Consider the following 72,089-nt stretch of genomic DNA (forward strand, 5'->3'; position numbering starts at 1 on the left):
CATAGAAACTTACGGATCGGGAATCCGACGTACGGATCTTCCCGAATTAGAATTGTAAGTTTATAAAATAAAACATTAACCTCCACTTGAATTTGCATTTGGCGGAGATCCAGCTGTTGGATCGTAATGAAACTTTAGTATGTTGTTCTAGAAGCATAATGTGGATCTTTGGAAGTTACGGATCGGAAATCAGAGATGCGGATCTTCTGGATCGAGTTACGTAGGGTTGTGGACCATACCGTTGATCTTTGACCGACGATTGACTTTTGGCAATGGGTCTTAAATCATTCTAGAACATCCTTGGGGATGTGTTTTATGTAAATTACGTGTTCTATCAGTAAGGATTCTGAGACGTGGTTTGATATTTGTTCTAGGTGACGATCGTTCGAGACATTTTGATATGCGTGCTAGGGAGTGTAGCGCGGATCTCAGGTGAGTAGATCTTTTGGTTTTCTATAATACACACACACACACACACAGGTATATATGCTTTACATTTTCCTAGAACTATGTTAAATGGATTTACGTTTTTAAATACCATGTCAATTACATTACATGTTAGTATATGCATTAGTATACATATGCATAATATTTGTTGATGCTGCGGAGGCCCAGGTAAGTTTCAGGAGAGTATATCATGATGATAGTGATTACGATGAGTATGGTTATGTTTAGATGCATTTAGTGCTCATTATCCTGCACCCCGGTGTTAGTGCTCCGCCCCTGGCCAAGGCCTAGCCTTCACGTGATCGTTCACCTCCCGCACCGCATGCTTAACTTGGATCCAAGTCAGGTGCCAGCCTGTCGTATAGACCACATTAGGTGGTTCCGACTCGTAGGTCACTTGCAATTCATCACACAGCCTTCACGTGATTGTAGCACTTGAGCGTACTTATTTACACTCAGCCTGCTGTACAGACCACATTAGGTGGTTTCAACTCGTGTGCAGGAATTAGTAGATTAGCTATAGGCTCAGCCGTACAGGTCACGTTAGGTGACTCCGGCTGACATATCAGTTATATTGATTTATTTCACCTGGCTTACTTATTTTATTGCTAAGATACTTGACATGGCATATACTTGGTTTTCACTACTCTCGAGCATGATTTCTACATAGGTATGTATTACTATTTTCTGAGAAATTATATGGGTATTACGATGAGGGGTTATTATTTTTTGGAAAGAGAAATGGTTTTTAAAAAAAAAAAGCTTTGTTTTTGATCCACTCAGGTTTTCTGTTTTTCGCCCATCCGGGTTTTAGCTGGTGAAAGTTCGTATCGATGAGGATTCTTGGCGAGTCTCAGTATAAGTGGCTACGTCTGAGGGTATAATCCTTACCTACTTTACTTTACTTATGCTCTGACGTTACGTGTGAATGGGTTCACTCCCGCTCACCAACGCACTCTGGTATTTAGGCACTCTTAGGTTTAAATTTATTCACACTTTCCACATCACTACACTTTATGGCTTCGTGACCTTCCAGGTGTTGGCCAGCACAGCTCGATTCGGAATCCTAATGGACATTATGGGTCGGGGTGTGTCATAGTCTATTTAATAGCATAACAACAAATTAATAAAGATCTGTTCTTGATCTAATATGGATGAGAGATTTTATTCTTTAATTTTTTTTTTATAGAATTCTCCAATTTTGTTATGCCTTTTAAGAGAGTCAGTTTTTACTCACTCCCTTCTAGATTGCGATGTGTGTTAAAAATACTAACCCATTATATTTGGTAAAAAAAAAAAAATTAGATACATGTAAGTATTGTAGTTAAATCCTAAACGAATTATTCGCCTTTTTTTTAAATTATATGACGATATATATTTTGTTTTATCAGATTCACAATTCTTGATGTTCGAGCATAATATATATTTTGTTTTATCAGACTCACAATTCTTGATGTTCGAGCATAATGTAGTTTGTTTTGCTTGTGTTGATCTCTTTGATTGGTGAAGTATGTCAAAATCTAGTTTTTGAATTTCGTTTGACCTTTTTTTTTCATGGCAACTTGGATGATACGTAAGGTTGTTTGTGGCTAATCACGATTCAAAGACCCAATGAAACTCGACCCATTGGAAAGTGTTCATGAGGCATGCTTTCTTTGTCCTGTTGGTAATTCTTCTTTTCATTATTCTAAATTAATTTCGAGCTTAATTTCATTGTCATCACTTTATTGCAAATATTATTCTAACTAGTAAAACTACATGCAAGCAACTTGCGTGTTGGTACTTGCTTGCTTATTGATCAGTATCATCAAGCACATCGAGCATAGTTTACAGGTGAGCTTAATTGAAATAACCTTCAAAACTCAATTATTCGTTAATTTTATTTATAAAATATCTACATTATTTAAAACTTGTTAACCTTTTTGTTTGAGTTTCAAGTTTATAATGTTCTACCGGGTTCCCCTCACATTAGGTCAATGATGAGTCTTGTTCTCAAAGATTGCAAAGTGGCATTCATCCTCCTCATTGTAGTGATTGGTATTATAGGCTTCTTCCTTTTCAGTTATATTTTCATAATGCTTAGTTCGGGAAGACAAGAGATGCATCTGTGTAACACATTGATCAACCAAATGGAGGCCACCCAACAAGCAGAAGAAATAGCATGAATAAAAGCCTTGCATTTGCTACTGCAAGCCATGACATTCGTGCTGCTCTAGCCGGAATCATAGGTTTGATTGACATATCTAAAGATGAAGTTTACCCGGGTTTTGAGTTAGAGACCAATTTAAGGCAGATGGAAATTTGTGCAAAAGACCTCTTTGGTATATTGAACGCTATTCTTGATACGAGTAAGATAGAAGCGTGGAAAATGTAACTTGAAGAAGAGGAATTCAATGTGGCACAACTTGTTGAAGATGTAGTTGATTTGTATCATCCTGTGGGTTTAAAAAAAGGCATAGATGTGGTGTTGGATCCTCATGATGGCTCTCTTATTAAGTTTCTGCATGCGATAGGCGACAGGGGAAGACTAAAGCATATATTATGCAACTTAATGAGCAACGCCGTCAAGTTTACCTCGGAAGGACATGTCACAGTCCTTGCTTGGGTCGAAAAACCTAGTTTTAAGAACTCAATAGCTGCTTCTGGCAAGAAAAATGGTGTTGCAAGACAATTGTTGTACTTGTATAACAAGAACAACAAAGCCCAAGCCGACATGGGAAGAATGAAGCATGATCCAAATGCTTTGGAGTTTGTATTTGAGGTGGATGATACAGGAAAGGGAATTCCAAGGGAAAAGCAAAAATCAGTGTTTGAAAACTATGTCCAAGTTAAAGAAACTGCTCTTGGAGAAGAAGGCACTGGCTTAGGACTTGGCATTGTTCAGTCCTTGGTAAGCAATCAACATTGCATTAATTTCATGTTTATATTTTCCCACTAATATTTATTTTCCTCTTAAAACTCATTTTCTCTAATCTTCATCGCATCGTATTTATTTTTCATGTGGAAATTTCGACTATAGCTAGTTTGCTTTGTGCTGGATGTAAAAGGTTTTTCTTCAATGATGATATATAGTTTCAGTACAGGGTTTCTTTGGTTGATGTCGTACATGGTGGTTAACCCTGTTTTTTACGGCGGAGATTGCTCAGTAACAAATAATGTGCTTTAGTTTTTGAAGAATATTATGTCTTTCTACAATGTGCTTATCACGATTTTGATTTCTTGGGAATGTCTTTATAGTTTATACATGTTGATATTTTTTGAAATGCTGCATTATATGTAGATACGTTTAATGCACGGAGAAATAGGACTTGCGGACAAGGAGATGGGTGAAAGAGGGACATGCTTTAGGTTTAATGTTTTGCTAACTGTGCGTGAGAATGTCTCCAAGGATAGCACGAAAGAAGTGGCCACTCACACTCTGAGTACTCCCGAATTGAGCATTCACACGCCAAGCCCCAACTTGTACATTCGAACCACATCTAGTACTCCTAAGGTTGATGGATCATGATCCTCTGTTGTCTTGTTGATTAAGAATGAAGAGCGTCGTAGAATTTCACAAAAGTTCATGGAAAACCTTGGGATAAAAGGATTTGTGGCAGAACAATGGGAACAACTTTCTCATACCCTAAAGAAAGCAACTAAACACAAGAGGGGCTACCAGTCTCGTCATCAAAGCTCTTTAGGAATATCCGAGTTGGGTTTGCAGGATTGCTTGAGCAAATCCACATCATGCAACTCTACCAACAGAGTAAAAGAGGTGCCTTTGATCAGCACAATGGACAGGAATGGAACCGAAAACAACAGCAGCAACAATAACATGCTCCCTCTTTCTCTCTTTAAGAAGACGAGTCTTTGGGGTGCAACGGGCTTTGTATTAGTAGTGATCGATGCCACAGCTGGACCCTTTTCAGAACTATGTAAGATTGTGACTGAATTCAAAACGGATCATCACCAGAATAATACTAGGAATGATAATTGGTGCAGGGTTGTTTGGTTAGCAAGTCATAGCATCAGCTTGAATGATCATGATATGTTGGATCCAGATAACGTAATCAAACACAAGGCGCTTCACGGTGGCCATCTATATGAAGTGGTAAGACTTCTTCCTGAGTTTGGAGGTGCATTACCTAAGAGAAAGGTGACATTTCAGTAGTTTCAACACCAGGTTGGAAAAATGTCTAGAGCTCTAGCTAGTTCCTCAATATCACATCATCATCGGTCGTATAATAATCAATTTGATCATTCAACCGACGATGATGTTGAAGTATTGCAAGACCATAGTAATATTGGTGGTAGTTCAGGTAAGGAGACACCTCATGAGAAAAAAAATTCGCCGACCTTGAGTCTAGAATATCTGTTTCATGTTGGCTTCTCCTCATCAAGAAACTCACAAATTCCAGGTCCTCCTAGTGATCAAACACAAAAGCATGCCAGCGATCCGAACAGGCCCTTGATTGGAAAGAAAATTTTGGTTGTTGATGACATTGAATTGAACTGCAAGCTAGCTCATATTAATTTGACAAGGCTGGGTGCAACTGTAGAGCTTTGTGGAAATGGAAGAGAAGCCCTTGACCTCGTTTGCGGTGCTTTAGCAAATCAAGGAAAACATGAATTCGATTATATACTAATGGATTGTGAGGTAATTATTTCACTCCTCATGGTTGATCAACAATTAATGGTCTAATAATCCGATCGTTTGGTGAAGTGATTTTCACACTTCTCTTTCCCATGGATTTCAAATTGTATTCCCCATCACCTTTTGTTTTGGATCAAGACTTAAAGTTGATGTGCTTTTTTGGTTGGTGGCAGATGTCGGAAATGAATGGATACGAAGCAACAAGGCATATAAGGAGAGGGTAGAAGCCTTATAATCTTCACATTTCGATCATTGCATTGATTGGACACGCATCGGGAGAGGAAAGAAGGAGGAGGATGGAGGCCAACATGGATGATCATTTGAGCAAACTGTTTAAGAGGGAATAATTGCTTGAAATAATGAAATGCATTGATGATAAAAACAAATTGAAAGAGAAACGTTAAGAGAGTATAGAGAGGAATATAATGTTATATGAGCTCACTGTTTTTAAATGTGAGCGTCCAATGTGATACAAACAATCTGTTGGATTGAAATCAAAGATCTATATATGATCAAGCATTTAGTTAATATAAATTTGAATGTTACGATCAATTTTTCCTTTTCTTCTGCTATCTTTCTTCTTCTTCTTCCTCCTCTTGTTCAAAAGTGTAAATTTGGACCAAATTTTGCTTATATGTGGAGTTTACCAGTCATAATTCTTTTTGTTTGGATACATACTCTTTGAATCTCTCGATTGCAACATGAACAAGGAATACATAATATAGAAGAATGCAGAGGTATGTTGTACTCTCTTCGTCCTTTTTCTTATGTGAGAGAAAAATAAGGCTACCTGCAGTAAGAGATCTCACAAAAACATAGAATCTCAAAAACTTTGATTACACTGACTCGAACCCATGCTGCCCCAGTCAAGCAGCCATATGGAATTAAGGTTGTCTTCCATCAAAGTTGAACATTAACTAGTCACCACCAGTGGCGGATCCAGGATTTCAAGTTCGGGGGATCCCAACATAAAAGCTCCAAAAAAAAAATATTAGACTAATTTGATTCCGTATCACTATTTTCTACTGAATTTGGTTCATTGAATAAATCAAGATTAATCTCAAAGGTAATAAAATCAAAAAATTCTCCTCAGCAACATAATGCAATTAGTGACTCTACAAAGATAAAATTTGTTAATGTAACATATATATTATTAATTGGGAGTTGGGACTAGAGTCAAGGATTAAAAAACTTATATGAATTTGGAAGAAATAAAATTAGGCAGCTAAAGGCGGTGGAACGGCAAATGGTAGTGGGGAATAGGGCAACTTAGGTTTAAAGTTGGAAGGTCGCGACGATTGGGGCTGTGAGTTCTTAAATATAATTTGGGGATATTGGAAAAGACCGGGGTTCTCAGGCTCTATAGAGAAAACAGAGATATTTTAGCTTTTAAATTTTTTATAATGACCTAGCTCAAAAACGCTCTCGATTTGGCTAGGTCTTTTAAAACAAAAATTAAAAACCTCTTTCTTCTCGTTTGTTATAAGCACGGCTGCTTGCACATCCATGGAGGCAACAAGCCTCTCCACTGCACCTGCCCAAATTCTTGAAGGGTCCCGAAGGTCGATCACAAGTGTTTCTTTTCATGCTTTCGAAGGGTCCCTAGACACCCCCCCTGGGGTCCCGATATGGATCTACCAGTGCTAGTCACTATTCTATTGGCTTCAGCCTTCCGGGTTGCTCTTTCTTATTGCCTTGTTTGAATGAAGAAAATAAAAAAGATTGTGGCCAAGTGATATTTTTCCGTCTTCGAAAATAGCTATAAGGGTATTTACATAAAATACGGTATTTTTGAAAAAGTGAAAGGAAAGGACTAGGGGAAATTTGGAAATATAACCAAAATTTAGACCCCATGTAGAATTATAACCAACATTTTAATTTTATGTAATTATAACCAAAAGTTGATGTAAAAGTACTAATATATCCTTAATGTTAGAGTTTCTCACAACAATCAAAACCCAACTTATAATATTGCAGATTTGAATATAGATAGAGATTTAAACTACCTTCAGATGTCTAGGATCTTTAACTATACCTTTAGAGATCTGCAACCTTTAAACTAGAATGAAAGCATGAATTAAAACAGCTTCCATGGAGCGTAAAAAATCAGAGATCTCGGAAGATTAAAATATAGAGAAAACCATTGATAAAGGGGGCTTTGAAAGCGTAGCCTTTCTGGAAAATGAGTAAAGCATAAATTAAGACCAAATAAATATACCGCGGAAAATCCTGCAGGGGCCAGTGTTCTACAACATTTTTTTGGAGCATAACTCTCAATGTGATGAGGAGGGAAATCGTCCTCCACCCGTAGTCCTTGCCTTCCTGTTGCTTATGGAGTCAAATTTTGTTTGGCCACCAAAATCTCTAATTCTTGTAAATGCATAGAAAGGATACGGCATAAATGTTGCTAGTTTTGCTTTTTGATTCATGCTTTCATTGTGCAGAAATCCGGAAGGTTGCAGGAATTAGTTCAAAAGTTGCAGAGAATAATGAAAACAAAAAAGCGATAGAGATTAATTCCTCATAATAAGGTTTTTTAAAGGTTGTGCTTTGGTTGTTGTGGGAAACCCTAATATCTGGGGTATGTTAGTACTTTTACGTCAAATTTGGTTAAAATCTATATATATAAAGTGAGAGCCCCAATTTGGTGAAACATTCACTAAACCCAATATTGCCCTTTGCTTCATTCACAATAAAAAACCACAGAAGTTTCAAAAATGAGGACAAATTTGTAAAGAAAACCATTACTGAACATAAAACAAATTTTAAAAAATAATTATATAAACGGACGTGCTTTTACCCTCACAAACTGCCAAGTAGTAGTGGGCAGATTAAAAACACAAATTAAAAACAAAAAAAAATTATCTTTACCATATATGTAAAACAGAAATATAAAAGAAGGTTACAATAGAAAGAAAATATAAATAAAAAAAAAAAAAAACAAAATCCAAAAAGTATTGGAAAAGAATATGGAAAATTTAAAAAAAGAAGCAAAACAAGTAGGCGTGCTTAAGCCTCTCAAACTACTCAGCAAAGTGCGCAGTTTTCTCCTCCCCTTATAGGTTTCCATAATCTGAGTTGGGAGGTTCAACACTAACCACCTGCATACCACCAATATTTAGAGATGAATAATCAGAAGGAGGCTAATTTTGGTTTTCAAAAGTTCACTGTGTGGTTTTAGTTCATTCCAAATATAAAAAGATCAACAAACTCAGTGACAAAAATTTGTAAAAGATTGGAGCTTTCGAAACAAATTCTTCTCCGAAAATCAAAAAATTTCATCGGGTTAGTGATTCATCTTTTCAGTTTTTGTTATCTTCAACTTTTTTAAATTCAATCAAAGTTATTTGTTCATCGAATTGGGTTTTCTAGAAATGTTCGATCTTTTTGTTTATGAAGAATATGATTTCGGCTGTAGTTTAAGTTCTTGGATAGATTTCACATTTCAAATCAACTTTTGACCTATTAACCTTGATGGAGGGGAGGGGCAAAGGATGAAGAAAATTCCGGGCAATGAACTTTGACTCTTGAAGAAAAGGAAAGGTGAGAATAGCGGAATAGGTGGCTTTTTGCTTTTGGCACCGACTTATTTCCAAAATTTCCCTTAACCTTATCATTGCCACTTTGCGAATGTGTTTGCATTTTATAATACAAATTCCTATGTTATACATGTAAATAGTTATAAGAACATTTATCTGATGTTTTCTACCTCATTCAACAACTTAATTACACTCCCACTGTTTTGGTTGGAAGTTAATTAGAAGAGTCTTCATTCCATTGACATCATTTCCTTTACAATTTATGCTGAAAATTATTTCCAAAATGTAATATGAAAGGTTTAGTGGCATGTTAACTTTCAGAAGCATGAGATGAACGAATATGTCCTGTTGTACATGATATTTTATTTTTTTATCCTATAGCTTACTGTGTCATCTTCATCTTTGGTCTCAAAAGCCTTCCTTAACTTCTCTTTATCTATCTCAAATTCATAGCATAGTAATAAAAACATACTGCAAATAGTTTCACCATGCATTAAAATTTAGCAACACAATTCCTTGAGCTCTCAACATTATAAATGAAAAAAAAGGTGTTAATGCAGAAGTCAAAAGATATAAATCACTTTCAATTGATAGAACTAAAAGATCACAAAAAAAAAAAAAAAAAAAAAAAAAAAAAAAACACAAGGACATAGTGTTGATACCTAATAAGAATGTCTGAAGGCTATTCCTGTTAACTTAGCCTGGTCTTCTCTTGGCCGATTCTCCATCAACTCCTCCTGCTTAACATCAATTATTTTAGTTGGCACCTCATTCCTCCCCCTCTTTTTACTGACTTTAATCTCACTTGAACTAGCAGTAGGGATGGTTGGCACAACAGTTCCCGACCCACCAAACCAATCATTCCAAAATTTCCCCTAACCTTAGCATTGGCACTTTCCGAATGTGTTTGCATTTTATGAATGGCCACCTATGTTATACATGCAAATAGTTATCAGAACATTTATATGTTTTTTTACCTCATCCAACAACTTAATTACACTCCCACTGTTTTGGTTGGAAGTTAATTAGAAGAGTCTTCATTCCATCGACAACATTTCCTTTACAATTTATGCTGAAATTACTTGCAAAATGTAATATGAAAGGTTTAGTTGGCATGTTAACTTTCAGAAGTATGAGATGAACAACAATTAATGTGCATGATATTTTTTTTTATCCTACTGTGTCGTCTTCATCTTTTGTCTCAAAAGCCTTCCTTAACTTCTCTTCATCTATCTCAAAAGCCCTCCTTGGATGTTTCAGCTTTTCAGTACAGCTTTTAACTTTTGGATTTTTTTTGCAGTTTACCACATATTTGGCTAAGTGGAAAATAAGTTAGTAATCACGTATGAGTTTAGATTCCTTGAATGCTCAATATTTGAGTTGGAATCAAGTGGTGTGCTTTGTGTTGTGTGATGTGATTCAGAAATAGTTGGAATTGATTCCTTGAATATTTCTCACTTTTCTTTTTCCAATTTTGTAATGAAGTGGTGTGATGTGTGCCTTCTTAGTTCAATTAAGCTAAGTACCATTTGGAATTGAGCAAAATAATTGATAGAAACATAAACTAAATCCTTTTCACATATGAAGCAAATCAATAAATAATTAACATATGACATTCAGCTTACATACTCTCATACTAGCCTCTCCGCATGCGCCTTCTTTTTAATCACGGGCGCTACGCACCCCTTTAATATGAATATGCATGTGAGGACCTTTACATCATATTTTTCTCATGCGAGTGCAAAATGTTTTTTTTTACAACTTATTTAACATTGTTATTTAGTAAGAAATTGTTTACATCACATTGTGATTTGTGAATTGTGCGTGTGAAGACCTTTACATCATTTTTTTTTTCTTCATGAAGTGTTGGTTGAGGAACTCCAGAAGAAATGCAACAAAAAGTGAAGGTGGCCATCACCTATAAATGACCCACTTAGCAGACATATTTCTATTTTTTTTTACCCGGTTAGGGTATCTCCGTTAGAGTGAAAACTGTTAATCTCAACAAACTCATTCTTAAAGAGTTTAAAAAGAAGAAACGAAAAAATGCATATAGGAATGCATGATGTAAATGTGTCATATTCCAGAAAATATGAGTAATGCATAGTAGACAGTTTTTGAAAATGGAGAAACTGTTGGAGAAAAGATCACATTGAACAATGTTGTCTTGTTTTTGTGAAGATAAATGAATCATATTAATATAAACAAAATAAAAATTGAACGGTTGAAAAGAAAAACTCTGAAATTTCAAATCAATGAAGAGTTGTAATGCAGGTAGGTGACAACCTCTAATATATTTCTCCTATCATTTCCATAAAACCTGATTTGTTAAAGTCCACTTTAAATTTTTTGGTATTCCTACACAAACCAATAAAAAAGAACACAATAATTTATCTGATAAAAGAAACGGTATCATGAGGAAAAAAAATATATGGAATAACAGTAACTTGTATTTACATCGTGTGAAGTCATTCATGTATAATCACATGCATACACTCTCCCCTAACATACGCATTTTGCCGATTCAAAAGTAGGTAAAAGGGACTTCCGGCCGGGGAGTCCACAAAAAAATATTGGTTTTTAAAGAAGCATTATTCAATAAAATTTAATACGTCACATGTAAAAATGTCGTAAAAATGTAATGAAAGCAAAATCATACGGTATCTCCTCATGCCGATCAGATAAAACTCCATTTGAGTGAGTTGCCAAGCTCCTACCCTAAAAAACAGACAAAATTGAAGAACAAATGAATCCAACTCTACAAAGTCCATGCAATGAGTCAAACGCAATGCAGCATATGATAAGATCAACTCCACAACTTGCTTTTGAAATTGCTCATAGATGACCAAGTCAGTTTTCTCTTCACATATTCCCATTTGCTGTCACGTGGGAATTACTACTCCCATTACTCACAGCTCCATCAGTGGACTGCCCGTTCTGCTGCAGCTTCGGCGTTTTCTTTCTACCAAACTTGGCATCATAAAACAATTTAAAATCCTAAAAATATAAATAATTTTAGATGAGATAAATCCACGAGTTCTTTATACAATCATATCCATCAGATCAAGATTCGCAACTACACAATCTGTTCAACCAAAATTTAATCCAAATCTACTAAACTCTAAGCATGTAATTAATCCCAAAACAAAAATTATATTAAAATAAATTTGAAAACAGAAGCAAGCAAAACAAACAAAAGCAAATAAAAGGTTTGATTTTGTTTGCATATAAAATTAAATAAGTGCATGCATTCAACATCCACGTTACGAAGCCAAGAAGTGGATTGAGTTCATATTAGCCACATCCTACCCTTATCTCAATCATTACTCTATCTAAATCCTAAATTTGTAGAAAATACATCGAAATAACATAGTGGTACATTGTGTTGGCACAATTATATAGACATGTTATCATTGACATCCCAAAGTTTTCAGGTATACATTTGAAAAAATGAAAGGAGAAAAAAGTGCAAAGCAAATACCTATCAAGAGATATCAGAGATTTCGATGGGAGCCCAAGACATTAACATATTTCCAACACAAAGCAAGCTTCCTTCATAGTCCACACCATTCTCTGTACCTTCACCCGCAAAAATGGAAGAATTGTAATAATTATTCCTTAAAGTGAAATTAATAAAAAATTAAACTGAAAGCGAAGCTGGTGGTCAGGGACGTTGTTGAAGAGATTGATATGATCATAATGAGAGAAGGCGCGTCTGAGAGATGGGAGTGACTGTTGGATGGCGTGCTTCAGGTGGTCTTCTTTCCGGAGGGTCCAAATGAGGTTTGATAATGCCCCGACTACTCTCACTCTCGACCCCATTTTTGATTTCGTCTCTGTCTCTCTCTTTCTCCTTCTCTCCTCATTTACATGTTTCTGTCGTCGTTGATATGCTGCAAAAAAACTGTAAGGTTAAAAAAAATCCAAAAATCCAAAACATAATTAATTAAAAAGTTAAAATTAATTTGGATTAATTTTAAAAGCCCTTGAATTTCTTATAGTTTTCTGGGAAACCAAACGGAGAAGTGGAAGTTAAGATTCAAGAAACGAACTCATTGACTGTTCTCGATGTTGAATTCGTAGAAGGTGACGTGGGCGGCCGTAATCAGAACCTCTTCGATGAAGGGATCGTTTCTCTGCAGAGATTGACCATTTTGGTGTTATGTTTTACCTAGAGATAAAGGCAATGATTCCGTTTTTGTATGGAAAAATAAAACCCATACATAGAAAATGGATGAGTGCAGGGGAACGGGAGAGGTTAGAGCGCAAGGGATCGTGAAATTGGAATGGGAGACTACTACGGGAACTGCTTCAAATACAGTTTCTTTCTTTAGTGTTGAACCTCCCAACTCAAATCGTGGAATTCTATGGGGGAGAAAACTGCCCACTACTGCTTAGCAGTTGAGAGACTTAAGCACGTCTACTTGTTTTTCTTTTTTTTTTTTTTCAATTTTCTGTTTTCTTTTCCAATATTTTTTGAATTTTGTTTTTTATTTATTTATATTTTCTTTCTACTGTAACCTTTTTTTATACTTCTTTTTTACATATATGGTAAAGATATATATATATATATATATATTTTTTTTTTTTAATTTGTGTTTTTAAACTGCCCATTACAGCTAAGCAGTTTGTGAGGGTTAACTGTTAAGCACGTCCATTTATTGATTTTTTTTATTTGTTTTCTGTTCAATAATGGTTTTTTTACGAATTTGTCCTCATTTTCGAAATTTTTGTGGCTTTTTATTGGGAAGGAAACAAAGAGCAATATTGGGTTAATCAAATGTTTCACCAAACTGGGGCTCTCACTTATATATATAGATAGATGACATTAAAGGATTTGATGAAAATATGACCAAGAAGTGAATGCCTCTCATGTGACAGCATAACCATGGAAGAATTAATTATTTGATTGAAAATATTTGCAGATTGAACTCTACTGGAGAAGTAATTCATTGTGTTCAAATTTCACTAGGTAAGTTTAGTTTCATATTAATTTTGGCAGTTTATTTATAGTCGTGCATAAATCAAGGAGAAGACAATGAGAAGGGGGGGGGGGTGGAGGGAGAAACAGACAGGTAAATATATTGACAAAGACTCTTCCTCTACATCGACTGATTCTTATCGCATGTAACTTTCAATCTCAGATTCTCCATGATCTCTGCATTCTTTCCAGCGGTTGTCCACCATTAATCAAATTCATTTTTCCTCCTATTTTCATTTATGATTGTTGGTTATTTTCTTTTGAGTGAAACTTGGATTTGTTTCTTCTCCATGTAAGTGTCTTTATGTTTCCCTCTACATTCGTTACATTCCAATTGAGCCTGTTGGTGAGGTTCTTATGCTTATAAGGATACTCTTGGCTCTGGGGAGTTTTTGTTTATATTAATCCATGTTCCCATTATTTATCGTGCTTTTTCCATTAGGTTTCAAATCATTTGTATCGGTGCAGGCGGTGGAGATAAATGTGATGTGTGTTGTGTGGGCAGGACAATATTGTAGGGTTAGTAGTTTGAAAATTTTCAAATTCTTTCTTCATTAGTTTATGACTCTTATTGGGTTTATGCTTTATGTTTTCAATTTTGTTCTGCCAAGACTTTCTACTTTTTTGACTTCTTTAAATTTTGGCAAATCATGATGTGAGGAGTGGGCCTTTTGCTGCTTCAGGCAAAAAAAGTGCACAGTGCAAAGCTTCATGTAAGGCTGTAAGAATCTCGACAAATCGTGAGTGTTCTATCAATTAATGGAATTTTCTTCTACATTTGATTTTGCTTTCAATTCTTCTTTTTATTTTAATGAAATTTCTAATCTTCCCTTAATCATGAGTACCTAATCGATTTCCCTTTCTGTTTTTTATCCGTCATTTTCTCCAATTTTGTTGATTAGGATGTGGTCTGCATTTTCTCTTTTCCAGTGTATTTGAGATTCACTAATTCAACCTCAAATGTTTGTCGTATTCATCTCACAGATAGAAGCAAAATGTGTAGAGCTTCGACTGTAGAGTTTGATAATGAATGCTGTATAGAAAAAATACGCAGGTCTATCATGGAATTCTTCTACTTGTGATTCGTTTTGTTTTTTTTCCCTAACCACCTTTCATAAGTGGAATTTCTTCTCTTCATTTTTCTAGTTTTGTTGAATTTATTTTCTGTTCATATCTTTCCTTTTGTTCCCAAGTTCATGCGTGAAACAATTAATTGGCAGATTGTATCATTTGGTTTCTATTTCTGTTGGTCTCTTAATGTGGATGAGTTAGTTGTTCTTGTAACATATTAGTCAAAATGTTTAATGTAAGATGAAGTTATTGTGATTTTGGCATTCTTTAATTCCCTCCAAATGGAGTTAATTTCAATTATACTACACATTTGAGGTTTTTTTTTTTATTTTTTTAATTTTTATTACAACAATGTCTGCTTAATTTCAAAATGGTTTCTTAAATTTTTTTGGTAATTGGCATTTGTATGTCACTTTAGGGTCGATCAAGTGAACAGTGATTGCTTAATTTCAATTGATTTTTTTTTTTAGTGTGATTTCTTTTAGCTTCTATTTTGTCTTGGTTGTTTTTACTGCACATTTAGATTTTTCAATTGCAGGATCATCTACAAATTTGTACAGGAAACAATTATGGAGAGATGGTTGAAATAAACAATGAGATTGATAGCTTTATATTGTAAAATACTACTCCTTATCACATGGATTAAGGTGTAAGTTTATGTTGTACTATGTCATGGTAAATATGTATAGTACTGTTTGTTAAATGTTAGTAAATGTCACATACCTTCTCATGATTGATGCTTCAAATTTTCATTGTGAATCTACGAAAAACATAACAACTTTTTAGGATGTGCATGGTAAAGAAAAAAATTTCTCTTTGCACAATACATTTAAAATATATCTTGACAATTACAATGGAAAAAAAAGACTAATATAATACACCTTTAGAAGCGCGTAGCGTCCGTGATACAAAAATACCTCTCGCACGCGTGCGGAGAGGCTAGTTATCATAAAATTAAAACAGTAGTCTAAAATTTGGTCATTTTTCCAAATTTCCCAAATTAGTGGCAGTCGAGTGGGTCAGTGGTGGAATTTTACGATTAGGGCTCGCGGAGGGAGAGAAAGGAGACAAGACAAGACATGGATAGGGTACAGAATAATGTAAGACGTGGAACACTATTCGATTAGTCCGTAATCAGCATGTTAATATTATAGTTTGTTTAGTTTTTCCTTTGGATCCCCACCGAAAGAACACAAGAAAGTTATTGAATCGGGTTTTTACCCAAAACGAGGATTTGGATGGGTCAACAAATTTCAGAACCTTTTTTGTCGTGCATGTTTCATGTCTCTTTCAAAATACAGCCATCATCTTTGATGAAGCAATTAACCATCTATAAAGCTAATTGTTTCCTTGTTGGGTTCAATCGTTCTGCAGTATCATGGACACTCAAATTCAAGAAGCAGTCCCTTGTAGGCCTTGTATTAAGGTGGAATTTCGGCTCTCAGAAACATATTCTGTCAAGGAGCACAAGGGCATTCTTTCGGAGCAACTGGTTTCTGTGAAAAAAGAAAGCATGAGAATATTGAAGGACTTCATCACCAGACACAATGTTCCTAATGACATGCATTGTGTTGTATCATATAGGTTTCTCTATCAGCTTTTGAAACCAGTCCATGCAATTATTTTTTTCCGTTGCCAAAACTTAGTGTTGGTCGCACACGCACACATGGACTGATCTTTGTCATTCATACTTGTTAAGCTCACAAAGCTTTGTATCGTAATCGGTTAATCTTTATATCTTTTCGTTGCAATTTGAAGTTTCGTGTCAAATGAGACGTATGGAAGGCGGACCAGATGCATCTGCATTTCAATTGGCATACCACCAATGTGTTCCGTTCAAACAACTTGTTTGGGTCGGAAATTCTGATGAGGAACTTGAACAAGCAATAAAAAGAAGGCAAATGTCTGTCGTTTACCATCTTTTTCCTTGTGGAGATGCATCGCAGTGGTAGACGATTGAATCCAATTAGATTAATCAATGATTCCAATAATGCAAACAGCTTATGGCTTACAATGCTAAGCACACTACCGATTCAAAATGGTGCGGGATTTTGTAGTAATTCGAAAAATCGACTAAAAACCGTGAAATCTCATGTCTGCATTCTCTCAATTAAGATGCATTATCCACATACATTGGAAAGGAAACTTGGAGAACCATCGGACATCCGACATATAATCTCAAGCTAAATCATCACGTATCCCCTCTAAGAAAACGCTAAATAAAACAAGAGAAAGACTTGATGCAACCTAACAAAATTGGGTTGAGTAAAATGTATAATAATCTTGTAAGAAATATAACACTGGATCCTAAGATCAGATGAAGTGTATGTCATCCTTGTTAACCGGGAAAGTAGGTCTAAAAATTGCTGTAATTTGAGCTTGGAGGACCTTTCGCCTTCAAAACCAGACTTCTTCAACAAATCCAGCACCTTTTTCTTGAATTCGGATATCTCCCCTTCCGCATTAACACCCTCCACCTCCATCTCCATCCCATCATCATCCATCTCCATGTCCTCATCCATAAACTCCATCACATCATTAGTATCCTCTTCTTGGGCTGTTGCAGGATTAAGCGCCTGCAGGGTCTTGTAATTCTTCTCGAGCAAATTGATGACACTTTTCTGCCTAAAAATTGAGCCAAGGGTTTTGTTTTTCCTATTGAAACAGATCCGCAAAAAGCCATCCCACTCCTTTTGGTTCACTTGTAAAGCCGGTTTCCTGAGCTAGATTCGAACGACAGAAGAATCCACCTTAGGCGGGGGGCGAAAATTGTTCCTTCCAACTTTGAGGAGGTGAGATACCCGGGACAAGAGTTGGGTGTTGACGGTAAGACGACAATAGAGCTTGTCACGGGGCTGTGCAATGAGACTTTCCCTCTGAAACATTATAATGGCACATGGGAAAGCAGGTTGGTGCTTCGGTAACTTGAAGGTCAAGGGAGATGAGATTTGATAAGGGATGTTTGCCACACGTATATCGAAATAGGGAAGCTCCTCAGTCTTGAGCACATCTCCTTGAATCACCTGCGTACAGAAGCACGAGCAAACCCCTATCTTTATTCAAGTCAGAGTCCCCAAAACACATCAAACATATTTCTGTATAATCATACAACATAATTTCTTAAATTAATCACAAGAGTAGTTGAGAAAATCTTCTGGCAAATATAATTATCATTTCGGAACAGAATTTGATGCACATCACACCTAACAAATCAACCAGAACAGAATTTGAGAACTTCTTTCTAAGTTATCGGATCATAGTCATGGAAACGCTAGTTGAAATGACCCGATAATGGATTTTCTAATTTTAAAAGAATGCGCCTTCTGAACAGCTTGATGATCGAAAACAGTTTCAGAATGATTACGTCTTTCCTAATGATAATTGGAGCTTTGAATTCCAATTCCCACAAACTAACAAGACACATGGGTTTCTTCATCATTCTCATACCGAACCTCGTATCTTAACCAAGGGCTATCGGGAAACTCATGTGATTCGACCTACTCACAGAGTCCACCTTCCGTGAAGTTGCTTTGATCTTAAAGGTTCTTGTTCCGCATATTGCATTGGTTGCAGCTGCGGGGAGATCCTTTCCTGAATCATGATGGTCGTTGATATTTATTGCATATTCTTCAATATTACCACCAGAACCTTCTGAATTAGTCCTGCGCTTGCAAACTTGAAAGAAGTTGATCTGCCAGCACCTGCACCCACTTTCCGTACCCCAAAATTTGAATTTGGATCCATGCTTGAAGAATCGTTGGGGATTAAATCTCTAGAATTTGTGGAGTTTTGTGCAGGAAATTCAAGAGAAGCATAATCACCAGAGTGCATTCTTCTAGCAAACTCCCCTCGATTCCTTTTTGTTTGTGCTCGCCCAAAGCTGAGTAATCAAATGATGAAGATACAAGGGCCTCGTCAGTATGACAAAGCTCTCTACTTTTGAGACCATCCAGATCCTCAAATGCACGTGTTCCAGTATGTTCCTCATCCCTGCAACGCAAGACACCTTCATAATTTTCCCTTCCCTTAATTTTTGAATGATTACAAAATTGTTCACAATTATTCTCAGGATTAACATACCGATGCACATTATTCGCCTCTTCTATATGGACATTACAACTAGCTGCTTCCAATCTGACTCTGCTATCCTGGTAATTTGCCGATGCTTCCAATGAATTCTCTGTCTTTGTAGTTTCCCCAGTATCTGTCAAATCATTGCCTAAGAGATTTCTTGAAAACTTTAGGTCAACCACATCCACCGAAGAGGAATCTGGATCCACAGAGCTGTTAATAATCCTGTTATCTGGAGTGACATCTTTGAGTTTTACATCCTTTGGAGCCTCTTGCTTCTTAATCTTAAAAACCAATTTTGGCATGCTTCTGACATTTGACTGAGACGAACAAACTATACGCGGCTTCACTATATTGCCAAACTCATGTCGAGATGGTTCTTCTTTAGTATGGTTTTGTTGCATTATCTGGAAGTCCCCATCATCGTTTTGAGTGTGGAATTCTTGCTGAAGAGACTCACTATTCGATGAATCATCTTCTTCTCCTTCTGTAGATGTTCCAGGGTTCTGAGAAAACACAGTTCGAGCATTGTGTGCTGCTACTCGCTGGGGTCGCAATGTCTTTGCTCTAGAAGACTTCCTCTTTGAAACTTTCTGGCCACCTTTTGAATTTTTAGTTCTTTTAATCCCAAATAAAACGCGATCATGCTCACCCACTCTCTTTTTCTTGACACGCCTCTCAGAAGACTCAACCTAAAGATCATTAAAATTCTATCGATGTAGGTCGAACAAAACAAAAACTGGTATAGAATCTAAAGATAGATAGAGCATTTTTACCCTTGGTCTTTTTCTCCTTGATCGACGAAGGCCATCCTTATGACTGCATCCAGCTTCACTGTCTTCTTCACTGCAGTCTGGATCACCAGAAGAACTGGTGCTAATATTTCCTTTCTCCTCTTCACTGCAGTCAGAAAGATGTGACCTACATTTATTTTTAAGACATTAGGACAACAAACCTGAATTGGACATAATTCACGTCATTCTCGTGGCCTGCCAGTACATCCATCTCATGTATTGATTGTTCTGAGTTATCTGTATTAGATTTTAAAGCATTCCAGACCTGCAAGTAGTTTGGTTTTGGTAAAATATCCAACTTCACATGTGACAAAAGTCAACCGATGCAAGCAAATCAAAAGGCAGCTGTGGACTAATCATATGAACTAATGTTAAAATTTCATGGTTAAACATACCCTTGCAAAAGTGTCAGAGCTACCTGTGACAAAAACAGTCCCATTGGCGTTGTAAGCACAACAAAGTATTTGATGGCTCTGTGGACCATTGCTCGAGGAGCGTCCAGTGATTGAAATAGCATTGCTCTTCCCTGCAAGTAAACATCACTTGATGTAAGTCCCATCGCCCAAATAAGGCAACAGTGTCAGAAGCATTATCTAACCAGTTGAAGTCTCAGAAGGTTTTGGCATGTATATTCGCAGCGGGCATTGGGAGGACCTAGCATCCCAGATTCGACAAGTCCCATCATCTGATGACCTACAAATGTCATTAACTCAGGATACAACCAGGGAAAGGGGGGCAAAAAAAAATCAGAGAGCAATAACTCCAAGAATTGAACTTACGATAGCAGTTGGTAAACAGCACTAAGCCTGGTACTAAAAGCAATAGCAGTCACAGCCCCAGTATGCCCCTGAAGAACTGAAATTGGAAATCCATCTGGCAAACGCCACTGCAGGTAAAATAACTATTCACTGGCTAATACATAAGAAAAGAAGCCAAACTGACATGTTAAATGGTAGGGTATACATACAACTCGAATGGAAAATTCATTTGAGGCAGATGCCACCAAAGCATTGTTCGAACTTACAGCCAAGTCAGTATAACAAATGAAGCCCCCCAAACAGGGAGGGAGGGAGGGAGGGAGGAGGAGGAGGAGAGGGCGGGTGTTTGGGGGATAGACCGATAGAGGGTGAGAGAAAGAAAGAGTTTGTAGACTATTAAGTCAACAATCTTAACTCACTTCATGTCCACGACAGCTAGCCAAGCAAAGTGCAGTTTCCATTGACCATATCTTCACAAGCCGATCATCTGCACCCGTGATAACATATCTCCCGGACCGATCAAAAATGGCTACATGATAAAAGCGTCGGTCATATTTTTCGCAAAAAGTTCATAGTAATACAAATTCCCAAATTCATATACAAAGTGAAAAATGTAAATGTAATTATGTATTATGGAACACATGGAGATAATATCAGTAGAAGGAACCGGAAAATGTATATTTTAATTTTTAAGACAAAAATGAGAACAATTTAGAACTACAAGTACTTCAGTTTTGACCCTTCATTCCATTGACTTAAAACTCCCTACAAATACAAAAAGGAAAATGCTTGGATGGTGTCTATATTATCTGTGTTTATTATTATTTATCCTTATCCCATACAATGTTGACTTCCATGGAAACAAACATTAACTTAGCATGCCCTTAAGAAATCAAACTCCCAGAAAATAATTTGTTTCAAGTGAGCCATACCACAGAAGACAGCATTATGATGCCCCCAGAAAATAAATTGTTTAATTCAATTCTAGTTAAGAAGGGAGCCATACCACAGTAGACAGCATTACGGTGCCCCCGTAGCTTCTTTTTGTTGTTCATCTTCTGCACCATATTTGATGGTTTAGCAATCGCATGACACGCAGAGCGAATGGATGGAGCTCGATGATGCTTTGTGAAACCTCCTCCAATTTCCCTTAAACTAAGCCCGTGAACTTGATCAGCCTGCATGCAAGGCCAACGCAGGTGCGCTGGCAGGGGCTTAACTCTCTTATTTTCCTTATTCCTATCACCTGCGAGAAAAAAGAAATGAAAATTGCAGAAGTAAGTAACATATGAAGAAACCTAATGTCTGGAACCTGAAAAGATACAAGGTAGTGAAAAAGAAAAAGTCATGAAGCAGCCTACAAATTTATCTACCTAAGTGAGGGTTCTGCTGTGGTAAAAGACCCAAAAAAGTATTTGAGCCAAACCAAAGCACTTACACGCATAGGATAACCAAGCAGCATATTATTAGGTATGATGTACATTCCTATGAGCAGGAAAGACAGAACTTTCAAGTGTTACACAACCATGACACGTTAGATAACTGTTATGTCCCAGGCAGTCATAGAAAAGGTACAGCAGAAATCTCTATCAAAGTTGTCATGTTTATCTACAGCAGAGTAGTTGAATGCTTATATTTCTTAAAAGGACATCGTGAAGAAGGATATTTACCACTGTAAATCAAAACAATTTACAAATGACCAAAGATTTGTACAGCAGAGATTTCATCCTCTAAACAATCATACTGTCATAATTATGCATTACTCATCTTTTCAAGTAATTTATTAGTGATACAGAAGATTTCAATATATCCACAAGCAGAAAAAAACACCAATCGAGAATCAGAGATATGTAAATATATGAAACGTAAATATCACATACTATCCAGAAGCGAGAATGAACCAGTTCCCAGTAATGTAGGGACATGAGCTGCATTCAGAGGACTTCTTCCAACCTTGCCATGTAAAGGAGTGGCTATACTCAGTAGCAATTGCCTTAGAAGCTTGACCAAGTGATCTCTCTCTATATGAGGATACCTATACATCATACAGAAGGTAATCACTAAAAACCCAGCATAGGAAATAAAATGACTCTGCCAACCTATACAGTATATGATCAAATGAAATCTGCCTAAAATATCAGCAAAATTCTTCAACGGTCAACGGTGAAGGCATAATACCTAGTCAGTGTGGAACGAAATGAAGCACCATATAACACCTAGAGAAATTTCTTTTTGTTTTCTTAGTAAATTATTAAGTAGACCACCAGCCTCGACAACATGATCTTCATCGTTGTTCCCAAGGGGAGAATGTTGCAAGCATGGAGTGCAATTTTGGTCCCCTTCACTCAACTTATTGCAAACCAAGCTAACCCTTAACGGGGAAGCGGAAAACCTTTTATTTTCTTCCTATAGCAAGGCAAAAAGGTTTGGCGTAGGGTTCGAATGGGAAATAACCTCTCTACAAACCCAACTGTTGTCAAGCCAGCCTGCTGCTATAACTTGGATGAGCTCAAACAAGCAGTAAATGGGACTCGTTCATTTAAATATGTAATTGAAAACAAGTAGCAGAGAGACAGTAGCCAAACAAATTGAGAAACGCACATTGCATCGAGATTTTGTGTTCATGAGTTCACACGCGTATATCATTATTCGTACCAATCGTCGGGCATTAAGTTGAAACAGCATAAGTAGAAAACCATATGAATAAACGTGTGCATTCTATAAACCTCTGGATTTGGTTCGACAAAGTAAAAAAGAGAGGCAGAGAAGTTGACTGCAACTGAAGAGGCTGCCCAACCCATATACCGGAAACCTGAAACACAGGAATAAAATTTCAAAACTTGACTCAGATGTGCCTGAAAATCATGTGTTTTCGATTGTCTAATAATTCATTAGAGCTTAATTACAGATTCCAAAATAATTGAAACCGTTCAATCTCTTAATCTTCATTTGAAGATCATTTCAACAAAAAAATCATTCCTATCGGACATCGTTTACTTATCTAAATATGTTAAATAAATCAACGGTTCATCATAAATATGCTACTTAGTATCTACATAGTCGAACATTTGAATGACTAAACGATGTTCGTTTTGAATGATTTTTTTCAAAGTTGATCTTCAAAATAAGATTAAAAATTTAAATAGTTCCGATTATAAAATTTTTACTGGAAACATATGTTATACCTACTTAATACCTATTAAGATTTAGACGTGTGAACAACGAGCGATAACAAATCTCATGTATGCGCATTGTATTTGTAATGTACGAAACATAAAAGAAGGAAAAAAAATCCTAATGCATCAATATCAAAATACAAACCAAGTAGTACAATTTCAGCTAATCAGACTCCCAATACAGTTCTGCAACGATGGCATGCCATGTCGAATAATCTTGTCTACTCAAGCTAAGCTCAAAACAGTCCGAGCTACAACAAAAGAGTAAATGAAACCAAGGTTCAGCAAGGTAAATGTAGACAAATCTTGGGAGATGGCGCTGCTACGGTTGACTACCAATGATGTACTCCCAAGAAAAGCTCGAAACCACCTTCAATAGAAACATGTTATTCCCGAGTTGAGTGGCTTCCCACTCACTGATCTTTCAAATGGCATCAATGAATCGGATGTCAAAAGAAATGGGATTGATCTGCCACACATTTATGTTTGCGTATTCCTCTAAACATTGTTTCAGTTGGGCTTCACTATATCCCTGTTCCAAAGCAAACATTCCATATGGCTTGAGACAAAATAGATAGACGTTCGAACATGATTATCACGAATTTTCATTTTTGCTATAAATTTGAATTTCTACTACTAAAAATTATATAATTATATTTATCACTTTCAAGTTTTGTACTAGTTTGACATGATAAGCAGTGCAGTTGGATTTTCAGCATTAGATCCACTTATATAGGTTGGCTTTCAATTATTTATCTGAACATCGATCACAAGACGCTTAAAGTTGAGTTGCAAAAACTAACCTTCCTAGAAATCAGATTTAGAGCATGTGCATAGCTCACATCCTGCTTGCCCGTCGTCTCAGACTCATCTCGCAAAATTGAATAGATATCTCCAATGGGATCCAGACCAGATTTCTGGCGATCATCTGAGTACAAGGAAAACTTCGACATATGCATCAGCCTTAATGCCTCATCCACATCAGATTGAGCCACAGTTTCAGAATGTCGGAGTCTTGCTATTGCCTGTAAGTGAAAGAAGTTAGTTCGTCTGTTGCGTGATCAACACACCCTGTAAAGTATAAACGTTTATTGCTTCCTTCTCCGGATGAGCATTTTCGAGCTACCCATCCAACAAACCAAGAAAATCTATTTATCTATAATACCCAAAAAAGCATACTAGATTTCCATGCTAGATAATTCTTCCTCTACTTATGGACACAGTTTCTTGAGCAACCAATCAAATGGGTAAAAAGATGGTACAAACAATACTCCTACTGTCCTACATATTACCTTTTTACAATTCCAACCTAAACATCTGACCCACTCCATACGCAGAAGGGTTCCGCTTAAATACACACCATTTAGGTCATAACACTCTTAAATTGGGTGGCTTTCCCTCTGCCTGATGAAGATGGCAGAACCCAAACCCTATGCCTATGTAGATGGCTAGAAACCATCAATTTTGCCACCTCAGTCAACTTTGATGCTCTGTATATATTGTTGTATCATTTCTTGCCATCTCATTCTATTGTGATACACAGTATATTTGCAGAACCACATTTATTTAAATTAAAAAAAAATGAAAGGCAGGACTTACAGCTGATATTCGAAGAATGCTGAGCAGAGTTCTCACAGTTGTATAGGAATGGGGTGCATTCGATTTAGCTTCTTCTTGCCGAATGCTAGAGTAGGCACTAGCAATATACTCCTCAAGTTCCTGTGGGACTGAAGGAGACAATCTTCTCACTGCAGAAATATAAGCCCTGAAAAAAAAATCATAAAAGAAAGGATCTTATCAGAAAGTACCACTAATCAGCAGACTTGAAAATAAGGATTTAGGTAGCTTTACAAATTACAAGTTCTACACAGAGAAATCATACTCGTTTGCATGGAAAAGTGATCAATAGAAAGACTAAAACAAAAGAGAAGATCCTGAAATCAGTACTACTGAGCTTTCCATGGTAAAAGTGATGTGAAATTTACCGAATAACAGATGGCTCAAGTGGAGTGAAGCCAAGAGCCGGAGATTCTTTATTCTGATGAACATAGACAACATGCCTAGCCATCTCAAGATCACTATCCATATCTGCTCGATCCAGGATTAACCATAAAAGATCAAATCTTGACAAAAGGGCCGGTGGAAGATTAATGTTTTCAGCAGGAGTTCTACGTAGGTCATATCTCCCCCTTCAAGAATATATATAAAACAACTACAGTAAGAGTTTGCACAGATTTTACACAGAAGGTTGGCTGCCAGCAGTGGAAAAGGCACCACATAATTAGAGCAATATGATTTAGAAGAGAAGTGACAAGGAGTAATGCCCTATATGAACCAGATTAAAAATAAGTAGAAAGATTTTTACCATGCTGGATTAGCTGCAGCAAGAACAGCAGTTCTTGCATTCAAAGACGTAGTGATCCCGGCCTTAGCAATGCTGACAGTCTGCTGCTCCATAACTTCATGTATGGCTGTACGATCTAATTCATCCATCTTATCAAACTCATCAATAGCACATATTCCCATATCCGCTAGCACCTGAAATGAGTTAATACTTCCACAATTCAACACCCAGAAACACTAAAATAATAATCATATAGAAAGCCTAATAAAGAACTATAGGGAATCAGATCTAATTAGGGATTATAAGGTGAATAAGTTATGGATTGACTCCTGAAAACTGGCTAGGTTTTACTTCCCCTCTTCACTTTCTAGCTATTGCTTCTGCATCAAAGGCACACACTGGTATGATGCAATAAAAGTTTAACATTAAGAACTCACGAGTATTATGCATATATTTGGCAAGTATTTACTGGTTTGTAACTTTGTATGCTCTTCCACGAATATAACATGAAAAAATAATATATATATATATATTATAGATAACTGAAAGGAGCATATGTATCTCACCAATGCTCCTCCTTCCAGGACCATTTCATTTGTGACGGGATCTTTCTGAACAGCAGCAGTTAGACCAACTCCACTGCTTCCTTTGCCAGTTGTATATACTCCCCTGGGTGCTACATTAATTATGTGTTTGAGAAGCTGGCTCTTTGCAACTCCAGGATCACCCATCAGACAAATATGTAAATCTCCTCTAATCTGCATTTTGAAGGAGAATGTATTATGACCTCTTGCGGTCCTATCGTGCAAATGATAAAACATGCTATGACCAGTCTACTTTATCACAGGCATGATATGAGCTTGGAATTATCCAGAAAATAGAACATTTGGCTTGGGAATCCCATCTTATAAAGGAAGGAGACAAATTGCAAACTGAAACTCAATTTACATAAACATTAACCAGTGACCAGGACATGCAAGTGCCAGGTCAGCAAGCTGCAATATAGGGAAGGAAGAAGGGAGGACTGCTGATCTTTCACTTCAATGTAGAGGATACATCCAAATGAAATCCATAATCTTGTGAATAAAAATTCTCAGAAGGATAAGCAAAATTCAATTTAACAATATGTGTAATTGAGTCAGATGGCATCTGGTAACGGTGAGAACTTACCTTCATTCCATCTTTTAGTTTCCTGTGAGGAGCGCCCACTAGGAGCAGAAGCAGAGCCTTTTTGATATCTTCATGCCCGTATATTTCAGGTGCCAAAGATCGAGCCAGCTTTTCATATATGTTACCATCCTCAGCCAAACGTGCAATTTGTTCTTCCTCATCTCCTATAAGTTCATAACTGTGGCACAACTAAAGTTAGTACACAATACCTTTTTCACCTAAGAATTAAATAGGTTTATCAAAGTAGGTAAAAAGAACAATAAGTTTAGCAAAAATTGTACTACAAGCACCAGATAAACTCTATGTTAAGATTTGAAAAGATGAGAACAATATATAGTACAAGATTTGTATGAAAAGTAATTTAGTCAATTACACAAATATAGATGGTTTTGTCGACTGAGAACTGATAAACGAGATGCATAAACCAATGACAAAATTGTACTGAACATGGAATAGTGGCTTACTCTTCATATTTTTTCTTTGTATGTGTGATGGACATGGCTTCTAAGTAAGTATCAGCAACTAAGCCAGCCCGCATTGCTCTGAAACCAGTGTAAGGAATAGGAAGAAAAATCCCAGATAGTTTCACAACATCACCCGGAGCTACCTAATGGTGTTGAGGAAGAGGCACATGCAAATTCAAAGAAAATAGTTACAATCAGTTAAGTAGAAGCTGGATGTCATCACTTCCTGCAATCTGTGAAGCGGAAACCCCCGTCTACCCCATTGCAAGGGATTCATTCAAAACTGTAAGTTTTAGTTTAAAATACTTTATGATAATTAGCATAGAAGTATTCAACCTTTCTTGTGAGTTCACCCCGGAAGTGAACAGTCATTGTCCGTGGAATGTGGCCTTTTGGAACATCTTCAGCCAACTCTTGTATCTTTGCCTGAAATTGAACCACATCTAACTATATCACAGAAGAGGGTGATAAACGCTACTGTTGAAAAAAATTAATGCAAAACCATATTCTAATACAGCTGTCCCCGTGTTATTAAATAACTGTGACTAAATCACCATAAAGTACCTCCTGAAATTTCAAGAACTTTGATGCCCTGAGTTGAAGAATAAGGTTCCCCTTTGTTCTATTTGTTATACAACGCCTGGATGGGCATTCAAAAAGTGGCATAAAGACTCGAGCAGTTACTTCCTGTTAGGCACAAAAAGAATTCATGAGTCAACAAAAGTGGCGTTAAAGAAACTAGGCACAAGTATAGGCGCAGTGGCATTGAATAAATTATACTCCAAAAGGGAGAGAAATAAGAAGGTTTGAAATATGTTGAGTATGTATGGGTTTGTAGCTAACAACAAATGTTTCAAAATACGCTGAATACCCAAACTGTATTATGGCTTATTGGCAATCAAATGGCTGAACATAAGGATTGTGTCTAAGTACCTGGTAAATCTCAAAACCACATTCTTCACATGTATAGACAGCTACCTGCATCAATGGCTTAACATCTGAACACCGCGTCACAATACCTGATATCCTTACAAGCTGACCAATATGTGAAGCCTTGACCTCCCTAATTGCATATGGCTTCGACTTTCCACTTGAAGATGCTCTTATGTAAACTTCACTAGAATACATATGAAAAAACACTAGTAAATTCAAACATCATAGAAAGCTTCACTACAAATGGAAGTTGAAGCATATGAAACTTATTAATAAACTACAACAGAAGACATGGAATAGATGTAAAAGTAAGTTACCAATATTAATCTGATAAACCTCTGTTGAACTTACATCGCACCAGCATATTTTCAAAACATATACTGCAAACCAAACTAGCTAATACCTTTATGAAAATCGACGTTCATTTACTAATGAGTCATGAATAACAAACTACTAAACACAAAAGTTAAACCGGAAACAGGACGTGTATCAGTGTGACCCACAATTCAGTGAATTCACACATTTGGACCGAAATTTCATTCAAACAAGCACAACTGGAATTAGGATTTTGCTTTGAACTCACAAGTAGCGCTTGATTTCAGGAGGCATCTTCTGGTGTGGATCTGGACCATCCATATTCTCTGGTACATCATCAGACCTCTGAGTCATGAGTATGTCATGATCATCATCTGTAAATGCCTCTGTGGGCTCCGGCATAAGCTCATCAATAGCATCAGCAAAAATACCAATGTAACGCCGAGTATTTTCTTGAACTCGATTGCGGAATTCTTCATCCAATTCTGCGTACTGCATAACACAAATTAACAATGGATTTCGTATAAGAAAATCAACAACTCTTTCACAAATAATAATAATAATAATTAGGCATTTGCAACAAAATCCCAAGCATAGGCGGAACTTACACTAAACAAGTCCTCAATATCAATCTCGATAGCTCGAAATTTGCGGTTTGCAACTTGTTGCTGAAAAGTCAAAAACATTTAGATATTGCTGCTGAATAGTCAAAAAATTCAGAAAAATGAATACGGCATTTAATCCAACGGGAAATTAGGGTTTTCAAACCGTACTATCAAAGCTTACAAGAAAATGTGGTAAAGAAGAAGAGGGATACTCACAAGGATGCGCATGTATTTGGGTTCGCCATTCGAATCGGGAAAGTTGGAAAGAAAATCCTTGGCGAGCTCTGTCAAAAATAACAAATATTAAATCGAGTATTAACTTTGACGGAGGAGGGAGAGGGAGAGAGAGAGAGAGAGAGAGAGAGAGAGAGAGAGAGAGAGAGATCGGTCGACGAAAACTTACCTTTTTCAGCGCTGAAGTCGATGTCCTTCATGGTTGCCAGCAATTGGAGAGGGAGGGAGAGCAAGAGAGAAAGGGGCAGTCACAAACACAGACTGAAAAGTAAGTGAGAGCTCAGATTTGGCGGCAAATGACGGATAGAGGCGAGGGTTTTGGCGGGAAAATAAGGGGAGGGTAATTTCTTTTCATTGAGCTGGGCCAAGGCCGTAAAAGAAGGCCTATTAGTAGGGCCGGCCCAAGCTCCAAGTAATCGGTTCAACCGTTCAAGCAATTCGGCCTTGCCTTGTATTATATATTGCACAATATCCGGAAAGATAAAGCCTCGCTCGAAAGTGGTTTTAAAACATCTGAAAGCGTTTTGGATAAAAATGTTTTTGGAACCAATTTAGTAAAAATGTAAGTACATCATGAAAAAACAATTTAATGTTTTATGTACTAAGCGCATAACTAATGATTCTTGTAAGAAGCCCTTTAAATGATTTCGAAACTCAAAAATATTTTCTCTAAAAACACTCCTAGTTATTTTGAAAGCAATTCTAAACGAGCAATATATCTCTTGTCAAGGAAATTTTGAAGACATGGCGCTTCTAAAAAGCTTCAAGCAAAAGTTTCATACTAACAATTCTCTGGTCTCAAATTTAAAGAAATTTGTTTTTATTGATATCGTCCTCGTACTCGTATTCTGTTACCAAACCGTCATGTCACGTACAAAACGGGGAGGAAATAGAGTGTCGTTTCAAGCAAAGGGAATTCTTTGTAATTTCACAAAACCTCAAGGGAGGCAAAACAATGGACTCTATACTAAAATACTACATTTTCCGAGTGGAGTGCACGATGAGAATGCAATTCAAAGAATTTGTGGCCGTTCAACTGCAGCCTTTAAGCACTTGCGGATGCGGAGGATGACATTCCAGTGCCAAATCATCTTGCCTCTGTCAAACCTAGCTGTAACAAGAAAAATCACTCTCTTCAAACATACATCTCACTTAAATCGAACAATCAAATAAGAAACTAAAGGCAAGTTTTAAAGAATAAATCATGGTACCATACAATGAAAGGTCGCAAAAATTTTCTGTACCTCGAGACAATCGCTAGGGAGAGATTGGCTTCTGTTCCCTGGTCTTAGCCAACTTCAATTGTGTAAGTTTGTCCAGGATGGCAGGCTCTAAAGGAATTGGGTCGAGACAACGCTCAGCTGCTGCAACAATCACCTGCTCGATAGAAACAAGTCCAAACCGATTATTTATGGAGAGACGTGAGGGAGATTTCAGGCCTCAACCATTCAAAAGCTGGCGCCAATAAAACAGATATGAACTAATATGGAGAAGCTATAAGAAGTTAAGAGGTTCAGGATGGAGAGCCAAGATTATTTTCTATATACCTCATCCAGCAGAAAGTCAACAGCAGCTTCATCTTCTGCCATTTCCTTTAAAGGAGTCCTTAGGAACTGTATATCCAACTGAATTTGCTGGAATCCACTCCTATTAAAAGTTTGGAGTCTGACAAATTCTTGCAAGCTTTTAAGACAAAGTTTTACCAAGGTCGTTACCACCGACTCCTGCAATTTGCAAGCACAGTCAGTTCATGTTGTTCCTATACCAGTACCAATACTGGTTCAAGCAACAACTAGTTCATTACCTGCGTAAAATCAACTTTCGTAAATATTTCAACTTTTTGCTTAAAAAGTTTTGCTAGATGGGTTTCCAACAGCTGGCTTCTAGCCCTCTGGGTGTTTGACCGACTTAATTTTTCCTCTCGTAATGGGTTGCTCCGAGATGAGGCAGTGCTTCCGTTGCTGTCAGCCCGGCGATGTCTGCGAACACCTTGGGGCAAAATCTGCTTCACTTCACTTCTAATTGCTTCCAACTAACACAGGAAAGAAAGGAATGAATTGTGCAGAACAGCTGACAACAAATATTAGATTTAACAAACAAGGTACCAAGCGAGTTCTCTCAACTTGACTCTTATTCCATTTCCAAGAGAGTATTAAATGGCAGGGGGAAACAAATTATGTACTGACCTCTTGAAGAAATAAATCAACAAACATATGAACTTCGCGGGGTTCCTTGTGCTGCAAAAATGTTGAACAATATAGAAAAATTAAAAGTACTTGCATGGTAGTAAGTTTAATCCTTTCTTAATAGTTTAGTGCACATGATATACTTGCTATTATTCAAATATTGCCTAACAATAAGTGTACCTGGACCCAATTTGGTGTTGTAAACCTCTTCTTTAAGAGAACTGATATCCGCTGAGTTCTCATATTTATGTACTGAAAAGAGAAGATCAAAACATTATTTGTTATCAAACTTTTGTCTGCATAATAGATAAAAGTGGTTTGATCATGGTAGCCCAATGAATAAAATGCATTTTGAATAACCCTACAATGTGCAGAAACTTTTCACCCGCTAAGCGGAAAATCCGACAGATTTCTCCAGGAATGAAAGTGGGTCCATATTCATAGCTTCTAACACCACCACCAGAAAAGGAAGCAGCTATTTCCTGACAATTAGAATAGGAAACTTCAATACAAACCCCTGAGGACATGGAAAAAAGTATAACTCCAGTATTGATATTTTTTAAGGAACAAAACATAGTTCTTATTAGTTGGGTACTTGCCTCGGTGATTCTTGGGATGGCATTTTGTTCAATGAAAACAGAAACTTGGGCCAGCACGAGGACAAGCCCAGCCAGAACTTTGTCATCTTGTATTCCCTCTGTCAAACCTTGATCTTGACTGGCTGAACTATTCTTTCCTGAAAGCAAGAGAAAGTGACCTTCAAGTGCCCTGAAGAAGTCTTGAAACCCTTCTTGGACACAATCAATAATCAAGTCTTTCAGTTTAACTAGCAGTTCCAAATTATCATCTAGAAGTTGGCGGAAGTCCTGAAATGAAATGATAGAATAAAGAGATAAGCATCCACTTTTCCCCCTTCTGATAAGTAAAATAGCCTTGCACTTTGCAATGAGGAGAAGGGGGATGCGCTTAACAGCAAGAGGCGAAAAATATATATTATAGAAATGCAAAAATTTTAAATGGGAAAATGTCTAAACCCATGTTCCAAAAACACCAAAACAAATTAAAAATAACTGCTGCATATATGCAGTCCCAGTGCATTCAACCATGACCTTCGGGAAGCACGTGTGTCCAAAAACACATTAGCAAATCGCTACCATTCGAACAATCATAGGCTAGAAATGTATATTAATATCTATATAGAAGGAATTATAAACAGTTTCAGTTTCAGCTTCAGCTCTACTGGCTACACAGGAATCATCTATCAGGTGTACATCCGGTACAAAACAGAGATGAAGCTGTAAGTTGATGCAAGCTTAGTTTACGTGCAATAACATAGACTACTTGGTATCTCATACATTACCAGTAAGACATCCATGCTGCCTTGGAGCACTGCCTTTTTTCCGCCCTCCAGAGCAACTTGTAAGGAATACTCTTCTCTGTCCTTCTGTCTAGTGTGGGCTTTTGTGAGGGCATCTACCAGTTCAAACAAATTCAACTCAAGTTACTCAACACAGGGATAGCATAAAAAGATGTAAGTTTAAACAGAAAAAACATGGCGATAGGGCCAAATGTTGGCATAAAAGAATCCATCTTGACTGCAAGTAGTTGAGCTTGAGAATCAAGATTACGGTTTAAGAATCAAAAGAACTTAAGAACAAATAACTCACAAACTAAGAAATGAATAACCTGAACTGTTGTTTAGGAGATGAGAAAATTTGTTGCTAACATATAGTTTCACAGTAACCCGAGCAGCCTGAAGAACATAGATTAATCTGTATGCTTAAAAAACATCCTTCAACAGTAACAAGAAAATAGAATCTACTGCGATTCCTGAGTGTGAAAGAAAATTTCAAACTTTATTATAAAAATAAATTGAAATAAAACTAAAAGGGAGACCTCCAGAGAATAATCGAGGAGAGCATCCTCATTTAACACATCATCCATCAGAAGTACATCTCTCCATATAATCCCTGCATGCAGATGGGCTTTTGTTAAAGTTCTCATAATATAACAATACCCAACTATATACTTCAAATAGAACAAATGGTGACGAGTTGATCGATTTTTATAGTGTTAAAATCTCCATTTGTTAAAGGAGGGGTAGATGTAGAGCAGTGTTAAGGATGGTTTGCTAGCACATTGGTCATACTTACGAAGAACTCCTAGTAGATCTGCTGACCAGATTTCTGTCTTTATGCATTGCTCAGTGGTTTTGAAGTGCCTAAACAAACAGCAATTACATTCCGTGAGCAAACTGGTACCGTACAACAAAGTTTTTTAAATTAAGAAACTCCCTTACCCGGCAACCAAGTCTTGTGCAAGCTTGGTTAGTTGTGTATCCGAATCAGGAAATATTACGCGATAAGCACGGACAGCCTCCGCAAACTCATGAACAGAAGTCTAAATTGAGTGCAAATAAGTCAGTGATTCATCAGTGCAGTTATAAGTTACAGACATCGAAGAGAAAGAGGGAGAGCATATGTAACCGAGCAGAGAGAAATCATGAAGCACAAGGGGGAAAACTTAATGCCTATTGAAGTTGAATAGAAACTTTTAGTACAAGTACTATGTTCGTCTAAATTTAACCTATTTCTCACACTTTGTTCTAATATCTTTAAAGGTGTAAATAATCACTCTCCAACAATTTTAAGATGCATACTTCATGCAGTGAGTTTATTGTTAACTATAAATCAGGTACATACATAGATGTGCCAAAACCAGCCAGTCTCGAAAGAACTTGGTTTACCAATGTAATGGTTATTATAATTTATAATTAAACGACAGTAAGAGCCTTTGCAACATAAATTGCATCATAAATTGACTTATATCACATCATAAGGTGAAAGAACAATTTCCATTAGATGCTCATACACACAGTTTTTTGGGGGTTCTTTTCAGTTCAAGTCATCACACACAACTTGCCAAAGATGAAAAACCAAAATGATGCTCCACTAGTCCCACTGTCAGATGCTCACCTCATGTGCAGTAGCAGGAACTGTGTCAGTAGAAGGATCATTAGAATCCAGTGAAGAATTGCCTATATCTTCTATCTTAAGCTGAAGGCCAGCAACAGATTGTTCCAACTTCTCAAGCAACTTCACCTTTAAGCTGTCAACCTGCCAAATGCAGGCAATATGTCATCGGGTGAAAAAAGATTATTGGAATTTTTCTTTTCAATGCATTTTCTTTGTTGAGATTCTTCTTGTGAACAAAAAATGTCCACACCTATGCCTTCACTTACAAAGAAATTTAAAATACATTAGGACTTTAAGAACAAAAAAAAAAGGATAACCTATTTTTGAAAAGTCTACCAATTTCCTGTGGGTATTGTTCACACAATTTAACTGTATCAATAGACTATTGAATACGTTTTCTTTAGTTAAAGCCATGATGTGTTAACACAGCAATATGTAATCTGAATGACAAACTTAAATAAAAGTGCAGTACAGACTGGGAAATCCAACTGCTTAAGAAGCACAGCAGCCTCAGCTCTTCCTTGTATAGATTCAGAATCTGAGAACAGCTTTCCCTGAAAATAATAATTTGGAAAATCATAAGACAAGTTTTCCAACAGCACACATCCAGCTGCAGTCAGTAAGTTATTCGGCATGAAATTATGATTTTAAACATTAACTTTAACAACATCTCAGATGGTGAATGTCCATTCTTCTGTCAAAGTATGCTTAAGAAAGTACAGTAATACAACACAGATACACAATAAATGGCTAATAAGAAATAGCTTGATAGCTAGTGAAAAATGTCATGCCTTGATTCATAACTTTTACTTCATCTAATAGGATACAGCTTACTCATGAGCATGAACATCTCACTCACATGACTCACGGCAATCCCAAGAGCTCGGAGAGCTTATTTTAGGACGAGACACGCATCATATTAATGAAACATTGTATTCATCCAAGGGATTGTTTCCCACACGTTTCAAGCAGTGGCCTTTCATGAAAAGAGACTACACGGCAGTACCAGAATGTTACATCTTAAAACTAATCCTATGTCCGAGATATAGGCACAATCCTTTACCAATATTGATGCTAATGCTTCCACCAAAAACTGCAGAACGCCTATCCATGTATTAAAGCAAATGGAGTTATATATTATATGCCCCTAAACATATAAACTATGACACCATCCAACTAAAAATTACTACCTCGACTGCTGAAACTTAACAAGAACCCCCCAGAGAAACGTTGCAAGGGAAGTAAGGATAAGACATCTACTTGTTTCTTGTTAGGTATGGGTAGAGAGAAAAACCAGTCTCGCCATATTATAAAAAGGAAAGAAAGAGAAAGAAAAAAGGATAAACCTGCAAATTCTTGATAATTATGGTCACAGCTTCTTCAGATGCTCGCTTACAATCCTGGAATGAGGAGTCTCCATATGCCTTATTGTGGAGAGCCCAACCACAAAGAAACAAGACACAAAGTAAATAAAACTCCACACAAAGGTAAACTCTGGTCCCGAATGCAAAAGATCATAGGAGAGAGAAATTACCTTAAATATTGGTATTGCTCCTGTATAAAGCTTGACCGCATCAGCATATGCTTCTGATTTGATACACTTCCCAAGCCTAGCAGGTAGATCATATATGAACTGCCGTTCCACAGAATAAAGAAATTTATGTAACCCACAAGGCCAGACACCGAAATTAAAACTGAAGTGTCATGAAGTCACACATATATTGCTCACCAACCTGAACTTTACGAAGAAGGTTGCGTGTGCGATGCAACTTTTCTATGTGTTCCCTCTTCTCAGAAAGAGAAGTGTTGACCCCATCACTTCTAGATTGCACAGACATTATCTGCAATCATGGTCAATGTGAAGTAAGCTAATATTACACTTCTTTTTTCCTTCTTTTTCCTCCGAAAACAAAAACATAGCTTGAGCGAGCCTCGGTTGAAGTATAAACAATTGGACGTACCTTCTCAAGGAGCTGTTCCATATTTGCCTCCATCCCCACAATATTACTTTTCATCCTGTTGGAAAAATTATCCAAGACCAGAACATTATAAGAGACTCTTGGTTATATTATCTACAAGCTGAAACATGATAAATGATATGGTGGGTAGCAGAAATTTTGTCAACATGTGAATATAGACATATAAGTAAAAACAATAAAGACTTACTGTTTAATAGTATCTGTCGCGCTAATAAACTTGTTGTAGTTCTCGTATACTAACATTTGTAAGTCAGTATCAAGATTCTTTATCTCAGCAGCCATTTGAACATGTCTCTGTAGAAGCCCTTCCAAGTTTGACTTGTGTACCTGCAAAGTTCATAAAACTAGCAATGCTGATTCACAGTTCGAATTTCTGCCTCATATTCGATAACAAAATAAGCGTATTTTATGAGCATTCAATATACAAATGCCACAAATCACACGCAATCAACTTATCAGAGAAAACATACATCACCATATGAAATCAACAACATTCCTACAAAGTCCTCTACCCTGATTCTGAACCAAATGCCCATCTCCAGTTCTGCTACGAAAACCAATGGTTCGTTCCACTCCACAAAATTCCCAGCTCAATTCAAAACAACTTGATGACATTTTTTTGAGCAGCCACTAATTACATTTTTCACCTCTACAAACTTCGCCATGACATAAATATTCATAAATTTCCAGACACAGCCTTCCAATTCAACCCTAAATCTGCCCTAATTACCAGTAATGATTACAACTGTCCAAAAATTAAGTAAACAAAACAGCTGAATCAATCATGTATTTGGTAAAAGATAAGAGTTGGAGATCGTACGAGGAGATGCATGTACTGGTCGGGATCGAAGGAGGTGGAGTTGATGGCGTCGAGAGTGGCGTACTTGGACGAGGAGTTAGAGTTGGGAGACGACAGCGAAGGGTCAGGGGAGTAGAAGCTCGACAGCAGATCCCTCATCCTCTTCGCCTTGTCGTCTAGTGGCACGTTGTCCACATCCATTTCTACTTTTCTTCTTCTTCTTCTTCCTCAACCTTCAGTCTCTGTGTGCGTAAGTTGGTTGAATCTTGATCCGAGATTTGGCACTGCTGGAATGTAACCAGAATTTTGTTACGATACAGTTATGACTAGAAAAAAGTGCCCGCGCGTTGCCGCGGGTGTTTAAAATATTTTGGAAATATATCCATAGAGATAACAGAGGTGTCCTATGTTGTGAGTTTCAAAACTGTATACCATTTCTAAAAACAACAAATAGACATCTAAACCTGCTGTACATACTGGTTGTTAGAAAGTTTCATTAAAAAAAAAGGAACATAGCAAGGCAACCTAATCAAAGTATGAAAAAAGCTTAAGAAACAATGCAAATGCTTTCGAAAAACTTCCACTTAAAATTAACTTTCACGAATGTTAGAAAGGCAGAAGAACCTTTCAGTATATGCTAATATAGATTATAATTCATTGCAGACTGAAAGAACTCAAATAACCTAAATAACGAAACCTAACACACTTATCATTCAAAATATATAGGAAGGGAGAAACACCACAAAATTGTAAGCAGAGAATTACCCCACCCCCAAATCGACACCAGGAAACACTATCTTTTACCAGGCTTGAAATTTTCTTCGAATCAGCGGAGTTAAAACATATAGAACCAAAGACCAATAGTTAAAACGTGTTTAATAAGGGATTTATTTCAAAAAATTCCTTCAAATACATACTGCTAAAGGGTAAGATATGCATCAATTTAGTTGGGGTTTAAATTACCGAGACTCGTTTATTTAAAAACTGAAAAATGATTATTCAAATTCATATTCATACAAAGTCTAATCTGAAACAAAATTTACAACTCAATTAAAAAAATTTGTCCAAGCACTTGCTCAGTGCAGTCCCCGCTTTCCTCCAGATTCATCCCCTTTTTTTCCCTTTTTCTGCAGACCACCCTTCACAATAATTCTGCACTCTTCTTTTATCTTTCAATTATTTCAATGAATCAAAACATCATATCATATTTTCAGAAACAAAACTTGGGCAAACAAAACTTAAAAATGAAATTGGGCATTACAATTTATTACATCTAAAAAAACCCAAAAAAGTTGCAAATACGTACAAACTTGTGGGTGTGTGGTGAAAAACAGACTAAAAAAATGCAACGGTTAGGTGTGGTGATCCTTTACTACCCACCCGCTTTGTGCCTTCAAAGGCAACATGTCATCATCCTCAATCAAACCCATCTCAGAAGATGGCACTGAAAAAGGAATTTCATCCAATCCAGAATCCACCACTGACCCAAATTTTCCTGTCTTGCCAACGTTGACATTTCTTACATCTCTATCTCGATTTTTCGAGATGTTAAAAGACAGTAAGCTATTAAAAGACGGATTCTTCTTAGTTCTACTGGACCAACCCTGCATCATAACCTGACCATTTCCCCATACCAACTCAAGAAAATCATTTCTGCATTAAAATCCCACAACAAATCCACAAAATGTTCAAATGTTAGATGGGAAAACACTCAAAACACAACACAATTCAATGGCATGAATCAAAACGAGCAAAACATATAAAGAATATAGGTGTATAGCTGAATCTAAGGTTCTGGAATCACATATGTATTCCCAAATCAGTGTGAAAACAATGAAGCAATGATTACAAAAGGCTACAGTTATTTGACTCAAAACAGTTGACATCACCACAAAAATCCATTTCTGCTTTGCTGTTCAGAGGTCCGTCTCCCACTGCGCTCTCTCTCTTTCTCCCCTCTGAGAAAATTCACTTACTTCTTCATTGGGCCTTCGAATTTGACCAAAAAAGAAAACTGATTTTTTTTGTTCTTTCTTTAATTAGGAAAACTGGGTGATTTAGTTCTCCATTTTTGGAAAATTTTCAAGAATCAGGTGTTCGTGGAGAATGTGTGAGTTGATTTTTGAACTTTTTTAAAATACCATATAATTACAAACTAATTAGGCAGATGTGTCGCTGAAATTCACTGCAAAAATGCTCAGCAGATTTGTTAATTCTAACAAAATTGATGTAACCGAGTGGAAGTTTATAAGACCCATTAGCAGGAAGGAAATGGGTGCTCTGTAGATATTGAAAAGATAGAAAATTGATAGTTCATGATTTTGGTAGTCCAGATTAGATTGATTCTGCCAGATTATTGCATGCCTTTAACCCATAATTCATGTCCTAATTTATCTGTTCAGGTTTTAGTTTTTGCCTTTGGGAAAACCCAAAATCTCTACCTCAAACGCTCATCGGCAACCACACTCCTTACACCCCCTGTCTCTCTCCCCAACCCCTGCTTCACCAAATAACACACCCAGACCTCTCTCCCCACAGCCAAGGAGCAACCAAATTCAACTCCTCTTGTAAATAATTTATAAAAATCTAAAGCAGGATAAATTGCTTACCTTCCGTAAAGAGGGTTATGGAAAATGCACGGATGGACTGGTGGTGCGTCGCGGTTCTCGCGTGTGCTGTGGAGCTAGTCGCCGGATTTGGCTGAACTGGTGGAGATGCTATTCACCCTGAGAAAATCAAAAAACGAATCCAATGGGTTCTGATGGGTCTTAAAGCCAACAAATCTAAAAATTTGCCCAAAATAAATAAATCTAACAGCAAAAACATAAATAATATAGCTCACCCAGAAAAGGTTCGAAAGGGAAAGAAGCAGAGATATGTGAGATAGAAGCCAACAGAACGCAAACAGAAGACGGAAGCAGAGATTTTTGAGGGAGGGCTATAGTTCGAAAGGGACAGAAGCAAAGATTTGTGAGAGACAAGACGGATCGAAGCAGAGATCGGCGGCGAGAGAGAAAAGCAAACAGACGGGCAGGGGAAGAAAAAACCTGAGCGAAGGCTAAAGAAGTAAAGAAGGGCATAACGGCAAATCAAGCAAAAAATCCGGGGCATTTCCGTCCTCACACTATAGATCAATAGTGCCACTCCAAAACTCAGTTTTAGCGTGTGTGTGTGTGTATGTAGGGGTGTGTATATATAGGGATGTGTTATTCACACATTTCAAATTACTTCTCACACATCTTTTGATAATTTATGTCCGTTGATCTTCTTCAATTTAACCCATCTGACGATCGAAAATTAAAAAGATGTGTGAGAAGTAAAATGGGGTGTATGGATATCACACCCCTATTAGATATCACACCCCTAAATATATATATATATATATATATATATATATATATAAAATATAATATAATATAATATTGTTAAACGACGAGGTAGAGGTCAACATCCGTAGTTTTAGACCTTTTAACCATCTGAACCTGTGTTTTGTTTCACTGTACCCACCCTTGTAATGATTTTTTTATCAGTTTTTATAACTCTTCTACAAATTGTTAAGAAATGACAAGTTCTATAATTATCTTCGAGAAATGCTTAGTGATTCTTTAAAATTTGAATCTCCATAGATTCTCTGTCACTCTATATTCTTAAGGTTGACAAGAAAATTGAGGTTAAACTGTAAGGTAACAAATAGTTCATAAAGAGTCAATTTTGAGAGAGTCTTCTTAGCATTGATTTGCTTTAATATGGCTTGAAAAAATTAGAGAGAGGAATTACAATTACGACTTTTTCTTCTATGCTCTAACTTATCACGATTATTTTGAACATTTAGACACAATCACAATTTTTTTTTTCTAAAACTAGTTGGAACACTAAGGAATCGATTTGAGTCCCGAGCCTCGTTCTTTGTGTATCTGTTTGGATATATCACTCGTTTAGATATAAGCAACAAGATTTCATTCAAAACTATCACTAATTTTAAAATCATGTTACAAGTAAAATATTTGATCATTGTTGGTTACCAAAATGAAGATGACTAAGTTGATTTGTTTTGTTATGTGAGTTTTTATGTTGTTGAGACAAAGCAATAATGGAGGAGGAGGACTCGAATCTAAGACATTGAGTGCACTAGTGAAATTTATTAACCACTTGAGCTACAATTTATTGTGTTTTATTTTGTAACTTAATAGAAATGTTTTGTTAAATATCACTAACATGGCCCATGGCTACTTGCAGGGCCGGGCTATAACAGAGTTGAGCCCAAAGAGTAAAAAGTCAATTGTATATCTAAGCTCAATAAACCCATAATGTCTTATACAACATTTTAACACTATTGATACAAATAAACGACTGTTATGACGTCTTTTTTATACAATTTGTGTGTTATATAAAGTGTATGTGTTAAATTGATTAATTTTGAAGTTGTCTTGACCTTGTTGGTTTAGACATTGACCATGTTCATTTGTTCATGTATAAAATAAGTTGCTTATCTTCTTTTTTGGGCAAATAATTTGCTTATCTTTCACACCAAGTAAAAGTTGTTTTACCTTCACAACCTTTTTCATTTGGAAAAACTAAAATAAAATAAAATATATTGCAAAGAAAAGACTTTACAAACGAGCAACAAACAGATGCAACCATCAAAAAAACAAAAATGCCAACAAAGCTGCACCAAAGAAGCAACAACAAAAACTAATTATATGTGGGGATATTCCAGTTTCGCTAAATAGACTCATTAGTAGCAGAATGAGCGACTTTCAAGTTAGTGGACTTAATGGCATTGAGAACCACCTCATCGGGTTGACACGAGTTCTTGAATTTACATTTGTTCCACTTCGTCCATACATAATGCACGATAGTGGGGTACAATGGTTGATGATAATATGCACAAAATTGTATAGAAACAATAATCTATGTTGCGTGCAAAATAGTAATTGGTGTTGCATGCAAAAATATTATCAATAGCCTATGTAAAAACAATTGCTAATGGTCATTTTGCTAATAGATGCAAGTAAGATCAAAACTGAGATTCAGGAAACAAAGTGGCAAATTTTGAGTTTCAGGAATAAAATAGGATCAAAATCGAGTTTTAGAGACGAAAGTTGTGACTTTGAGTTTGAAGGAGAAAAGTAAGACTGAAATCAAGTTCTAGTGAGTAGCTAAAAATAAGCCAACAATTACAAGTAGTTGGTGGAAAAGTTGTTATTGATAGTCTCTTTGGTAGCAAGACCTAAGAACATACGACTTGTAAAAACAATTTTATTAGCAAATGGAAACGTTTGCTTGTTTTTCTAACTCTAGGTCGTTAATCCACACAAAACTCATCCCACCACGTATGGCAAAGCAATTCCAGTCCTCAACTTCTCCAAATTTTGCTCCCCTTTCATTCAACCAAAAGTCAATTGAATTTGGAGTGTTATAGACAATTGGAGTTCAAGTAATCAATTATCAAAATTCAACACAAGAATTTTACTCCACAAGGTATTTTATACAACTTTACTTCATTAATTTGTTTTTGGCAGTAGAATTTAGCTTTCTAATTTAGAGATCAATGGATGAATGATAACATGATTATTTTAATATAAAGAGATATTTAATGGTATTGGTAATGATATTGTTATGCAACGTTTTCAAAACATGAAAACATTCGAGGAATATTGTAATATGTTATATGAAAAACTTTATGGATTAATATATTAATGTTTTGTTCAATAAATTCTTGAGATTTTTAATTGTGACTTTGTTGTTTAAGGATGCCCCCGCTCATACAAATCTCTGGCTTCGTCCCTGTATACAAATGCAACAAATCACTCGCAATCAACTTATCGAAGAAAACATACATCACCATATGAAGTCAACAATATTCCTACAAAGTCTTTTACCGTCATTCTGAACCAAATGCCCGTCTTCAGTTCTGCTATGAAAACCAATGGTTCGTTCCATTCCACAAAATTCCCAGCTCAATTCAAAACAACTTGATGACATTTTTTTGAGCAGCCACTAATTCCATTTTTCACCTCTACAAACTTCGCTACAACGTAAATATTCATAAATTTCCAAACACAGCCTTCCAATTCAACCCTAAATTTGCCCAAATTACTAGTAACGATTACGATTGTCCCAAAATCAAGCAAACAAAATAGTTGAATCAATCATGTATTTGTAAAAGATAAAAGTTGGAGATCGTACGAAGAAATGTATGTACTGGTCGGGATCGAAGGAGGTGGAGTTGACGGCGTCGAGAGTGGCGTACTTGGACGAGGAGTTAGAGTTAAGAGACGACGGTGAAGGGTCAGGGGAGTAGAAGCTCGACAACAGATCCCTCATCCTCTTCACCTTGTCGTCCAGCGGCACGTCGTTCACATCCATTTCTACTTTTCCTCTTGTTCTTCTTCCTCAACCTTTAGTTTCTATGTGTGTATGTTGGTTGAATCTTGATCCGAGATTTGGCGTTACTGGAATGTAATCGGAATTTTGTTACAGGGATACAATTATGATTTTGTTAAACGACGACGTCGAGGTCAGCATCCGTAGTTTTAGACCTTTTGACTATCTGAACCCATGTTTTGTTTCATTGAACCCACCCTTGTAATGATTTTTTATCAGTTTTTATAACTCTTCTACAAATTGTTAAGAAACAACAAGTTCTATAATTATCTTCAAGAAATGCTTAGTGATTCTTTAAAAATTGAATCTCCATGGATTCTCTGTCACTTCATATTTTTAAGGTTGACAAGAAAATTGAGGTTAAATTGTGAGGTGACAAATAGTTCATGAAGAGTCAATTTTGAGAGAGGCTTCTTAGCATTGATTTGCTTTACTATGGCTTGAAGAAGATTAGAGAGAGGAATTACAATTACGACTTTTTCTTCTATGCTCTAACTTATCACGGTTATTTTGAACATTTAGACACAATCACCTCATAACAATCACAATTTTTTTTTTCTTTCTAAAACTAGTTGGAACACTAAGGAATCGATTTGAGTCCCGAGCCTCGTTCTTTGCGTATCTGTTTGGATATATCACTCGTTTAGATATAAGCAACATGATTTCATTCAAAACTATCACTAATTTTAAAATCATGTTACAAGTAAAATATTTGATCAATTTTAAAATCATGTTACAAGTAAAATATTTGATCATTGTTAGTTACCAAAATGAAGATGACTAAGTTGATTTGTTTTGTTATGTGAGTTTTTATGTTGTTGAGACAAAGCAATAGTGGAGGAGGATGACTCGAATCTAAGACATTGAGTGCACTAGTGAATTTTATTAACCACTTGAGCTGCAATTTATTATGTTTTATTTTGTAACTTAATAGAAAGGTTTTGTTAAATATCACTAACATGGCCCATGGCTACTTGCATGCCGGGTTATAGCAGAGCTGAGCCCAAATAGTAAAAAGTCAATTGTATATCTAAGCCCAGTAAGCCCATAATGTCTTATACAATATTTTAACACAAACGATACAAATAAACGACTGTTATGACATCATTTTTATACAATTTGTGTGTTGTATAAAGTGTATGTGTTCAATTGATTAATTTTGAAGTTGTCTTGACCTTGTTGGTTTAGACATTGACCATGTTCATTTGTTCATGTATAAAATAAGTTGCTTATCTTTTTCTTTTTTTTTGGTCAAAATAAGTTGCTTATCTTTCACACCAAGTAAAAGTTGTTTTACCTTCACAACCTTTTTCATTTGGAAAAACTAAAATAAAATAAAATATATTGTAGAGAAAGGACTTTACAAACGAGCAACAAGCAGATGCAACCATCGGAAAAATAAAAATGCCAACGAAGTTGCACCAAAGAAGCAACAACAAAAACTAATTATATGTGGGGATATTCCATTTTTGCTAAATAGACTCATTAGTAGCAGAATGAGCGACTTTCAAGTTAGTGGTGTGACAACCCGTTCCAAATATTACATTTTTATTAATTTTAAAAGCGTGAATTTACAAAAATGCTCTAGAGGTAAGGACTTTGACTTCCGTTGACCATCGGTTTGGGAGATGTGAGACTTATCCTTTTAGCATATCCTCATAGTACTCGTTGGTACGAATGCATAGGCGAAAGCCGTTTGCAAGTCCGGATTATAACGGTATAATTACGGACGTTCAAAATTGGTTATTCAAGATTTAGTTTTAATTAAATTAAATCCCCACTTTGTGGGGTGAAGCCCAATCAAAAATGAGGAAAGAAGAAGAGGAAAAAAGAAAAGAAAAGGGAATAGCCTTCCCGTCGACCCACACCCACCGCGAGCTCCCATTTTCCAAGGCTGATTCCGGCCAACTCTGGTGGAGTTTTTCGACGCCACCACCACCATATTGAAACTCTCATTCCCCTCTACAAAACTCACCAAGAACCACATTGATTAACCATGGTATATAGTGGTTGGAGGCCACAAAAGTCGACAAAAATCAACAATGCTCCAGCCACTCTTTTCGATTTTCCAGCAAATCGGCAAAGCGATGGCAAATGCCACCACTTGGGCTTTGTAGCCCATCATGCCAGGAGCAAAACCCAACCAACCTTGACCCCGTTGGACCACTGTAGAAGACGAACCAACACCGTGGAGCTTTAGGCACCCGCCGACTTTGTGGGAAAAATTGATCATCTTCCGTCCACTTTTGGACTTCATGGCAGGTATGAAAGTTGCTCCACTCACTGAGATCTTCATTTCTGTGAATTTTGAGAATTTTTGAAAATAGTTGGATTTTCCGGCGAGTCGGGGCGGCAGACCGCCACCCACGGCGGCGCGTGGCTAGTGGGCCGCCAATGCTACTTTTAGTCTATGTTGAATGTCTTGAATTCAGTTTTGATATTTGAATGACGTAGGTTGATTGTTGGAACCTAAATTCGTTACAATACATTACTTGATAAAAATGTGAATCGACGATCCGACCGTTAGATCGTCACCAAACTTGGATACATTATAATACGTAATATTTTAAGATCATAGGAATTTATGGATAAGGAATCCGACGTACGGATCTTCCCAAATTGGATTTGTAAGTTAGTAAAATAAATGTTAACCACCATTTGGTTTTGGGCAACTGGTGGAGATCCGACCGTTGGATCGTAATGAAATTTTTATGTTATTCTAGAAGCATATTGTGTATCTTTGGGAGTTGCGGATTGGGAATCTGATATGCAGATCTTCCAGGTCGAGCTATATAGGGTGTAGACCCTACCGTCGATCTTTGATCGACGGTTGACTTGTGGTCAATGGGTCTTGAACTATTTTAGAACATTCTTAAGGATGTGTTTTACGTGAATTATGTATTCTATTGATAAGAGTTCTGAGATGTGATTAGATAATTGGTCACAGGCGCCAATCATTCGAGACGCCTTGATGCGTGCGCTAGAGAATCATAGCGTGGACTCCAGGTAAATGGATCTTTTCCTTCTTATCATATGTATATAATTGATAGTTCCACAAACGTATCTAAATTGATTTATGCATGTCACATGCAAATAATTAACGTGAACTACGAATGGCTTGATCCCTGTTTAAGGTACGTGGGCAGTCTAACGAGACGTTAGATGCAGCCATACAAGATGTGAGATTAAATAATTGAGACAATAGCTTTGTTTGGGGAATCGAACAATGTGAGGGACATTGGTGTAAAATGTGAGTTTTAACCTTATGTGTTGGTGGTTAAATGTCAGTTATAAATCAATGTATGAAGAATCGAGAAATTGAAGTAAGGAAATATAAGTAGTGATAGTTAATTAAACTAGTGTCTAGTTGAGCTTATCACCAATAATTATTCCCAAAACTAAGTAGTTTGGAAGTGGGGCGTTACAGATTATGCATTTCACGCTATGTTATATTATATATATTTGGAAACACTATGAAATGTTGGGTTTAGATTGTATCATGGCATATTCATACGTACATTACCTGAATCTAATTATTTTAAATGCTTTGAAGTGCTAAATGACGCTGCGGACGCTCATTTGAGATTCAAGTAAGTACACTTTGATGATAATGATGGTAGTGGGTACGATTGTGTTGAGATATATTAGAGCTCATAAACCTACACCCCGATGTTAGTGCTCCCACTCGTGGCCAGGGCCTAGCCTTCACGTGACCATTCACCTCCCGCACCACACGCTCACCTTGAATCCAAGGTAGGTGCCAGTCTGTCGTACAGACCACATTAGGTGGTTCCAACTCGTAGGTGAACTGCGATTCGTCACACAACCTTCACGTGATTGTAGCACTTAAGCGTACTTATTTACACCCAGCTTGTCGTACAGACCACTTTAGGTGGTTCCGACTCATGTGCCGATATACTTATTGATGAGCTATTGGCTAGCATGTTATTGCGTATTGATGAGCTATTGGCTAGCATGCTATTGAGCTATTGGTTAGCATGTTGATGAGCTATTGGCTAGCATGTTGATGAGCTATTGGCTAGCATGTTATTGCATATTGATGAGCTATTGGCTAGCATGTTATTGAGCTATTAACTAGCATGTTATTGCATATTGATGAGCTATTGGCTAGCATATTAATGAGCTATTGGCTAGCATGCTATTGAGCTATTGGCTAGCATGTTATTGCATATTGATGAGTTATTGGCTAGCATGTTGATGAGCTATTGGCTAGCATGTTATTGCATATTGATGAGCTATTGGCTAGCATGTTGATGAGCTATTGGCTAGCATGTTGATGAGCTATTGGCTAGCATGTCATTGCATATTGATAAGCTATTGGCTAGCATGTTATTGAGCTATTGACTAGCATTGATTGATGAGAGATGGATAAGTCATACAGGTCACTATACGTGACTCCGACTTATGTGCTAGCATTGATTGAGGAAATATGGGTGCAATCGTACATGTCACCATAGGTGACTTTCGACTTGCGTGCTAGTATGGATTATCAAACACATGATTATTTATGTTGCTAACGAGATGCTATGTCGTGGTATACTTTTGGATTTACTATTGTTATACATTTGATTTCATACTTATACGTAGTATGATTTTCTGGAAACTATTCAAGTTTTACGGCGAGGGGTTACTACCTTTGATAATGGAAATGATTTTGAAAGTCTTTGTTTTGACCACTCACACTTTCTATTTTTCACCCCTCCAGGTTCTAGTAGCATGGTTCCGTATCGACGAGGAAATGTGGCACTCCCAGTTCTGGTGGCTTATATTGATGGTATAATTATTATCTTTGTTCACTGCAATTGTCTTATGCTCTGTATCACGTGTGAAATGGGTCCATACCCGCTCACTGCGTAGTTGTGTATATAGGCACTTTTAAGTTTAAATTTATTCACATTTTATACACTATCACACTTTATGGCGTCGTCACCTTCCAGGTGTCGGCCAACACAGCTCGATTCGAGGTCCTAGTGGACATTTCGGGTCGGGGTGTGTCAAGTGGACTTAATGGAGTTGAAAACCACTTCATCGGGTTGACATGAGTTCTTGAATTTATATTTGTTCCACTCCATCCGTACATAATACACGATAGTGGGGTACAATGGTTGATGATAGTATGTACAAAAATGTATAGAAACAATAATCAATGTTGCGTGTAAAAATAGTAATCCGTGTTGCGTGCAAAAATATTATCAATAGCCTATGTAAAAACAATTGTTAATGGTCATTTTGCTAATAGATGCAAGTAAAATCAAAATCGAGATTCAGGAAACAAAGTAGCAAATTTTGAGTTTCAGGAATAAAATGGGATCAAAATTGAGTTTCAGAGACGAAAGTTGTGACTTTGAGTTTGAAGGAGAAAAGTAAGACTGAAATCAAGTTTTAGTGAGTGTTGCTAAAAATAAGCCAGCAGTTACAAGTAGTTGGTGGAAAAGTTGTCATTGATAGTCTCTTTGGTAACGAGACCTAATAACATACGACTCGTAAAAATAATTTTATTAGCAAATGGAAACGTTTGCTTGTTTTTTTATTTTGAATGAACGAATGACATTTTCTGCACTAAGGGAGTAGGAGTGTGGACTAGGCCTCATAATATACGAGCTATAATAATGTAATTCAAATTTGTCTTTAGTGAGAATAAAACCTAACATTTGCTTGTTATAAAAACATTAGAATAAGAAAGATAACATGTTTCCTCACTAAAAGAGAATATTGCTATTCCCTAAAATAAAATAATTGAAAACCAAATGTCTAACATCCCACATCATCCAGGGGAGTGGATCCTGTAAGCCTTATATGTGTATTCCCATCTCCACCTAGCACGAGGCCTTTTGGGAGCTCACTGGCTTTGGGTTCCGTAAGAACTCCGAAGTTAAGCGAGTTCGCATGAGAGCAATCCCAGGATAGGTGACCCATTGGGAAGTTCTCTTGTGAGTTCCCAGAAACAAAACCATGAGGGCGTGGTCCGGGGCCCAAAGCGAACAATATCATGCTACGGTGAAGTCGAGCTCGGGATGTGGTGGGGCCCGGGCCGGAATGTGACAATTTGGTATCAGAGACAATCCTTAGCCGGAAGTGTGCCGACGAGGATGTCGGGCCTCTAAGGGGGGTGGATTGTAACATCCCACATCGCCCAGGGGATTGGATCTTGTAAGCCTCATATGTATATTCCCATCTTTACCTAGCATGAGGCCTTTTGGAAGCTCATTGGCTTCAGGTTCCATCGGAACTCCGAAGTTAAGCGAGTCGAGCGCGAAAGCAATTCCATGATGGGTGACCCACCGGGAAGTTCTGCTCACGTGAGTTCCCAGAAACAAAACCGTGAGGGCGTGGTAAGGGCCCAAAGCGGACAATATCGTGCTACGGTGGAGTCGAGCCCGAGATGTGGTAGGGGCCCGGGCCGGTACGTGACAGAAAGTTCATGCCTTCTGTAATATTCAAACATAATGCCATGGTGCGTGCATCTACCTTTTTCCACCGTGTAACTAATGGCAAGGTGCGTTAGCAAAAATGGGTTGTCCTTGCACTATACATGTATATATTATGCTCCATTAGGCTGATATTTCAAGAGATCTTCCATACTCGCGATGATTTTCTTCCTTTTGCGTCAATTAATTTGCAACAAATTTAGTAACACAACTTAGATTCGGATTGAGGTCACTCAGCACTACAATTTGTTAGTATTTTTCTTCATTTGTAAATGAGAAATCTTAGTTCGAATCTCGTGGATGACAAATTTGATACCAAATTAAGTTGTCTATTGTGTAGTTTAGCCGAACTCTTTATCTCTTTAGTGTAAAAATATATCGTTGCACTCAAAAGATTCGGATTAAGAAATTTATTCCTTAGAAGGTGAAGTAAAGATCAATTTTCCATTTTGTTGGGTCTAGCCTATCCCCCTTACTCAATCCAAAAAGAACGTGAAGAATAATTTTCACCTACCCTTCTGCTAAGGGTAAGTAATTTTCATATGAGAAGAGATCATCTTCGGATCTCTTCCACCAAGACCATCGGATCAAGTAATCCAAGTTTTTAAAATTTCATCTAACGGCCCACTTGTTTTGACTTCTTAAAAGCTATAATAATTTTTTACAATTGGATGAAATTTCAAAGGCCCGATCACTTGTTATGGTGGTCTTGATGGAAGAGATCTGCTTTTCTTGTATATTAGTTGTCCTAATTTGATAACTAGAATTTTATTTACTAAGAGAGAAATATGTATGCACAAAGACAAATGAAAATTCGATTTGAATATGAAGTGCGTATTATAAGTGTCAGAATGGTCTAGTCTTGCGCACCACTAAATTTAGCACTCTTAAATGGAGTAGGATTCTTTCCCTTTCTAGTCTTATTTTTCTTTTCTTTTCTTTTATTTGAACGATTACGGTTAAGCCAAGTCAATGTTTTGTGTTAATTTTTTAATAGTGAATATGTGAGAGGAGGGAAGAGAATGGGATGAGAATAGGAGGGGAGCGGGATTCTCTCCTCTTTAAATCCTTCTCCTTCTTCTCTCCTCTTACAATTTTCTTTTTATCTTTCTTTTTTTCTACAAAAAAAGTCAATACAAGTTGTTTACGTGACTTAATCGTAACCATTTGAATACAAAAAAATGTCGTATTATAATTTTTTAATGTATTAGTTGTCCTCGCCATTGACATCAGCCATGACGCACCAAATTAGCATTTAGAACTTGTAATTATTAAAAAAAGGTCATTAATTTTATTATTGTCCACACCCACCCAACCCTCCCATCTCCTGCTATAAAAGCCCATTCCTACACCCTTCTAAACCTTCTTTCTCCTTCCATCTCATTTTGCTTATCTTTCTCCGTTGCGCGTTTGCCTTTCAGATAAGTCCTCATTCCCCTCTTTTCTCTCTCTAGATTTTCATTTCCGCTTGCTTCTCCTTCATTAGATCTGAAATCTCTGATCAGATTCTAGATTCAACTTTGGGGTTTTTTTGAGTTTCTTGAAAATCCAATTCGATTGGATTTGATTTGGGGGCTTGGAAATTCTGGGTTCGTAGAAATCTAAATCAATGGTCTAGTCTTTCTATGACATTATGTTTCGTATCCGTCTGCTCCACTCGTTCTCTGTTGTCCTCCTCTACTGGGTCGCGAATCATAAAGACACAAAGACAGTTTAAAACACAGTGATTAATAATTCAAAGTATGCATGCATAATATCATAAGCAATTAAATAAAAACTACATATTCATGCTAAGGCTCAAGGCATCGCCCTAGCAAACGGAAATTAGTTACGAACAATCATAAAACAAAAGAATTTTATTGAAATAGAAAAAATTATAGAAAACACCTTAAAAATATACTTCAAAAACTCTCTAGAATAGTGCGTGCGTTCCCTCCAATGTTGCCTAATGGCTAAAAAGCCTTATTTATACTACTCTTATTAAAATCCTCCTAGTAAAGGTGTAGACATCGAAATTTCAGTAAAACAAATGCTCACCAATGCATTAAAGTTTTGACGTGTCAAGGCATACATGGCATACGCCACGTGTTGTACAAATTGTACACATGGCGTGTGACTCAACAAAATAGGAAGAAATACCCTTGAAGGACTAAACAAGTTTTTCTTCTCATTTTGGGCAATGACAAGGCAAGTACATTTCAATCCATTGAGGATCAAAACAAGTTTTTCTTCTCATGTTGGGCAATGACAAGGCAAGCACACTTCAATCCATTACGGATCAAAGCAAGTTCTTCTCATTTTGGGCAATGACAAAGCATACACATTTCAAGTTTAAAATGGTGTTAAGTGGGAAATTAGGCCATAAGTTAGACCACTTCAAGTTTAAAATGGTATTAAGTGGGAAATTAGGCCATAAGTTACACCACTTCAATTTCAATATTGCATTAAGTGGGAAATTAGGCCATAAGTTACACCACTTCAATTTCAATATTGCATTAAGTGGGAAAATTAGGCAATGGTGCTTGGAAAGGAAAAATATATTTTGTGGTGGTGATTCATTCTCAAAGCCTATAAATAGGCTTCTCCATCAAGGTATCAAGCATCAACCAATTCACAAATACATTTCTCTACTCCCAAATTGGAAGAGAATTCCCCAAATCCTTGAAGCCTTGAAACTCCAAAGCTTCCAACCATCCAAATTCCCAAAAAAAGCCAACACACACCATCAACCAATTCACAAATACATTTCTCTACTCCCAAATTGGAAGAGAACTCCCCAAATCCTTGAAGCTTTGAAACTCTAAAGCTTTCAAGCAAATCCCGAAGGATCAAGAAAGCTCTCTTCGTTTCTTTGTTAAATCCTCTTTCAAGATCAAGCCCCGACGGCCCTTGAAGAAAGTGTTCATCGTTCATCCTAAGATCAAGCCCCAACGGCCCCTTGGATCAACAGCACAAACAAATCCACACATCCAATCGTTCTTCAAGATTAAGCCCAAAAGCCCTTGAAGATCCGCTCATCCATCAACCTTCAAGATCAAGCCCAAAAGCCCTTGAAGAAATCCACACAACCATTATTCAAGATCAAGCCCCGACGGCCCTTGAAGAAAGTGTTCATCGTTCATCCTAAGATCAAGCCCCAACGGCCCCTTGGATCAACAGCACAAACAAATCCACACGTCCAATCGTTCTTCAAGACTAAGCCCAAAAGCCCTTGAAGATCTGCTCATCCATCAACCTTCAAGATCAAGCCCAAAAGCCCTTGAAGAAATCCATACACCCATTCTTCAAGATCAAGCCCAACGCCCCTTGAAGATCCGTTCATCAACTGTTCATCCTTAGATCAAGCCCCGACGGCCCTTTGGATCAACAACTCATCCACAAACTTACACTCTACGAAGATAGAATCAGAGGACCAAATTTGAGAGAGATCGTAACCCCAAAATCATAAACACAAAAATATTATTTTGTACACGTTATTCTGGTTTCTTGTTTCAAGGAATCTTTCGTGTTCACAAAAGGGTCTTAGAATAAAACTAGGAAACCTAATAAATGGAAATAAAATAGGAAATATAATCCTAAATTAACTTGGTAAATTCGCCCAAAAATTTGCACAGCCACGTTTTGGACCCAAATCAGCTCCAAAACTGGCCAAACTAGCTCGATCCAAAGCTTGGACTATTCTGAACACTTCTCCAGAAGGCCATGAACACATCTGAAATCATCTTGGGCTCCAAAAACGCAGTTTAAGCCCAAAAATGTCACTTTTCAGCAATGCGCACTGCTCCTTTATTAAATTGCCAGAAAATAACCGTTTGGTAGAAAAATCCCAAATTTTGATATGAATAAGCCAAGAGACACACGAACATCTCCAATTCGAATCGCTCCAAAATTTATCCATTTGATCATATTTTACTACAGAGGAAGTCGAATGTCCTACATTGAGAATATAAAGCAAAGTATCAAAATTCTACCAAAATAATTACCAAATTATACTAAGATTAGGGTAAAATATATAATATAATATTGACTCATCAAGGACAAACAAAGAGCTTAGGGCAAGATTTCACCTTGTCCAGCAAGGTTGAACTTCTTGCAGTCGCTTCTCTTTGAGATTACAATGATTGTATGCTTGAAAAGTAATGGCTAGTAAACAAGTTTACACAAGGGGATCGATACTACAGAAGTAGCAAAGCTTTAAACTAGAGAAAGGTAGACTTTTTGGGGAGACTATCGCTAAAGAGATCAGAGATCTGGGCTGACTACAGCTTTGGGTTTGCAAATTTGGCTTAAGAGCAGAGTTTGTAAGTTTGTTTGTTTGTTTGATTGGTTGAGTGTCCTTGTCTCTGTTAACTCTTTCTTCTTTTATAGGCACCTTAGCCCGACTTGCAGTGACTTGGTTCTTGCCCGAAAGTATTTGGAAGGTAGCGAGTCATCAACCATTTTACTTGAATGCCACTAGAAAGTGCTTTTTGGCTAATAGTAGGTTAGTCTCGATCACTTGTCACTTTAGTAGGCAAGCAAGTGGTTGCTTACTTGGTTGAGAATGCTTCATTTTGCTCTTGGGCTTCGTGCTGAGCTTCGGGCAAATCCTCTTCAATTGGTATCTTTGGGCTTTGTATCCCTCAAGCCCACTGTTCAAATATTAACCCAAACACGTACAATGGCGAATTGATTGTATTTTCCTCTAGGGAGCAAGATGAAGTCTGCATTCCAATATTAGCTTTAGGTGGCGGATGATGGTGACGAATGTTAGAAAAATCTTGTCAGATAAAATATATCCGACACATCATTTAATTAGTGGCGGATATTAGAAAAATCATGTCGGTTATATCCAACATAAAGTCTTGGCGGATATTTAATGGCGGATATCATAAAAATATTGTCGGTTATAACCGACAATATTTTGAATCTTTTTTTTATTTTTAATATTTTTGAAGTTTCTGCCGGTTTTTAAGTTAATTGTGGCGGTTACAACCTTCAGAAAATGACTATTTTATTATTTTACTTTCTGGCGGTTATTATTCTAGTATTTTGGTGGTTATAACCGACATAAATGAAAATTTTATTATTTTAATATGTTATATTGATTAAAAATAAATAAATACATACATATTTTAAATATTTTTTTTTCACTCATGACCCTAAAATCTAATGAACCCAATTCCCATAAGCCATAAATTTTCTAAGAGAATAATAACAACAAACTACAATATGAAGCTCTATCATTTTTGTAATAAGGATTATGCTCCCTCACAGGCAAACAACAAGATACAAAGAAATTCAAACAATTTTTTTCAATACGTCACAAAGCACATTGTCTGGCACAGAAACAATTTTTTTAAAATGTTATATTGATTAAAAATACATAAATAAACACATGTTTTAAATTTTTTTTTCACTCATGGCCCTGTAGGATATAACCAATACGAACAAAGCAAAATTTTGGATGGCCGCCAGAATAATCTCTGAATTTTTTTTTTTTTGCGATTTTTTACACATGTTATCTCAGAGTATATACAAACATATCTGATGGTTGGATCGTTGAAACTAGTTTCGTAGAATTCATATCCTATCAAATTGATAGATTTAACAAACACTTAAGAGTTAATGTTATACTTCCATTTTGTGGTATCCACTAGTGTAAATATTTTAAATTGAAGATCAAATTTATTCATTGCATTCTTATAGGGTCGAGGAGTGTAGCTGTAAAAAATGATTAAAATCGGAGCTAAAATAAACCGTTAAATTGTGATTTTTCGTTTATAACCGTCGATAACTTTTGTTCCGTTACGTAATCTCTGAATGTTTGTTTTTTACGATTTTTTACGTATGCAACTCGGATTGTGTACAAATAAGTTTGACGGTTGGATCATTGAAAAAAGTTTCGTAGAATGCATATGGTGTCAAAATGGTAAATTAAACAAACACTTAAGAGTTAATATTATGCTTCCATTAAGTATAAAATAAGATTTTATGGTATCCACTAGTGTAAATATTTTAAATTGAAGATTGAATTCATTCAATGCATTCTTATAAGGTCGAGGAGTGGATGTAAAAAATCATCAAAATCGGAGCTAAAATAACTGTTAAATTGTAATTTTTCGTTTATAACCGTCGAAAACTTTTGTTATGTTACCTAATCTCTGAATGTTAATTTTTTGTGATTTTTTACGTATGCAATCTCAGAGTGTGTACAAATAAGTTTGACGGTTGGATCGTTGAAAAAAGTTTTGTAGGATGCATAATGCGTCAAAACGGTAGATTAAACAAACACTTAGAGTTAATATTATACTTCCATTAAGTATAAAATCAGATTTTGTGGTATCCACTAGTGTAAATATTTTAAATTGAAGATCAAATTTATTCATTGCATTCTTATAGGGTCGAGGAGTGTTTTTTGTAAAAAATTATTAAAATCGGAGCTAAAATAACCATTAAATTGTGATTTTTTGTTTATAACCGTCGAAAACTTTTGTTTTGTTACCTAATCTATGAATGTTTGTTTTTTATAATTTTTTACATCTGCAATTTCGAAGTGTGTACAAATAAGTTTAACAATTGGATTGTTGAAAAAAATTTTCATAGAATGCATATCGCGTCAAAAACTAGATTAAACAAACACTTAGAGTTAATATTATACTTCCATTAAGTATAAAATAATCCACTAGTATAAATATTTTAAATTGAAGATCAAATTCATTCAATGCATTCTTATAGGGTCGAGGAGTGTAGCTGTAAAAAATCATCAAAATCGGAGCTAAAATAACCGTTAAATTGTGATTTTTCGTTTATAATCGTCGAAAACTTTTGTTTTGTTACCTAATATCTGAATGTTTGTTTTTTGTGATTTTTTACGTATGCGATCTCCGAGTGTGTACAAATAAGTTTGACTGTTGGATCGTTGAAAAAAGTTTCGTAGGATGCATATTGCGTCAAAACGGTAGATTAAGCAAACAATTAGACTTAATATTATACTTCCATTAAGTATAAAATAAGATTTTGTGGTATCCACTAGTGTAAATATTTTAAATTGAAGATCAAATTTATTCATTGCATTCTTATTTATTCATTGTATCCACTAGTGTAAATATTTTAAATTGAAGATCAAATATTTTAAAAAAATCATTAAAATCGGAGCTAAAATAACCGTTAAATTGTGATTTTTCGTTTATAATCGTCGAAAACTTTTGTTTTGTTACCTAATCTATGAATGTTTGTTTTTTATGAATTTTTACGTATGCAATCTCGGAGTGTGTACAAATAAGTTTGACGGTTGGATCGTTAAAAAAAGTTTCGTAAAATGCATATGGCGTCAAAATGGTAGATTAAACAAACATTTAGAGTTAATATTATACCATCGTAGCACGATATTGTCCGCTTTGGGCTCTCAGCACACCCTCACGGTTTTGTTTATGGGAACTCACACGAGAACTTCCCAATGGGTCACCCATATGGGAGTGCTCTAGCCCATTTCTCGCTTAACTTCGGAGTTCCTACGGAACCCGAAGCCAGTGAGCTCCCAAAAGGCCTCGTGCTAGGTAGAGATGGGAATATACATATAAGGATCACTCCCCTGGGCGATGTGGGATGTCACAATCCACCCCCCTTAGGGGCCCGACGTCCTCGTCGGCACACCACGGCCAGGGTTAGGCTCTGATACCAAATGTCACATCCCGAACCGGGTGGGACCACTTTCCGAGCTCGTTCTACCATCGTAGCACGATATTGTCCGCTTTGGGCTCTCAGCACACCCTCACGGTTTTGTTTCTAGGAACTCACACGAGAACTTCCCAGTGGGTCACCCATCATGGGAGTGCTCTAGCCCATTTCTCGCTTAACTTCGGAGTTCCTAAGGAACCCGAAGCCAGTGAGCTCCTAAAAGGCCTCGTGCTAGGTAGAGATGGGAATATACATATAAGGATCACTCCCCTGGGCGATGTGGGATGTCACAGTATCTACTAGTGTAAATATTTTAAATTGAAGATCAAATTTTTTCATTGCATTCTTATAGGGTCGAGGAGTGTTGCTGTAAAAAATCATTAAAATCGGAGCTAAAATAACCGTTAAATTGTGATTTTTTGTTTATAACCGTCGAAAACTTTTGTTCTGTTACCTAATCTCTGAATATTTTTTTTTTGCGATTTTTTACATATGCGATCTTATAGTATTTACAAACAAGTTTGACGGTTAGATCATTGAAACTAGTTTCGTAGAATACATATCTCCGTTAAATTTGCCTAAATTTTGTAGTGGGAAAAGTAATTTGTGCTAAATTTTTATTTATGTTTTTCAAGTATTGATTAGACAATATTTAGTTTGTGTGATGACATTTTCTTTGTACAATTCTCTTTTTGTTTCTTTATCGCATATTTTACATGGATTATTATCTATTAAACCAAAAGTGTAAAAATTATCTATTAAACCAAACAATTATTTATTTAATTTTTAAAAACGTATTCTATTTAAATACATATTATTTATTTATTTATTAAACCAAACAATTATTGTTTTATTTTTTAAAATCGTAAAACAAAATTTTGGGGGGAATTTAAAAATTTCGGAGGGAATTTTGCAGCCATTTTGTTTCTGTCGGTTAAGACCGACAGCTTAACCCACAGTAATGAAACTTTTATGTTCGTTTTTATTAAAAAGGATGTTTCTGTCGGTTTTAACTGACAATAATGACAATATTCCAAAATAAAAACCCTCCACCTCTTTCCTTACGCCGATGCTTCTCCCTTCCCCCTTTTCTCTTCTCCTCATTTCCTTCTCCTTCTTGGTTCAATCACCATGGATGAACAAGGCAGAAGCTATGCAAGCCCTTGAGCACAAAGACAAGCAAAGCGCTGTAAGTCCTTCCACATGCTTCCACCTATGATTTAATTCATGTTATTCTTCCTGTAAAAACTCCCCCCCCCCCCCCCCCGCCCCCAACCCCTGTTATTCTTCCTGTAGAAACTCCCCCCCCTCCACACACATGCATTTGTAAATTTGTTTAAGTTGGGTTTTCATCCATTGTCCATATATGAAAGAACAAGTTGAAGAAATGAGAATTCCCCATTTGTTCAAATGCCCAATCAGTGTGGACTTGTTCAAAGATCCAGTCACTCTCTGCACAGGCCAAACCTACAACAAGTCGAGCATCGAAAAATGGCTTTCCTCAGGTAATCTCTCATGTCCTGTCACAATGCATAAGCTTCACGATCCATCCATGGTGACAAATCATACTCTTCACCATTCCATCAATCAGTGGCCGGAGATGGTCAACCAATTTGATCCTCATTGCTTTGTATTTTCAGGATGAACTGTAGGAAGTGAAGAATATGGTGTACCTTATTAGCTCAATCTGGTTTGCAGCTGCAGAATCTGGTTCAAGCATGTTGGGTCATTTCAATCAAACACCATGTGGAAGACACATAGTTTTTGGAGAAAATGATGATCGAAAGCCTTGACTTCTTGATTGCTTTTACCAGGGCAGTTCCAATTTCGTATCCTCTCTCAAGTCTGTAATCTATGTATGCATCAATTTTCTTGCGTAGTAAAGCATCATGAAGATGGCTGGTAAAAGTACAGCGGGTGTCTTCACCTCTAAAACTAATAAACACATCATACTTTTCTTGAAGAGTTGGGGCATCATCATCATCAACAGCAGGAACAGCACCATCAGCACCACCACCAGAAGAAGAATCCTGTTGATTTTTCTGATTTGAATTGTAATACTTCAAAATTTCATATCTTCAGGCCTTACGGGAAGGCTTTGATATATACACCAAAACAACAACTTTACACATTAAACTACAAACTAACAGCACACACACATGCAATCTGTAAGAGACAGCATGCACACACATGCCGCAGCACCACCTATACACCTTTACACATTAAACTACAAACTAACAGCACACACACATGCAATCTGTAAGAGACAACATGCACACACATGCCTTTCCCTGCTGTCTATGAGTCAGCAACCACATGCACATTCCTTTCCAGAGTGCACACCCTTGCTGTCTTTCCTTTACCCATGCTTGCCGTGCTGTATGTTTGCTGTGCTGTCTGTAAGTGACAGCACCGTGCTGTCCTTCTTCCAATACTCCCCCTCAAGCTGGATCTAGTAGGTTGATGGATCCAAGCTTGGAGAGGAGTCTTTGAAACTGATGAGAAGCCAAAGGTTTGGTGAATATATCAGCCAGCTGATCGAAGCTTTTTACATAATGTGTCTGAATCACCTGCGACTGTACTTGTTCACGGACATAGTGACAGTCGACTTCAATATGCTTCGTCTTCTCGTGAAAGACTGGGTTTGATGCTATGTGCATGGCAGCCTGGTTGTCACAAAATAAGGTCATTGGTTGAGCTGTGAACACACCTAAGTCACATAAAAGTCCTTTTAGCCATATCAGCTCACACGCGGTTGAGGCCATTGCACGATATTCAGCTTCGGCACTTGATCTTGCGATGACAGTTTGTTTCTTGCTCTTCCACGTGACCAGGTTTCCACCAACAAAGGTACAATAACCAGTGGTGGACTTGCGATCGATTGCGTTTCCTGCCCAATCAGCATCACAGTACCCCATGATTTGAGTGTTGTCATTCTTTGCCATGAGGATGCCACGACCAACCGATCCTTTTAAGTAACGTAAGATTCTTTTGACAAGGTTCAGATGCTCGATGGTGGGAGAGTGCATGAACTGACTGGCAATACTTACTGAATGTGAGATGTCTGGTCTGGTGATCGTTAGGTAGATCAGCTTGCCGACAAACCTCTGATATAAGCTGATATCCGAGAGTGGCGTGCCTCCCAAGTCAAGCTTGAGCTTGCTATCAAGAGGGGTAAGTGCAGGCTTGGCATCACTCATATTGGCATCTTTAAGTAGGTCCATGACGTACTTTCGTTAATTAAGAAATAGTCCCTTGTAAGAAGATGCCGTTTCGATTCCAAGAAAATACTTCAACACCCCAAGATCTTTAACCGCAAATTGTTGTTGAAGTGACTGTTTGAGTGTGGTGATTTCAGCAGCATTATCACCTGTAATTATTAAGTCATCCACATATATCAACACAACTAATTTGCTTGCAGCTCTTGTGCGAACAAATAATGATGAATCTGCATTACTCCTTTTGAAACCAATGTTATGAAGAACGGTACTTAGTTTTGCATACCAAGCACGTGGTGATTGCTTCAGTCCATAAATTGACTTATGTAACTTACACACCAAATTAGGCTCTTGGCTTTGAGGGTGCCCTGGTGGCAATCTCATATAGACTTCTTCTTCAAGATCACCATGTAGAAAGGCGTTCTTCACGTCCATTTGATACATAGACCAACCTTTATTGACGGCAACAGACAATAGAACCCTTACTGAGTTCATTTTTGCAACAGGAGCAAATGTTTCCTTGTAATCCACCTCAAATGTTTGAGTGAATCCTCGAGCCACCAGCCTGGCTTTATGCCTCTCAATCGAACCATCAGAATTAAACTTGATCTTATAGATCCACTTACAGCCCACTGCCTTTTTTCCTTGTGGAAGTTTGGTGATGCTCCAGGTTTTGTGTTGGTCTAGTGCTTTGAGTTCATCTCTCATTGCTTCTTTCCACACATCTTGATTATTAGCCTCATAAAAGTTTTGAGGCTCACTGTGACTTGAAATGTTGTTGAGAAAGGCAGCATGAGATGGAGTTACCTTTTGATACGACACGCAATTTGAAATTGGATGCCTCGGTTTATATGTGACAAAATCTTGAAACCTTGTGGGAGGTTGTCTATCACGCCGAGGATTGCGTCGAGGTACTAGGAGGTTTGTTTCATCCTCGTTCAAATTGTCATCCACACCTTGAGGATTTTCTATGTTGCCGTTGTCATCATCATGCACCGAGTCATCATCATGCACAGAATTATCAGGATGAGTACCTTCATTATTGACTTCAATGGGAGGTGTAGAAGTACAGATTCTTGGTAGAGGATTTAGGTCTAAGATGCACTCCCCCTGACTTGTGGCTTCATGTGATTTGCTGAAAAAAGGGTTAGCTTCATGGAATCGTACATCTTTAGATACAATTATTTTTCTTAGTTGAGGATCATAGCACTTATATCCTTTTTGTGTTGATGAATAACCAAGAAAAATACATTTGAGAGCTCTAGGGTCCAACTTATCTCGATGGTGTGACTGTATATGAACAAAACAGACACAGCCAAAGACTCTAAGATGTGAAAGGTCGATTTTTCTTCCTTTCATGACTTCAAGTGGAGATTTAAACCCCAAGACTCGGCTAGGAAGTCTATTGATGATGTACACAGCCGCCATGACTCCTTGTGACCAAAATCTCTTTGGTACGTTCATTTGTAACATTAATGCTCTCGTTTTTTCCAGAATGTCACGATTTTTCCTTTCAGCTACACCATTTTGTTGAGGTGTGCCGACACAACTTGTTTGATGCATGATACCATGCTTGCTCAAATATAATGACATGATATGGGACATATATTCGGTGCCATTGTCAGATCTTAAGGTTTGAATTTGAGAGGAAAAATGGTTCTTAACAAGATTGTGAAAATCCTTAAAAACTTCAATCACTTCACTCTTAGACTTTAAAAGGTACAACCATGTGGCTCTAGAGAAATCATCGACAAAAGTTACATAATACTTATAACCATCAAAAGATTCAAACGTTGGTCCCCATACATCTGAGTGAACTAGTTCGAAAACTTTACTAGTCCTAGATAAGGATGAGGTAAAAGGCAATCTGGTGGCTTTAGACAAATGACATGTTTCACACGAAATTAAATCATTACCTAAGTTTGGAAACAAGGAAGACAAAACAGGTTGGGAAGGATGAGCTAAACGTTGATGCCACAATTGACTATCTTGGGATGGACTGGACTTGGCTTGAAATCCTCTGGGACTGTTTTTTGATATGTAATAGAGGCCATCAAGGTAAAACCCTTCACCAATCGTCTTCTTGGTGAGGCAATCCTGAAAAATGACATTGTGAGGAGAGAAAATGGCCAAACAATTTAAGGTATTGGTGATTTTTCCCACAGATAGAAGTTGAAATGGAAAAGAAGGAACAAATAAGGCTACTGACTCAATTTTGTCCGATATTAAGTTGATATTTCCCTTCCCTAAAACCTTAGATCTCTCACCATTGGCAGTTGAGACTTGAGACGGTTTTGAAAATTTTTCAAACTTGTGAAACTTAGAAACATGGTTGGTCATATGATCTGTGGCACCCGAATCAATAATCCATAAATCATGCATCATATTTACATTAAGAGCAGTTTTAAAAGCAGTCATGATACCTTGCATGTCATCTTGGGCCATGTGTTGTGTTTCTGTCAGAAATCCAGCAAACTTGCCTAGCAAAGCTATTGAACTTCCATCTTCAAAGCCGACCGTTTGGTCACTCTTAATCCTTTCTTTCTTGCTTTGAAGATACACTGCAAACTCATTTATGAGTGCAGCTGGATTTGCAGTGAAGCTCTTGAGTGCATCAGACCTATGAGAGGTTGAGGTAGTTGCATTGTTGGCTCTATGTGGTGCACGGTTCAGTCTTTGTGAGCCCTTGTTATCCTTCATGAACTCTGGCTTTAATTCTGGATGTAAAATCCAGCATGTCTCCTTAACGTGACCAGTATAGTTGCAGTGTTAGCACTTTAAGTGTGGATTCTTCACTTTGTATTTTCTTTCGTTGGCTAGATAAGCCCTTGCTTCAGTTACACTGGTCTTTGTGCCAGTGTTCATGACTTTCCTTCGTACTTCTTCACGTTGGATTGTTGCACATACGCTGGTGAAGGAAGGTAGTTCGGGGTTCATGAGTATGTGGCTTCGTAGGTCTTCGTATCCTGGATCGAGACTTGACAAGAGTTGGAATATCTTGTCTTCTTCTGCCCTTTTTAGTAGTAAAGACGCCTCAGTTGTGTGAGGCCGATACATTTCCAGCTCATTCCACATGCTCTTCATGCTGCCTAGAAGTTGAACAAAGGGCTTTCCTTCTTGTTGTATGTTGGAAATGTTCTTCTTCAATTGAAACACACGTGCAGCATTGTTCTGGCTGCCATACATTTCCTTGACTGTCTGCCATAGTTTGAATGATGATTCAGAATAACTGAATATTTCAGCTAGTTTACGGTCCATGGAATTTAGGAGCCATGACATAACTAGCTGATCCTTGCAAAGCCAGATTTCATAAGTTGGTGAAGAAACATCAGGAACTTCGATGCTTCCATTTATGAACCCTAGCTTAGACCTTCCACCTAGGGCAAGACTCACTGCTCTTGACCAAGGTAAGTAATTAAACTCATTTAACAAGACCGAGCTTAATCTTTGATTTGGATTGACATCCACCTCAGACACGGTTGAGGAGGAAGGTATCTGGGAATCTCCAAACGAATAAGAATTCTCTTCCGCCATATAAAGACCTATAAGAATAAAGAAAGAATTTTTCTTCCTTTTTTTTTTCTTCCTTTTTTTTTTTTCCTTTTTTATTTTATATATATATATATATATATATATATATAAACAAATTCACCAATCCACCAGCAAACCACCAGCAAACCCAATCAAAAGACTTTATTGCTTCAATTGCTTCTTCTGCTCTATCCTGTTGCTTTCGGAAAGAGGAGGAACAAGACCCACACTCTGTGTGCAGTGCGGCCGCCTCTCCAGTGGGTCTCCAATCAAACACTTGGCGACAAAGTCCCTGCCTTGCTGCGAGAGAGAGCTTGGTATCTCCGGTGCATCGCCGGAAAACCCGATTCGGTACAGCGCCGATACCGGGTCGCAAACGTCGGATACCACAGTCTGAGTATTACAGAGACACTGTTGCTATTGGAGCTTTCTCTGCAGAAGCAGCAAGCTGTGCAGAGGCAGCAGCAAGAAGCTGCGCACAGGCAGCAGTAAGAGGCTTTGCAGAGACAGGTTATTTTCATACCATGTTGATTTTTCTGATTTGAATTGTAATACTTCAAAATTTCATATCTTCAGGCCTTACGGGAAGGCTTTGATATATACACCGCAACAACAACTTTACACATTAAACTACAAACTAACAGCACACACACATGCAATCTGTAAGAGACAGCATGCACACACATGCCGCAACACCACCTATACACCTTTACACATTAAACTACAAACTAATAGCACACACACATGCAATCTGTAAGAGACAACATGCACACACATGCCTTTCCCTGCTGTCCATGAGTCAGCAACCACATGCACATTCCTTTCCAGAGTGCACACCCTTGCTGTCTTTCCTTTACCCATGCTTGCCGTGCTGTATGTTTGCTGTGCTGTCTGTAAGTGACAGCACCGTGTTGTCCTTCTTCCAATAAATACGAAGAAGAAAACGTAAAACAGAGTTTACCATAGAAGAATTAGAACCGCTCCAGGGAATACAAAATTAAAAATTAGGACAGACAAGGAGTCGTCACTTTCACTTTCAACGAGAAGGAGAAGAAGAAGGGATAATGCCGTCAAGACCTTTTTATATTTTTTTTATTATTAATCTATTTGCTGTCGGTTTTATCCGACAGTGAATAGTCTTATTTATTATTAATATATTTCCTGTCGGTTATAACCGACATAAGTGCTGGCGGTTTTGCATATTTTCTGTCGGTTTTATCTGACAGAAAATGCTATTATTTATTAATTATTAATTTATTCTTTGTCGGTTATATCCGACACAATTTCTGTCGGTTTTAGAGTATTTTCTGTTGGAAAATTCATTTCCTGACGCTGACAATTCTGTTACTTATTATATCTGACACTGCATTCATTTTCTGTCGGATTTTGCTTAAAATCCGTCAGTAATATACGTTTTTTGTCGGTTTTTGAACCGCGAGTTATAGATAATTTTGTAGTAGTGATTGCCATTTTGAGGCATTTTGTCAATCACCTTGCCGCTCCATGCTTAAGGAGAACATCAAAGGAGAATTAGACAATTTCATGTTCAACAGTGGTGAGGTGACAATTGCATAAACTCGACCAACCCTACGAGGAATCTCTCGTATATAATCAAATTGTCTTAAATATTCCATACAATACCACTTATTTTTGAATATTAGTTTTCCTAAAAACCATGAACTCCGCATTTGCAAATGAAGGGGAAAAAACTTGAGTGCAAAGAAAGGGGCATGAAGACCGTTTCTTGGTGAATTTTGTATAAGGCAATCGGACATCGCTCTCAATCCCATGCCAGAACAGTATCAACCATTTGTAACTGACATTTCCCATTTGTCAGGTGTAGTTATATTGCCTAAAATAAGCTGTCAAACTCCTAATCAATATATTTTCTCGTCTATCTCCTCCTCCATCCACCCAATCAAATCACGAACAAACTCGAAAACATAGAGGAAACTAAAACAGAAAGATAATCATAACGATGAATTAAAGATTATGGCCTCGAAGCTTGTTGCAGTGTTTCTCATGTTTGTGGTTGTTCTTGCAGCAATCCATGTTTGCAAGGCCGAGGCCAATGACGATGAATTCAACGAGTGCTTTGACAAGAGATGGAAAGGTCCAGCGGTCACACTTTCTGTGAGATGAGGTGTGACACCGAATGTGGAAACAAAGAGAGTGCTGGTAAGTTTAAAAGTTTTAGGAACATATTAATCATATGGGGTAGTGTTTTATGTAGCTATGTTTTCAGATAAATGCTTATATTTTCAAATCCTAAATTCAGACTACACGTTGAAGTGAGAAACAACTTGATCAATGGTCCATATTCAGTCTTAGGACAACATAAGTATCTTATATATGTTCCTAACTACTGGCTTTGTATTGTGCTGTAGAAAAGCTGAAAATATCAAAGTTTTAGGCTAAGGAATATATAGCTAATCAGCAAGTACCTTCGCCTCCTCAGAGGAAGAGCGATATGAAAAAAATTAGTTGATGAGTTTTCATGGATCTTTTAATGCACTGGTATTGCTTTTATCTGTGGAGAAGTTTTCATATATACAATTTCCATGCATGGGTTGTAAGAATTATTGTGAGTATCGATATCTTTGTCAATTAATTCACTTGATCATTTGATTGATCTGCCAGTCCTAATATAGTATTAACTTTGATTGACCAATTATGTACATAATTCCTATTTGGTAAACTTACTACGGTGGGATATATAATATATTATTGCGATTATGAGTATCGATCTCTCATTTAATAATAGATTTGGTTGAGAGATATCCTAGCAATTATATAAGGATAGTCACTACTCTCACAACGTACATTCAGAAGAATGAAACTCAAAGGAATTGACGGGGCCCACACAATCGGTGGAGCATGTGGATAGATAATTGAGCATGCCATGACGTTGTTAGGATCTAGGCCTTTATTGCCCTGTGTACACATTTTATTATGAGCAAGCCCTATCGTTGCTGGAACTCTTCAATTTGTAGAGAGTAGAAGACTCTTTTTGCCATCCGAAATAGTCACGTCTTCTGTATTTTACAGATAAGTTTAATACAATTAGTTCATCTCTATTTTATATTGATTCGATTCATTATATTTATGGTCCTAATGATCTTCTTGTTGTGCCTTTTAGAATATCTCTTACATAGGGTACCATTTCGCAAGATATAATATATCATAATTTTTTTTAATCAACTTTTGTTTTTTGTAAACATAAACTCCAATCTTTAAATTTAATTGGATGAAAACAAAATTGTGAATTTAATCTTTAATTTGTTTGAAGTTAACTCACTGGGATCAGGTAAAAGATTTTTGTTTTTCTTAGAGAGACACGCCCCATTTGTAATGGAACCCAGGTATAATTATTTTTCTCCATTAATCAAATCTAATTTCTTTATAAATAAATGAAGGAGAGATGCAAGTGATTGCTTGGTGGATGAAATTTTTCTCTTCCACTCACCGCATTAAGGGTTCAAAGTTCAAAAAATAAAAATAAAAATCAAGGAGAGTTAACTAGAAGTTCACTAAAGATAAAAGAGAGTCCTTTAACAGCCAGCCAACGATAACGAAACCAGTTGAACAACAAAAAGAGAGATGAAAGATGGACATATGGATGGATAATTCTTATATCATCCAAAGATCCAAGTAACGTATTCTTTTATTTATTTCTCATCCTTACTGATATTCCATGAAGGGACGCACAATACAACATAAAAGAGAAACCCTAATCGCAATGAACCATGCATGTGCAAAATATTTCACCAGACACGCCGGGGGCATTTTCTCATTTTGACGAGCTGCTGAGATCTTGCAACCAACACTTTTCTTCACATTTCTCGTCATACCCTATATTATTGCAGCGATAATCCGCTCTCACCACTTTGCATCTCTTGGCATCGGTAGTAGCTGCACATATATATTTGACAAGTGAAGACATAAAAAAAAAAATGAAAAAGAAAAAAAGAAAAGAAAGAGTTTTACGAAAAATCAGCGTATATAGTAGTAAAAAATTCGTCATGCATGGATATTTGCAATAGGACGTGGAGGGACTAGTAGCTAGTTACCTGAACACGGAAGAACAAGAACGATTAGGAAACTGAGGAGTGAAAATGATTTGGCCATATCTTAAACCCTTAAAATGTAAGTACGTATTTTGTGAGCAAAAGAAAACCTACAAATAGCTATGAGCCTGTGAACTTGTCTTTGTATCACAATATTTCTTGACATACATAGTAAATTAAAAATAAAAATTAATGGATAAATCTGTAAGGATCCATTCCTTTTTAGTTGTGAATTACAATTTTCTCTGTACACATAAATAACTCACAGAAAAGCACAAAAGGAAAAAAATTTGTATACATGTTAAACTGTGATTTAGCTGCAAGTATGTATTCTTACAAGTCATCAACAATGTATTAATGATTAATGTTGCACAGGAGATAGCGAAATGTTAAACAAGCACATATTATAGCGAGACCTACATAGTAAATTATAAATAAATTAACACTACTAAATCGGCTCCTTCAATTGTAAGGAATCATTCCATCTTACATGTAAATCAAGTGTAACAGGATAACTCAATAAGCATAAAAAGAAAAAGCTATGTATACTCGTCTAATTGTGATTTGTTTGATAGGAAATATTAGTCCTTATAGGAAATGGCCAAAGATTTTCCATTTAATGGTGTATAAACAAGTCCTAAAGCAATGTATTACTCATCAGTGTTGCATAGGCTATAAGGACAACCCTATTACTTCGCTGATGTTACATATATAGACGGATTTCCTTCTTTTTTCGTTAATGAAAATCACTTGGGTTGCTTTTTGTTGTAGTAGTACCACTATAAAACACCGTCCTTTACAACGGCGAAGCTATAGGTTTTGATAGAGGTGTGGGCTAATATATGTTAACCAAGATCAATCTTACACAACAAGGAAGAAGAATAAAGAAAAGATACAGAGAGAGAGAGAATTTAGAGAGAGAAGAAGAATCTTGTTATATTTCCTTAATCTTCAAGTAATACAAGGCTGAGATATTTATACTCCTATAACCACAAGACTAACTGCCTTAACTAACGGATCTTCTAATCTAATTACAAATGGCAACATCTTATACATCAACTATTATACTCTATCATCCCTCCGCAAACTCATGCTTCGATGCACGGAGCATGAGATTGTTACAATGTGTAAGAAACAAAGGAGAACTCAGGCCTTTAGTCAAAATATCAACAAACTGCTCTTTAGAAGACATAAACTAAACAGAAAGTTGCTTCTGAGCAACTTTTTCCCGCACAAAATGAACGTCAACCTCAATATGTTTAGTGCGTTGATGGTTAACTGGATTACAAGCTAAAACAATGGTTGACAAATTATCACAAAATAACATAGGTGGTGAGGATAAAGAAACCTGCAGAAATGCTAACAATTGCTTGATCCAGTCTATTTCAGCAAAGTGGATGACAAAGCTCAATATTCAGCCTCGGTGGAGGATCGGGAAACTGTCAACTACTTCTTGGAAGACCAAGAAATAGGATTGTTCCCTAAAAATACAGCCAAGCTAGTAGTAGACCTCATATCATTCGGATCGCCTGCCCAATCCGCATCACTAAAGGCCTTTAATTGCAGTGGTCCATTTGAATAATAGATGCCATGATGAAGGGTACCCTTTAAATATCTCAGGATACGTTTGATTGCAGTAAAATGGGAAGCCATGGGATTCTGCATGAACTGAGACACTTGATGGACAGAAAATGCTATATCGGGCCTTGTAAAGGTTAGATACTGCAAAGCACCTACCACACTCCTGTACAAGGTAGGATTTATATAGGGATCACCATCATCTTTAATAAGCCTGTTGTAAGGCAAACAAGGAGTGTCACAAGGTTTGGAATCAACCATCTCAGTCTTAGTAAGAAGGTCTAAAACATATTTGGACTGAGACAAACATAAACCAGTTGTAGTTCTTGATATTTGAATGCCCAAAGAAATGCAAATCCCCTAAATCCTTGATGTCAAACTCAGTTGTTAATGCATCAATAACTTGTTGTATAGCTACAGCCGTACTTCCTGTGATGATAATATCATCCCCATAAAGTAATAGAATGACAATGCCAAAATCAACCTGCTTGACAAATGGAGAAGAGTCTGAATAAGTGTTTTTAAAACCCAAGTATGGCAAGAACTTTGTAAACCTATCATTCCAAGCTCGAGGAGCTTGCTTGAGTCCATATAGAGACTTGTGTAGCTTGCAAACTAGGTGAGGAGAATTAACATCTGTAAACCCTAGAGGTTGAGCCATATACACTTATTCTTCCAAAATACCATGTAAAAAGGTATTTTTGACATCGAGTTGCCTAAGGGACCAACTAAAGTGAGCTGCAAGGGCCAATACTAACCTAACAGTTGTGGGTTTAACCACATGATTGAATGTTTCCCCATAGTCAATTCCAGGTTCTTCACTGAACCCTTTAGCTACTAGACGAGCTTTATGGCGAGCAATAATGCCATCAGAATGCCTCTTAATCTTGAATATCGACTTACAACCCACCAAGTTCTTGGTAGAAGGCAACACCACCAGACTCCAGGTACCTTGTTTATTTAAAACACTGACCTCCTCTTGCATAGCTTTAAACCAAATAGGATCCTTCATTGCATGTTTGTATGAAGTTGGTTCAATGAGAGATAAATTAGTACACTTAGACTCTTGAATAGTAGCCAACAAGGCTTTCTTCTTTATAATCCCACTTTCGCTCCGAGTTTGCATAGTATGCAAATTGAGTGGTGGAACCTCCAACACCACTTGCATTGTTTCAGGACAAAACTGATATGCTAAAGTAACATCAAGACTATTGACAAGTGCCACAGGGACATGAGGATTAGAGGTGGAAGAACTAGTAATGGACTGAGATGGCAGTGGTGAAGATGTAATTAGAGAGAGTGACACATGAGAATTAGGAGGCACATATAAGAAGTCATGAGAAGAATGTGATGGTACTGATATAGAAGAGGAAGAAGAGGTAGGCATAGGCAAAACAACATTATCATCACAGGCAATGGAAGTTGTGAATTGTAAGTGACAGATGATATAAGTGGTGATTTATTAGGTACCAACAAATCTGTGTAGGGAAGTTGAGTCTTATCAAATACTACATGTCTAGAGACATAAATTTTCTGTTTAGAAACCTCATAACAAATATACCCTTTATATTTGGTAGCATATCCCAGAAAAATGCACTTGGTAGTTTTGGCTTGTAATTTGGTTTCATTATAAGGCTTTAATAATGGATGGCAAGCACATCCAAATGTTCTAAGATGTGAAATAGCAGGAAAATGCCCAAACAAGAGTTCAAAAGGAGATTTA

The 72,089-nt window shown here is 36.9% G+C and overlaps 2 protein-coding genes and 3 pseudogenes across 11 annotated transcripts; 1 reads left to right on the forward strand and 4 right to left on the reverse strand.

Annotated features, from left to right (window-relative positions):
- The first annotated feature begins 2,546 nt into the window (after positions 1-2,546).
- LOC148699301 (histidine kinase CKI1-like) lies at positions 2,547-5,430 on the forward strand (annotated as a pseudogene).
- An 11,332-nt stretch (positions 5,431-16,762) lies between these two features.
- On the reverse strand, positions 16,763-18,113 carry LOC148699302 (ribosomal RNA small subunit methyltransferase pseudogene; annotated as a pseudogene).
- LOC148699303 (uncharacterized) lies at positions 18,022-23,679 on the reverse strand (annotated as a pseudogene). The gene is made up of 13 exons (XR_015963594.1): positions 23,656-23,679; positions 23,024-23,109; positions 22,178-22,332; positions 21,304-21,543; positions 20,713-20,826; positions 20,507-20,580; positions 20,319-20,425; positions 20,138-20,232; positions 19,935-20,065; positions 19,701-19,804; positions 19,522-19,666; positions 18,755-19,437; positions 18,022-18,664 (listed from the first exon to the last, which is right to left on the reverse strand). The product of XR_015963594.1 is annotated as an uncharacterized LOC148699303 (transcript).
- Positions 23,583-29,861, reverse strand: LOC137720856 (DNA replication licensing factor MCM7). Its single transcript, XM_068459968.2, has 15 exons — positions 29,708-29,861; positions 29,521-29,588; positions 29,308-29,367; positions 28,968-29,191; positions 28,385-28,568; positions 28,016-28,138; positions 27,788-27,877; positions 27,452-27,594; positions 26,988-27,165; positions 26,384-26,575; positions 25,839-26,011; positions 25,459-25,662; positions 25,073-25,238; positions 24,277-24,498; positions 23,583-24,005 (listed from the first exon to the last, which is right to left on the reverse strand). The coding sequence occupies exons 1-15, from the start codon at positions 29,736-29,738 to the stop codon at positions 23,898-23,900; spliced, it is 2,166 nt and encodes a 721-aa protein (XP_068316069.1). The 5' UTR covers positions 29,739-29,861; the 3' UTR covers positions 23,583-23,897.
- Positions 29,862-30,341: 480 nt separating this feature from the next.
- LOC137720516 (Vps51/Vps67 family (components of vesicular transport) protein) lies at positions 30,342-40,537 on the reverse strand. 9 transcript variants are annotated; one of them, XM_068459597.2, is made up of 24 exons: positions 40,320-40,511; positions 40,087-40,203; positions 38,858-39,130; positions 37,499-37,761; positions 36,866-37,005; positions 36,661-36,715; positions 36,433-36,540; positions 36,234-36,332; positions 36,046-36,123; positions 35,176-35,253; positions 34,700-34,840; positions 34,024-34,124; positions 33,878-33,945; positions 33,621-33,694; positions 33,411-33,477; positions 33,085-33,197; positions 32,324-32,590; positions 32,090-32,206; positions 31,905-31,976; positions 31,725-31,775; positions 31,343-31,570; positions 31,086-31,262; positions 30,783-30,915; positions 30,342-30,649 (listed from the first exon to the last, which is right to left on the reverse strand). In XM_068459597.2, exons 4-23 carry the CDS (start codon positions 37,676-37,678, stop codon positions 30,796-30,798), a joined length of 2,334 nt encoding a protein of 777 aa, XP_068315698.2. In that variant the 5' UTR covers positions 37,679-37,761; positions 38,858-39,130; positions 40,087-40,203; positions 40,320-40,511; the 3' UTR covers positions 30,342-30,649; positions 30,783-30,795. The 9 variants fall into 9 exon arrangements, with proteins under 9 accessions (XP_068315698.2, XP_088555574.1, XP_068315697.2 ...); XM_088699456.1 differs by lacking the exon at positions 38,858-39,130 and having other exon boundaries at positions 30,420-30,574; positions 30,630-30,645; positions 37,499-37,764; XM_088699444.1 differs by lacking the exon at positions 38,858-39,130 and having other exon boundaries at positions 30,420-30,574; positions 30,630-30,649; positions 37,499-37,764.
- Between the last annotated feature and the right edge of the window lie 31,552 nt (positions 40,538-72,089).

This window comes from Pyrus communis, chromosome 1, assembly GCF_041283825.1.
Source record: "Pyrus communis isolate YQ-2024b chromosome 1, ASM4128382v1, whole genome shotgun sequence".
In the NCBI taxonomy this organism is placed as follows: Eukaryota; Viridiplantae; Streptophyta; class Magnoliopsida; order Rosales; family Rosaceae; genus Pyrus; species Pyrus communis.

Coding starts and splice junctions, on each gene's coding strand:
- LOC137720856 (XM_068459968.2), bottom strand. CDS start 29,738: ATGAAGGACATCGACTTCAGCGCTGAAAAAG. Junction 28,569..28,967: donor CCTGAAATCAAGCGCTACTT/GTGAGTTCAAAG, acceptor TATGTATTCTAG/TGAAGTTTACATAAGAGCAT. Junction 26,576..26,987: donor AACTAAAAGATGGAATGAAG/GTAAGTTCTCAC, acceptor TTCAAAATGCAG/ATTAGAGGAGATTTACATAT.
- LOC137720516 (XM_088699448.1), bottom strand. CDS start 37,678: ATGGATGTGGACAACGTGCCACTAGACGACAAGGCGAAGAGGATGAGG. Junction 32,207..32,323: donor CCATCCCAAGAATCACCGAG/GCAAGTACCCAA, acceptor TCTAATTGTCAG/GAAATAGCTGCTTCCTTTTC. Junction 30,916..31,085: donor TTGACTTTCTGCTGGATGAG/GTATATAGAAAA, acceptor TCTATCGAGCAG/GTGATTGTTGCAGCAGCTGA.